Below are 72,089 nucleotides of genomic sequence, written 5' to 3' on the forward strand. Positions count from 1 at the left end.
AATGACTCCTGTCAGTAGGCCTATAATGTAGACTTTCTGCTTACTACATGCTCTACAGAAAATACTTCCACTATCCACCTCCCTGCACGATATATCATTGGCCAGAAGTACATCACCTCATCTGCAATGAGTTGGCAATGTAGGTTGATGCACTGTGTTGGTTTGGGCATAGACGTAATAGAATGGACTATCGACGAAGCAGTTTCTTTGATCCTATGAGTTCCACCGGCAAGGTTTAAATTTCGCGCCGATGCAAAAACCCAGCGGTGGTCCCACCGCAACCCGACAGCTGGATGCGATCACTTGCGCAATCTTTCATAATCGCAACAGCAAGCTCGCGATTTGGGGTTGTTCGCTGCTCCTTCAAATCGTTGAGAACCTAGTGTTAAATAGTATGAGCGCTCTCCGCCATGCGGTCGTAGCGAACATGTTTTGTCTTTGTGCCTGACGATATTATTGTTATTGTTTTCAGCGTTGTATTTATACTAACAATTATTATTTATTTCGATGTGTGTATTGTTCCATAATACATATTTTTCTCGTACTCATGAGTCATGTGTTGTTTATAAAGTAATTAGAAGGGCAGGATTATCATTAGATGACATAAATAAGGAAGAACTTTATGATTATGATGGGCAGTCCATATATCGACATAGCAGACGACGGAAATGTTGAATATTTTGCAATGGTCAATTCCCAAATTTACGGACACAGATATTTATCCTAATTCCTAGATTGTCAAAAAAAACGTACACATATAGTAGGCCTACATTAAGATAAAATAAGATAAAATCTGAGGGAAGAAAAAAAAAAAGCAGTCACTCTCGGATTAACAAGTCCAAAATATAACTTGAAAAAAACATGCACCCGCCGATCTCTATCAATGGGACTACGTGTGTAATTTGGATTAGACAAAGGCACGGCAATTTAGTGGTCATGATGCGAAGAAGTCACGCATTACCACAAATTTTCTGAGCACTCACGAAAACAACCCCATTCTTCCAATGCCTATAAAAAAAACGCACGCAAACGCAACAAATAACGAATGATTGTATTCGACAAACGAAGGATTTGTGATCACCACAACGTCGTTGGTTTCACAGAGAAATTAACGGAAACAGGAGAAAAAAACACTTTTTAAACTGTATTTTGTAAGCTCTTGTGGTGACTTTCCTTGCTTATATGATGAGTTTGCTACACACCAACACAAATTCGTAAAAAATCGAAGAAATCACCGATTTCAACGGCTTTTTTTACAGATTGGCGAGCATGAACAGGACGTAAACCTCATGTTTACATCCGGGGCACTATTGACGTAGTATTTAGCTGCGCATGGGCAGAAGGCTCTCCTGTCACGATTCATTCATGAAATGAGAAGCGCCAATCGTGGGAAGCATTGGTCAGTGCGAAGCGACTTGGCCGATAGAGGTCGGCAAAATCCCGGTGGATCTCATAGGACCAAAGGACCCTTATCGGAGCTTATCAAAACATGCCCGCAGCGTTGCGGTCAGACTTAAAACATAGAAGAAAGTAAGACATAAGAACAGGTGGTAGCTATCATTACTTTTACTACTCTTGCCGTCGAAAGTCCATTTGTATTACGTCTATGGTTTGGGAGTACGATTATGGTGTTTGCATTTGCTCTGTGTGCGTGTGCGTGTGTGTGTGTGTGTGTGTGTAAGTGTGTGGGAGCGCGTGCGAGTGAGTGGATGTATGTAAAACTTGTGGCAGGGGCATTATGACATTACGAAAAGCTCTCGTTGTACCCCACCACTATAGCACAGCAGTCAATGTAATCTGGTGGGGTAGCTATGGCACGCATTTAGGGAAACAAATATATATATGCGACACTCTCAAAAAATATATATTTCACTCAAATGTATATATTCAACAATCTAAGAGAACATTTGACAAGTTTTATTTGACAGCAAATTTTATTTAACATAATATTTGACAGTCTATTCGACCAAAATTTGGATTCGACATGAATTTTATTCGCCACATTTTATTTGACAAAAATATCATTTGACACATTGGTCGTCAAAAATTGTATTTGTCAAAAAAATTATTCGACAAGATTTTATTCGACACATTTTATTTAAAAAAAAGTTGTATTTGACACATTTGTTTTCTTCTACAAAAATATTATTCCAAGGTATTATTTTATGTCTTATTCGACAATAAGGGTATTCAACCATCAAAGTGTATTCAACAAAATAATAGCTATTCGACTCCCAAGAATATATGGGATACTTTACACGACCACCGTGCAGTAGTACATGCAAAAGGCAGACCATCAAACATTACCGGCCTTTTGCTCCTTCGTAATCTCAACTCCGTCACCTACTCGATGGCCTGCCTGAGCTAGCTAGCTAGCTATCCAGGTGCGCCGTATGCTTAGCCTACCTACATGCCGGAACGCCGCAGCGGCCCGGCGCAGTACGACCAGAGGCCGCGACGTGGATCTACTCTTCGTATCGTAAACGCGCCTGTAGCGCGCGAGTACTACTCTGCATGGTGGCCGTGTAGTATCGCATACTATATTCTGGGGGAGTCAAATAACCATTTTTTGACAAATAATTTTTTCGTGGCATGCAAATGTTTTGAACACCTAATATAGCTTCTTTGTTGAATTTTTTTTTTTGGTTGAATACCTTTATTGTCGAATAAAAAGTAACATTATTCTCTGGAATAAGGTTGTTGTAGAACAAAATGTGTGGAATAATTTTGTTGTCGAATACAATTTTTGTCAAATAAAATGCGTCAAATAAAATCTTGGCAAATAAAATTGTTGTCAAAAAAAATGTGTCGAATAAAATCTTGTCTAATACATTTTTTTGTCGAATAAAATTTTGTCGAATAAAATATTTGTCGAATAACATTTATGTCGAATAGACTGTCATATATATTTTGTTATCAAATATAACTTGTCAAACATTTTTCTGAAAGTGTTGAATATATATATTTGAGTGAAATATATTTTTTGAAAGTGTCGCATATATTTATTTGTTCCCTAAACCCTAAATGCGTGCCATAAACATCACCAAATAATATAGGTCTGTAGATTATACCAAATTTTAGATACACTTGCATACAACATTATAAATAAATCCGTCAAAGAATGTGGCAGTTCGAGAGCACACAAGATCTATAACGCGGCGACGGCGGCACACAGTGGGCCAGGGAGGAACCAAAGTGCCCCCAAAGTGCAACATTGCTCCGAAAATGTGTTTATTTTGGTCTGCGGTGTCAGAACAAGTGTCACGCGCCCCCCATGCACGCGCCGTATTTATGACCGCGAATCCTTCATGATTCAGCCGCGGACCAAAATAAACACATTTACGGGGCAATGTTGCAAGGATAATCGGCTCTAACATACGAACGGTCAAGATCGGGCACCCAAATCTGGTATCAACTTAAAGCATAGACATCAGAAAAAATGTTGGTAATAAAATTTAAATGGAAATCTCTGGAAATCTAATAATTTCTTCTGGATTTATAAAAAAACATGGACAGTTAGTCCATTTTCAGTGAATTACCCTATAATAGATATTATGAAGATTTTGTTTCTATCCATTTTTTAACCCATTCATACAGTGAAATGAACTATCATGAGCCTGTGAGAGAAATTTCATATCAATAACTTTGAAAAATTCATGTTAAATTGAAAGATTTAGATCTATAAATAAATTTCACTTTTGCACTAAAACTGTGAATATACCATTTCGTTGTTTGAAGGAGTAAATTTATACCCTTATTGTGCATATCGGGATTAAATACTTTACTGAGGTACTCTTCAATGTATTTTCTTTTAACTGGGCAAGAAAAAAATGTAAAAATAAATCACCACAAATGAGTTTTGGCGCACTTTGGTTCCTCCCTGGCCCACTGTGCGGCGGTCCATGCAAAGTATCCTCCGGCATAGGCCTACTGCCGGGGGAATAAGTTCTAGCGCTCATGTCTATCAGACTTTACACTCCTGGCAGGCTGGCACCATAACTTTCGACTATTTACATGAATATATAATACATAACTTTCATGAACAAGTATCGAGTAGATCGACTTACCACTACCACTGGCACGATTGCCCACATGATTTCCTGTCCATTGTTCCATTCCCAGTGTTTCCATTTCCAGTTTTCTTCGTGGCGGTTCTCTGCTCATCACTGACTCCATCGCTATAAGCAAATGAACAGTGAATGACACAATCATATAGCAACACAGTGGGAGAAACGCTGAATATAGTCAGTGACAATGATATTAGTCACATGATTTGGGTGCATGATGCAATCTCAGATGTCTTAAAGGTATATGTTCCATTTGCAGGCCCCCCCCCCCCCCAAAAAAAAAAAAAATGAAAAATTTAAATTCCAACTGCATTTGAAAGATACTACTAATTTAGAACTTCCCTAAAAAAGGTGGGGCTTGAAAACATTTCATAAAGTATAATATACAAAGACCATTTGCAAATTTTCTGTACTTTTGTCGGAAAAAATACATTTATCCAGCACAATGTCGTCTCTTTTTGCGTTGGAGAAGAGCAAATAGCGAGTTTCAATCACACTTTGGCCGATCTCGCAAGCTCTCACTCGTTTCACTGTGGTCAAGAGACTTTGGGGCAAGCGGTTAATGGAAATACTAATCGTTAGCTTTCTTCTGGTATCAAACTTATTTTGATTGATTGTATAATTTTGTCGGAATAAAGGAAACAAAAATGCTCGACCAACAACTCATCAGCGTCTGAATTGACCTTTTGACCTTGAATTCCCTGATGCAAGCGCACTAATGACGTGATCTTTGCTAAATCGGTGTCTTTTATCGTAAAATGCGACACTTTCACAATGTTTATACATTTTTTTTTAATTATTAGTAAGATATAACATATTTTTTCTGATATCACTGAAGTTTTGGGTTTCATTTAATGAGTAATTTTAAAATAAGAGCCATTTTATTGTTTTAATTTACTGAATCGTACCATTAAAGTTGCAGGGTAGAAAGTTGCATTTTCCAACCGCGCCAAATTTAATTTACGTTCCGACATTATGTTAAATGGGTTCGTGTTGTTAAGAATCCATTGCTTTCTGCTCCAACAAACGTCCACATGCGGAGTCGTTTATCAAGTAAATTATTCAAATTTATGGATGCTTCCTAGCTTCCCAGGTGTTTGTGTTGCTGTTGAAGCATTTCATTCACCTGCTATCATTCTTTGTACTCCAATTGCCAGAACGCAAATTTCATTTTGGTTTTATAGTTTCATCGGAGTCGTTTATCATATATATGTATTCAAATTTATGAATGCTTCCTCCCCAGGTGTTTGTGGTGTTTATGCATTTCATTCACCTGTTATTATTCTTTTTACTCCAATTGTTAGAATACAAAATGCATTTTGGTTATATAGTTTCATGCAATAAGTAAGTCAATAAAAGAGTATGTTCTGCACAATAAAAACAATGTGTGTCCCTATTGTACAATGTAATGTGTCCCCTCATTTTGTAATAGTTAATTTACCCATTCACATAATGGAACTACCTGCCCGATGAAGCCATTGGCCTGTGACCCCTGAGCACTCAACACCGTGTGGGAGTCAGTTCGTGCTCATATTCTCTTATGAGACAAATACGTAATATGTAATACGAAATATAACGATGATGACGATATTCAAGACTAATCGTGACTATTTAGATGTGCAATCGCTATGATCACATTACGCTCGTCTCCCCTGCATTGCGCTAAACGCAATTTCCAAATGTGGGAATTCCCACAATATATTGTATTTATAGACAATTGTGAAACTTTAGTCCTTTATACTGCAATGCTGCATGTCTGTACATGAATTTGTACGAGTCATAATCACATGTTGATTGTCCTGATGGAGGATTTGTTTCCTTATTTTGAAATTTAATTCATCACATGACGCTGCGGTAGAATCGTATGCTTAAGCAAACAACTTTACGCTTTAAACAGGTTAGGTTAATATCTCTTGATATTGCGTAAAAGAAAACGTACTTTTTTCTTCGGTCAAATATGGGGTAAATTTTACAATTATTTTATGTAAACAATTTTAGAGAACAAACAGCCAATAATAGGCATATCCGTTTTTCCTCATTAATTGTTGAAATTTCACCCAAAGTTAGCAGTAGGTAATGGTTGTCTATGAAAACATGAGCGATTACACACAAATAGGAGTGTGTGTATATAATGACACCATCTAGAGTCAGTTCACAGTTGAAAATTTATTAGTAATGTGCTTAATACTCATGTTTCTAAGCACTGTACTATTGATACCATGTCATTAGCCAGCCTACCCTGAAAAGGTGCTAGTTCTGCCATTGGGGGAACTTCTTCCCACCATGTAGGCCTACCGATTTACATCACCTCACCTGGGTGGAGAAAAAGTAGATTAATTAAAGAACATATGTGCCACTGCAGGAACCACGAACCATGTGATCCACAGTCCGGTGACGTATCCATTAGACCACTACAAAGTATCTAATATTCCTTTTGCAATTTTGTTTTGCTCCACCTGTTACATCATATTTAATGACCAAATGTTTCGGAACGCTAGAAATTCAGTAGCGGCTCAAAAAGGGGACTTGGGGACTCAAAAGAATGATTCTAAACCAATCTATAAAGCAAAGCACGTTAACAATATATCAGTAAGAACCTTTAACCCCCCCCCCCCCCTCGATCCCCCTTATGAGAAAGTACCAACGGTAACCATATGATACTTTGTCCAAATTACCATCAATCATTCGAACCATGGTAATTTTAAGCAAGGTATCAATCTCTCGTTTGTTTACCATGGTTCGAATGGTGGATGTTAATTTGGACAAAGAACCATGGTTACCATGGTACTTAACCATGGTAATTACCGTTGTACTTTCGTATAAGCCCCCCCCCCCCCATCTTCCCCCAAGAATAAAAAAGACAAAAAATATCCCAGAACCGTGCCTGCTGACATGGACGATGTTCTGTCATTTCGCCTCGTTGTGTAGAGATGGATGCTAGCGATCACAAACGGCAACATTTGTGTACGTAGGACTATTAGGCCTTCCATACATGTAAATACGCATGGCTCAACGTTGGTTGATAAAGTGTGAAATACGAACATCCAGTATGAAATAATGTGATGTAAATCACTAGCTATTTGAAAACATGATTATTATAAGTAAAATCATATTCTGTAATGCGAGTTACGATGTACTTTGAGTCATGTTCTAATTTGACCATGAAGTATTATGATGCATACGTGGAAACATCAAAGAATTTCACTTTCAGTGGATAAATACATACGTTTGTATGGTCTTATCAATCCAGTTTATCCACCGAAATTGAAATTCTTTGTTCGTAAACATCCCTGTTACAGTGGCTACATAATCTTGTTCTCTTCTTCATAATCATATTTGTTTGACAATATAAAACATCATTTTATCGGTAATAATTGCCTCATTTTGTCTCATAAGTTTGCAGAGGCGGCACTCTCGGTGAGGGGGGGGGGGCACTGTGCCACCCTCTTCTTTCGGTACCCACAATAAGCCCCTTTTTACATAGGACAAGTGCCCCTTTTCTTTTTTAATTACTGTCATTTTCCTCGTACGTCTTTTCGGACACAAGATATTCCTCTTTTCACCTCTGATATTTTTGCCCTTTTTTTCTTTGACTCGTGCTCCTTTTCCTTTTCGATAAGTGTACCTTTCCCTTCTTGATAAGAGCCCCCTTCACTTTCTCGTAAATGCCACTTTTCACATCTGGTAGTTACTCCTCCTTACGCCTGCTAGGTGCCCACTTCACCTCTGACAATTGCCCAGATTCCGATCTGAGAGGTGCCCGTTTTCCTTTGTAATATGGTCCCTTCCCATTCTGATAAGTGCTTTTATATACCTCTGTTGAGTGCCCATTTTCACCTCTAATAATACCCCGTTTTATTTAACACGTGGATCATTTCTTTTTTTTAAAGAGTCACTTCCCCCTTTTCAGAAAATCTCCCTTTCACCTCTGATAGTTTCCCCTATTAAAATCTGATGAGTCTCCCTTTTCTTTCAACAAATGCACATTTTCCTTTAAAATAAGTGTCCGTTTTCCATTCTTATAAGGACCTCTTTTCACCTCTGATAATTTCCTTTTTTTATAACGATACGTGCTATTTTTTCCTCTCTAATGAGAGCCCTTTTCGAGTTTCAGCTCTGATAACTGCCCATTTAAAAATCTGATGGGTTACTCAAAGATTCATGCATATTCACTCCTGGGGATTTCTTGATGTTGATGTAGGGTTATTGCAATTCATGACGTAATTGTGTTGCCAAACATTGACGTTGTTTTATTGAGAATGTGACATATGAGATGTATATGATAACTGCTGAATTTGCCTATTTGTTATGTCCGGCTTTGCAACTTGAATAATAAAAAGAAGAGAGGTTCATGAAAGCTATACAAAGAAAAAAAATCTTCACATGGTTTTTATTACATTGATGTTTGCGTGCGTTATACAAGTCAACATTTTGTGAAACCAATTAACGTCTATCACCACAATTCTAAGTGCTTGCTAAACGTGGACCCAATTCTGATATGGAATGTGAATAGTTGGTTTTATTGAAATGTGATTTAAGAATATAAAGATTTACGTAATTATGAAGGATGCCAAAAAATTGAAGCTTTCGGTCGATGTCTGAGTAATATCCCAAAAATGTTTTATAGTTCGTTACTGAAAGAGCAATTTATCATTTTTTACTAGATGTGCTGCATGTTTTTTCAGGGCGGGATTTATATTTAGGGCTGAATTGATCATAAAATCTTCTTCTAATTGGCAGCAATGATATTTTTCATTTATTGCTACAGTGTTCAAATAATATGTGATACAGTATTTCTGAAAGACAATGACTTTGAATCTCTCAACATATTGCCAATTTAAAGCTTGTAAAGCTTATTTTCCTTTTAGTTAAACTCTCTAGCGTCAACCACAGTATTGTGAAAAATATAAGCTATACAAATATCAAGTTGATACTGATAAACCTGCGTCGTGTAATAATTAAAAATATCTAAAATAAGGTTGACGTCTTCTTATAAAATCATTACATTTTGAAAATATACTTAATAAAGAGGACAATTAAAACACAATATATATTTGGCAAAACATTGTAGATTAAACAAACACCAGTGTTTAGCATTTCGGAGGGTACAGGGCTATGCTGTTCCGAAGGGAGTATCTTGTTTCTCTTGGAGCAGGAAGAAGATGATTCAGCTTATGACTGGGGTTGCGAATTTGGGTAAACAAATCATTTTTCTACGTTCAGAAAGGGATTCAAGGTTAAGGAAGACCAGGCACGTAGCCAGAGTTTGGTGTTTGGGGAGGGGGGGGGGCACATGTAATCGATCGAGGTAAAAAAAAAAAGGGGGTCTAAAAAAGTTCAACCGATCCTGGAAATTTTCACGTTATGGCAAGCAGTTTTATCATTAAAACATATTGCTTGATATCAAGAATTAAATTCTTGATATTAAGAATTACCATTGCTTTACAACGTAAAATTATTTCTTGATATCAAGAAATATGTTTTAATGATAAAACGGCTTGCCATAAGATCGCGCCAGCTCGCCACAACTCGAGGCTCCAACTCGGATAAGTGGGTGCCCTGCTTTAGATATTGTATTTCACTCTTCAATGGCCTTCGTGTTGATCTCATCACCTTTGCTCCGTATCCTCTATCAGTCAGTTATTGTATGGACTTGAACAATAGTTTGTGAACAAAGAAAGCTCCATTAAGGGCCGTGCACATTATGCGTTAATCCACTCCCAGCGGCGTGGCATGGGCTCAGTAATTAGGGGGGGGGGCACCATCCTAAGTCTACAAGATCGGCATTTTGCAACTTTTTTGTTTATAGTCACGGCACCCTTCTAAGTAGAAAATATGCTTAGCGTCAATAATACACCACAGAAGATTCACTTTGCATCTTTACGACACACTTTGCCATGTACACCAGATACGGGCATATTTGATTATACATTTTCGTAAGAGACCGACAAATAGTTGTTTATACCGGTTTAAAAAAAAATCATTTTGTAATCATCACACTAGATAAGACATACAGAGGAATATACATACCGGGGTGTCGATTTGTATCCGTGGTTGGGAAGGGGGGGGGGATGATAGGTGCCAAAAAAATTTCGGCAATGGATCAAAGCAACCAAGAGGTAGAAGCATGTGGCAGGTTGCACCCCCTCACTTCCAAGTTATTAAATTTTTCAAGTCACCCTCAATAAACATAACATTTCAGAGAATATAAGCGTGGTAATAAAATTATTAACATGCTAAATGTTAGTCCTGACTCTTGCCTGAAGTGTAGGCCTACTAGACTAATATTATCTAATTTTTAAAGAAATTTAGACATTACCACAAAAAAAAAAAAATGGTGAGGGATATCAACTTGTGAAAATATTATGTTACCAGTGGGCAAATGCATTAATAAGCAACCAGGAAAGGTTCATGTAGACAGAAAATTCTTTATTTCCTGGTGATAGAAACATACATTTTGTGAATATTGATGTCTCCAAGCAACGTTCATCGTGAAAAAAAAAACATTTCAATATTCTGTGTAAGGAGATCTCAAAAAAACATAGTTCTCATTAGTAAATGAAAAACATATTGCTTTTGTTTCTTCATTTGACTCTCTTCCTTCTTTAATTAAACCAACTGAATCCTCTCTGCGGGAAACTCAATTCAATGAAACAGAATATCACTGATGCAAAATTTGGTTATCAAAATGACAGAAAATTTCCACTCCTGATCTCATACAAACTGTCTGTTTCAGGGGCAGCCGAGCGACTTCCAAAGTGGGGAAGCACCAAGAAAATAGGGCACCTACAAAGGGAATTCTCAAAGCGAAAATATGTTTTTTTTTTAGACATTGGTAGGCCTATATACCCTAACATTGTGATTACAATAATTGCTTCACTTTATACACCATACAAGATATTGCTTAAGCATCATGCTTTGCAGTTGGATGTGATGGTCTGAAAAATTATTTGCGAACGAGCGAAGCGAGCGAGGAAAATTTTTAAGATTTGTGAGGTCGCAGTGCAAAAAATATAAAGAGTAATTATCAGAGGTGAAAATAGGGCACTTCTTACACCCTCAAAAAGAGGAACTCACCAGGGGAAAAAAGTCAGTCATTAGAATAGGGAATGGGCATTTGTCGACGGAAAATCGGCTCCCATCAGATTTTGATAGGGGCATTTATAAAAGGAGAAAAGGGGCATTTATGAAAATGGGATAGGTCCCTTATTAGAAACGAAAAGGGGCACGTATCATTGTTAAAAGGAAAATTATCAGAGGTGAAAAGAGACATTTATCGCACCTGTAAAGGGGCAATGACCAAATATGAAAAGGGGCACTTATGTGAATGAAAAATGGGCTCTTATAAGAAAGGAAAATGTTCACTAGTGGAAAAAAATATTTTAAAGGGGCATTCAAAGGAGGCGAAGGGGGCACTTATCTGAAGTGAAAAGGAGCAACTTCTCGTACTCGTACCTCGTCATTTACCAGAGAAGGGGCACTTATAAGAATGGAAAATGGACACTTATTGCAAGGAAAAATAGGAACTTGTCGGGAAAAGGGGCACACTACCAAATAAAAGGGCACTTATCAGAGCTGAAAAGGGAAAGGGGCACTTTTACTAATTAATAGGGGCACTTGTTAAAAGTAAAAGGGGCACTATTCCTATGTAAAAAGGGGCACTTTTCGGATGCGTAAACAATTTTTTTGGGGGGGCAATGTGCCCCCCGGGAGTGCCGCCTCTGGTCTGTTTCTTAAAAACATAATATAAAACTTACGTTCCAACTACCAAACAACAAACTTCCATTATATCCTTCTTCACCCAGATATACTTATCATCCCTACGCTCTAAAATATAAGCATAATATCCTAAGTCCCTGACTAGAGCTCTCTATTTTTTGTCTTCAAAAACTATAACCAGTCTTTGAAGGTGCATTATTATTGGAAGGGTGTTATAAACAAAACTTCAAATTTAAAAAACATTCTAACCTTCAAAAGCACCTTAACTATCTTATGCCTCTTACGTTTGAATACAATACATAGGCCTACATCAGCTTTTCAATAAAAACAAAAATAAGTTGTGACATAATAATCTTTCTCCAAAATATCGAACTGGAGTATTCTGTTGTGACCCCCAAAAGCTGACCTTACCCCCCCCCCCCAACGAAACGAAATATCAATCGGGCAAATTTTCAAATTTTGAGACCCCAAAAAATAAAATATGCCCTCTTACCCCCCCCCCCCCCCGCTTATTCAGCGGCTGGCTGAGTCGTTGCGAAATTTTCGTCTTTTGCTATTGAATCCTGATTGCCAACGGGGGTAGTTGTTCTCGGGGGTAATTGTTCTGGGGGGTAGTTTTTCATGGGGAGGGGGGGGGGATTCTCCGGGGGGAATTGTCCTGGGGGGTAGTTTTCCATGGGGGGGGGGGGGGTTATTCTCCGGGGGGGGGGGGGGGGTAATTGTCCTCGGGGGGTAGTTGTCCTCGGGTGTAATTGTCCTCGGGGGTAATTGTCCTCGGGGGGTAGTTGTCCTCGGGGGTATTGTCCTCGGGGGTAATTGTCCTCGTGGAGTAATTGTCCTCGGGGGGTAATTGTCCTCGGGGGGTAGTTGTCCTTGGGGGTGATTTTTGGGGGGGTAATTTTTCGGGGGGTAATTGTCCTTGGGGTAGTTTTCCGGGGGGTAATTTTCCGGGGGTGATTGTCCGGGGGTAATTGTCCTAGAACCGTTATATTGCTCTGGATCATAACATTACGAGCCAGAGCAATATAACACTGAGTTCCTATAGGAAACCTATTTATTCAGATGATCATATCTCAGCCCATACTTAACATATTCAATTGGTTTTCGACATTTGGACATTATTTTTTATGCTCTTTCGGAAAATGAAGAAAAAATGAAGAAATTCGAAAAATAGATCGTTATGATGTCACGGCGGAGCTCCGGTCTATGTAGATACTCTTTTCATTTGTTTGCCTATCATACTATTTCTAGAGGTTGCACCCCTGTTTAGTCTCCTCCCAAAGCCCCATGTGTTTCCACATAGATTAAATTGATTTATTGTTTGGTTGCTTTTATTCACAATCCGTACAACAAAACAAAAAAGCATTATAAAACATTGACATTTCTTAAGATAATACATGTATGGAAAAAAAATGAATAATATTAATTAATAACATGAAACAATGTTCTGTACACCTTTCAACACGAAAAATGAAAAGTGACCATACTTAAAAGCGAGGCTTGTTGCGTGTAGATTCACTGAATTTAACTACTGACTTAATTTTCATGAACTGAAAAAACCCCACACCATACACATACACTATACTGAGGCAAACAGAGAAATGAAACAAAATACAATATGCCTCGGCTGAAAGTGGAAGAGGGGAAAAAGAAGAATGGAGAGAAAAATGGATTGATAGATAGATGGGTGGGTAAATAGAAAGAGAGAGAGAGAGAGAGAGAGAGAGAGAGAATGGGCTGAGAGATGAAGCGAGAGGTAAAGCGAATGAAAAGGATAGTTTTAGTAAAGAGTAAGATTAGGACTGGTAAAGATTATTCATTAGAAATTCTAGACATGGGTGCGAGACCAATCCTAGTGTTGGGGGTTCGAACCCCAGCTCCGGCATTATATCAATGCCTCTTTCTTAGCCAGATATTAATAACATTTGCCACTCTCCGGCCAATATGTAAAACCTGAGGATACGTAGCACCTAATTCGTATAAAAAACCTGGTACCACCATACACGTATTTTTTTTAATGCGAAGAGATTTATCCATTTTGGAACCCCTGTAGAAATTTTAAATTCTCGCCCATTTGTGTTGCATATGGTTTTCATGACGCAAAGGAAGATGTTACAGATATTGATTTACTACTTCATTAAGCTTTATTTGCAATTCATAAAGCGAGTGTTGAAAATAAATGTAATAAAAATGTAGCAACAAAAATTATAAGCAAATATATTTAGTTTATGTTAAAATACAGACTAGAAGTTGAGGAAAAAAAAACTAAGACAACAGATGTGAATACTACTATTTTGAATGAATGCATCTACAATCTGCTTTCAAGTAAATACATGTGGGTACGTTTATGCTCAATTTTGAAGGCAGAATGCGCTCATCGTAAACGCTCATCGTAATCACAGTTCCACGGTGTACTGTTTATGCTCACTTCTCTGGCTCCTCCAGGCATGATTCTGGCTCAGAGCCAGAATCATGCCTGGAGGAGCCAGAGATAGAGTCTGCAGCTGGATTCGCAAACCTGCACAGCGCATGCTACGTTGACCCCATTTAAACGCGTTTACAAAATTGTGCGTTTATGCTTCCCCAGAATCGCCGATCCAAAACGCACCTTTTTGTGAGTTTACGATCGGCGATTACGATCGCCGTTTTTCTGTGATTCTACAAAAATGAGAAAGGACGCAACCGTGTTTTGAACTAAACGCGTAACAAATGCCTAATTCTGGCCTGAAAAAGTTTAGCATAAACGTACCCCCCCCCCCCCAAATTGATCTCATTTAAACATGTGATGAAATGCTTGTTATAATTATTTTTGTATGATGTAATCCGTGATTTTGTATCTGAATAAATATTTATTTAAAAAAATATTTAAAAAATCTCCTTACATTGTCTTGCTTTCCTTTGCGTGTAGCGCAGTGCAGGGGAGACGAGCGTAATGTGATAACAGAGGTTGCAACCCTGATTTAATCTCCTCACAAAGCCCCATGTGTTTCCACATAGATTGAATTGATTGATTGTTTGGTTGCTTTTATTCACAATCAGTATAAACAAAACAAAGCATTATACAAAATACAAACATTGGCATTTCTTAAGATAAAACATGCATGAAAAAAACCTGAATAATATTAATTAATAACATGAAATAATGTTCTGTACACTTTTCAACACGAAAATGAAAAGTGACCATACTTAAAAGCTAGGCTTGTTGCGTGTAGATTCAGTGAATTTAACTTCTGACTTAATTTTCATGCCCCTTTTTTAGCCAGACATTAATCAACATTTGCCACTCTCTGGCCAACCAGACGTATTATTATTATTCTTGTTATTAATATTGTTATTTTTTTTTTAATTATTATTATTTATTATTTATTTCTAATCTTTTGACAGGGTAGCCCATTCACCAATAAGAAGTGGTCTTCCATGGGGCCCTGAATAAACATGAACATATTTACATCGTTTGTAACGTTTATACAGAACAGTTAAACAATAATACTCGTTTGCAAAATAAACATATATCATTAACCTAGTTCAACAGTAATGTCAATAGGAAAATATTGGTTAAGTCGCAATTATGTGAATAAGTCATGCTAATATTACACTACGTGCATGTTCGACTGAGCCATTCACAAATTACAACTTTGTTTAAACAATCTCTTAAATGAATTGACAGAGGAAGCCGTTCTCATCGAATTATCTAGCTTATTCCATTCAAATATGGAAGAAAAAATTGGGCTACACTTATAACAATCAGTGTGAAATCTAGGCACACGTAAACATGCACCGTCTATTTGCCTCGTATGATGCTCATGTACATCATTAGGATTGATTAAGCCTACCTGAAAGTAAGAAGGTGCTAAGAAGGTCATTATAGTAATCACCATCATGAATATCTTCATCATCATTATTTTTCGTGTTACTTCATGACTTTTTGTCATTAATATAATTAGGTGAAAGGTAGAACAGATAACTGGACAGTGAATTTAAACCCAAAACTCAATTTGTATACTCTGCTGCCTCTGTACGGCGTACAAGTCATGAGTGCTTTACTTCTTTCATAAAATGTTTTGTTCAGTTGAGTTCGATAAGGGAAATGTAGCCTTTCATGGTGTCACATCAATGAAAAATAATTCACTGCATTACAGCTTACTTTCTTGAAATCATTTTTATTTAGACCACTTACGTTATGAAATTCAGGTGAATGAACAGAATCAAGTTTTGTTAAAACATATTTTAACATCCACTATTTGTATATGTTGGACTTTTTTTACAAGGTGAAAAAGAACTTGTATTTAAAAGAGTAATAAATAAATCTGTTAATAACATGATAAAAAGTCATGAAGTAATACGAAAGATAACGGTGATGACGATATTCGTGACTAATTATGACTAATCAGATGTGCAATCACTATGATCACATTACGCTCGTCTCCCCTGCATAAGACTGATTGCGCTACACGCAATTTCCAAATGTGGGAATTCCCACAATTGTGTGTATAGACAATTGTGAAATTTTAGTCCTTAATACTGCAATGATGCATGTCTGTACATGAATTTGTACGAGTCATAATTACATGTTGATTGTCCTGATGGAGGATTTGTTTCCTTATTTTGAAATTTAATTTATCACATGACGCTGCGGTAGAATCGTATGCTTAAGCAAACAACTTTACACTTTAAACAGGTTAGGTAAATATCTCTTGATATTGCGTAAAAGAAAACATACTTTTTTCTTCGGTCAAATTTGGGGTAAATTTTACAATTATTTTATGTAAACAATTTTAGAGAACAAATAGCCATTAATAGGCCTATCCGTTTTTCCTCATTAATTGTTGAAATTTCACCCAAAGTTAGCAGTGGGTAATGGTTGTCTATGAAAACATGAGCGATTACACACAAATAGGAGTGTGTGTATATAATGACACCATCTAGAGTTAGTTCACAGTTGAAAATAAATTAGTAATGTACTTAATTAATACTAATGTTTCTAAGCACTGTACTATTGATACTATGTCATTAGCCAGCCTATCCTGAAAAGGTGCTAGCTCTGGCATTGGGGGAACTTCTTCCCACCCTGTAGGCCTACCGATTTACATGACCTGGGTGGAGAAAAAGTAGATTAATTAAAGGACATATGTGCCACTGCAGGACTTGAACCACGAACCATGTGATCCACAGTCCGGTGACGTATCTATTAGACCACTACACTTCTACAAAGTATCTAATATTCATTTTACAATGTTGTTTTGCTCCACCTGTTACATCATATTTAATGACCAAATGTTTCGGAACGCTTGAAATTCAGTAGCGGCTCAAAAAGGGGACTTGGGGAATGATTCTAAACCAATCTAATCAAAGCACGTGAACAATATAAATGTAAGAACCTCTAACCACCCCTTCCCCCTTATGACAAAGTACCAACGGTAACCATGATTCTTTTTCCAAATTACCATCAATCATTCGAACCATGGTAATTTTAAGCCAGGTATCAATCTCTCATTTGTTTACCATGGTTCGAATGGCGGATGGTAATTTGGACAAAGAACCATGGTTACCATGGTACTTAACCATGGTAATTGCCATACCATGGTAATTGCCATTGTACTTTCGTATAAGGCCCCCCCCCCCCCATTTTTCCCCATGAATAAAAAAAGACGAACAATATCCCAGAACCGTGCCTGCTGACATGGACGATGTTCTGTCATTTCGCTTCGTTGTGTAGAGATGGATGCTAGCGATCACAAACGGCAACATTTGTGTACGTAGGACTATTAGGCCTTCCATACATGTACATACGCATGGCTCAACGTAGACCGAAAGCTTCAGTCTCTCTAATCGTCGGTTGTTCCACTGAGACTACGTCTGGCTCCACTAGACCTCCGATTATAGAGACTGAAGTCTGGGGACCTCTTTCTGTGAGGCACTGTACGGAACAAATGGTTCGGTTCGACCGGACCGCGATGAATGAGATATGCAACGAGATTTTCACTCTTTACATCCTCATAACTGCTGCAATTATAACACAAATTAAAAATAACATATATATAGCTTATTTGACTTACGATAGCTTGCTCATTTAGATCCTAAATTAATGATTAATCCGAGAAAGTCTCGTCGTCAACATTATCCGTCTTGGTGTTAGTTGATGAATATTCATTTTTTCTTTTCGAACGTCCAATAGCTACCGTAGCTACGTACGAGTAAGCCCATCTTGACCAACGAACTCCCACGAAACGAGTGCTCTGATTGGCCATTTGGCTATGTTTTGGTAGGTTGACCCGGAAATATTTTGGCCGCCGGGTCATGTAGCCCTATGTTCCGAGTGCATGAACGTTCGGAGATACAAATTGGATAATTCATATAAGTAAGTCCGTAAATTATCCATTTAATATTGAGTTATCAAATTTTGATAACTGTAATTAGGACAAATGACATACCGACCTAATTTACATCTGATTTGAAATCAGGAAATTAGATCTAAATAAAGAAAATCGGGGAGAAAATGTCGTGGACGAAAATATGTACATAGCCACCCCCACGGTACAAGATCTCTGGGTTGCCATCTGTATTGGGGAATGACAACAAATGTCAGTTTTATTAAAGAAATGACCCAAATCAGATGGTTATTGGGGAATGACAACAAATGTCAGTTTTATTAAAGAAATGACCCAAATCAGATGGTTATTGCTGTCTAGGCTCAACGTTGCTTGATAAAGTGTGAAATACAAACATCCAGTATGAAACAATATGAAGTAAATCACTAGCTATTTGAAAACATGATTATTATAAGTAAAATTATATTCTGTAATGCGAGTTACGATGTACTTTGAGTCATGTCCTAATTTGACAATGAAGTATTATGATGCATACATGGAAACGTCAAAGAATTTCACTTTCAGCGACATTTGTATGGTCTTATCAATCCAGTTTATCCATCGACGTTGACATTCTTTGTTCGTAAACATCCCTGTTACAGTGACAACATAATCTAGTTATGTTTATCATAATCATAATTGTTTAACAAAATAAAACATCACTTTATCGGTAATAATTGCCTCACTTTGTCTCATAAGTTTGCTATTAGAGGCGGCACTCGGGGGGGGGGGGGGAACTGTGCAACCCTCTTTTTCCGGTACCCACAAAAAGCCCCTTTTTACATAGGACAAGTGCCCCTTTTCTTTTCTAATAACTGTTTTTTCCCTCTCTTGTCATCTCTGGTGAGTACGTCTTTTCGGAAGCAAGATATTCCTCTTTTCACCTCTGATATTTTTGGCCTTTTTTTTCTTGGACTCGTGTCCCTTTTTCTTTTTTGATTTTCCCTTCTTGATAAGAACCCCCTTCACTTTCTCTTAAATGCCACATTTCACCTCTGATGAATGCCCATTGTATTTTGACATGTGCTCCTTTTCCTTCTGCAAGTTCCCATTTCCTTCGCAATAAGTGCTCATTTTCCATTATCATAAGATCCCTTGTTAATCTCTAGTAACTAGTAAGTGCCCTTTTTCAGGTATGGGAGGTTCCCCCTTTCACCTTTGACAATTGCCCCTGTTCAAATCTGACAGGTTCCCCTTTTCCTTTGTAATAAGTGCTCTTTCCCCCTTTTCAACTCGCATAATCGCACCTTTAATTTCACACCTGCCCCTTTTCCTAATGATAGTGCCCCCATTAAAAGAAGAGTACCTTCCCATTCTCTCAAATGCCCCTTTTCATCATTGGTAATTACTCCTCTTTACACCTGCTAGGTGCCCACTTTACCTCTGACAATTGCCCAGATTCCGATCTGAGAAGTGCCCGTTTTACTTCGAAAAGTGCCCGTTTCCCTTTGTAATAATTGCCACTTCCCTTTCTGATAAGTAGGTATATCTTTTTATTTATATATTTTCCCTTTAGTAGAAATTAGCTAGTTGTTGTTATGTGTTTGTTGCATTGTATTTAATATGATTTCATTTCCTGTGTTGAACTGTAAAAATGTATTTTTATGTAATGTACCTGAACCTTGGGTAGGAACAGCAGCATTATGTCAATGTTGCTGATGACGAGCTACCCAGCCGTTACTTCCTGATACCATTTTTGTATGTGCTTTTTAGAACGGAAACAAAACAAACAAACAACCATGTGAATAAGATCACCAGCATCATTCTCAACACAACGAGGCGACATGACAGCAGGCATGGTCCTAGGATATCTTTTCTTTGTTATTCCTAGGGGGGGGGGGGGGGGGGGTAGTACACGTGTTCACTTAAATTTGTTTAGAATCATTCTTTTGAGTCCCCAAGTCCCCTTTTTGAACCGATACTGAATTTCAGGCGTTCCGAAACATTTGGTCATTAATTATGATGTAACAGGTGGAGCAAAATAAAATTGTAAAATGAATATCATAGATACTTGACCGTGCCACGTTTCAAATGTGAGTGCATAAAGAGATGTCAAAGTGGGTTAGAGATGAGCCCTGAGCATGATGAGAATGCAGACCGACGTTGACCTTCATCGAATGAACTTTGTAGAAGTGAAGTCGTCTAATCAGGCGCGTGTGGTCTAATGGATACGTCACCGGACTGTGGATCACATGGTTCGTGGTTCAAGTCCTGCAGTGGCACATATGCCCTTTAATTCATCTATTTTTTTCTCCACCCAGGTGATGTAAATCGGTAGGCCTACATGGTGGGAAGAAATTCCTCCAATGCCAGAACTAGCACCTTTTCAGGGAAGTTTAGCTAATGCCATTGTATGAATAGTAGAGTGCTTAGAAATATCAGTATTAAGCATGTTACTAATATAATTTCAACTGAACCTACTCTGAAAACGATGGTGTCATTACATACACACACTCCTATTTTTGTTTTATCGCTTATGTTCTCATAGACAAACCATTACCCACTGTCAACTTTGGGTTTAATTTCACCAATTAATGAGGAAAAAACGGATAATGCTTGATTTGTTCTCTGAGAGTTTTTTACAAAACAATAATTCTAAAATTTACCCCATAGTTGACAGAAGAAAAATGTATGTATTTTTTTACGCACTATCGGGAGATCTTTACCCATCTTGTTTATATTGCTTATGCATACGATTCTACCGACTACCGCAGCGTCATATGATAAACTGAATATCAAACTCAGGAAACAATTCCTCCATGAGGACAATGAACATGCAATTGTGACTCGCAAAAATCCATGTACAGACATGCAGCATTGCAGCATACAAGACCAAAACTATTTTTTATACACACGATTGTGGGAATTCCCACATTTGGAAATTGGCGTGTACCGCAATGCAGGGCGGACGAGCCTAATATGATCTTAGAGGTTGCACCCCTGATTAGTCTCCTCCCAAAGCCCCATGTGTTTCCACATAGATTAAATTGATTGATTGTTTGGTTGCTTTTATTCATAATCCATACAAACATAACAAAGCATTACATGTTACAAAACACTGAAATTTCTTAAGATCATACATGTATGGAAAAAAAACTGAATAATATTAATTAATAACCTGAAATAATGTTCTGTACACCTTTCAACACGAAAAATGAAAAGTGACCATACTTAAAAGCTAGGCTTGTTGAGTGTAGATTCAGTGAATTTAACTTCTGACTTAATTTTCATGTACAGCTAAAATCACCACCATACACATACACTTAACTGAGGCAAACAAAGAAATGAAACAAAATACAATATGCCTCGGTTGAAAGTGGAATAGAGGGACAAGATAGATAAATGGATTGATAGAAACATGGGTGGGTAGATAGAAAGAGAGAAAGAGAGAGAGAGAGAGAGGGGTGGGGGGGGGGGGGTGGGGATGGGCTGAGAGGTGAAGCGAGAAAGATAACAGATAGGACAGGTAAATTTATTAGAAATTCTTGTTTATAATGTATAGTTGTTTATTATGCATACGATTCTACCGACTACCGCAGCGTCATATGATAAACTGAACATCAAACTAAAGAAATAATTCCTCCATCAGGACAGTGTACATAAATTATGACTCGTAAAAATTCATGTTCATGCAGCATTGCAGCATACAAGACCAAAGCTATACTATTTTTTATACACACGATTGTGGGAATTCCCACATTTGGAAATTGGCGTGTACCGCAATACAGGGCGGACGGGCGTAATTATGATCATAGCTAGAGGTTGCACACCTGATTAGTCTCCTCCCAAAGCCCCATGTGTTTCGACATAGATTAAATTGATTGATTGTTTGGTTGCTTTTATTCACAATCCATACAAAAAAAAAGCATTATACATGTTACAAAACATTGACATTTCTTAAGATAATACATGTATGGGAAAAAACTGAACAATATTAATTAATAACATGAAATAATGTTCTGCACACCTTTCAATACGGAAATGAAAAGTGGACCTACTTAAATTCTAGGCTTGTTGCGTGTAGATTCATTGAATTTAACTACTGACTTAATTTTCATGTACAGAAAAAACCCACACCATACACATACACTAAACTGAGGCAAACAGAGAAATGAAACAAATTACAATATGCCTCGGCTGAAAGTGGAAAGAAGAATGGATAGATAGATGGGTGGGTAGATAGATGGGTGGGTAGATAGGCCTAGATAGAGAGAAAGAGAGGGGGTGGGCAGAGAGATGAAGCGAGAAGTAAAGCGAATGAAAAGTATAGTAGTAGTATAGAGTATGATAATGTGTACATTCCAGACGACCTAAATTGAATTCATTATACATTTTTGACATGGTTGTGAGATCAATCCTAGGTGTTGAGGGTTCAAACCCCAGCCCCGGCATTATATTAATGCCCCTTTCTTAGCCAGAAATGTATTAACATTTGGCCAACCGGACGTATTATTATTATCCTTATTATCATTGTTGTTATTATCACTATTATCATAATTATAACCATTATAGTCACCAGTATCATGAATATCTTCATCATCGTTATTTTTCGTATTACTTCATGTAGAAAAGATAACTGGACCTTGAATCTAAACCCAAAACTCAATTTGTATATTCTTCTGCCACTGTACGGCGTACAAGTCATGAGTGCTTTACTTCTTTCATAAACATTTTTGTTCAGTTGAGTTCGATAAGGGAAATGTAGCCTTTCATGGTGTCACATCAATTAAACAAATTCACTGCATTACAGCTTACTTTCTTGAAATCATTTTTATTTGGACCACTTACGTTATGAAATTCAAGTGTATGAACAGAATCATGTTTTGTTAAAAACATATTTTAACATCCCATATTTGTAATGATTATGTTGGACTTTTTTTACACGGTGAAAGATAACTTGTATTTAAAAGAGTAATACATAAATCTGATAATAACATGATAAGAAGTCATGAAGTAATACGAAATGTGACGATGATGAAGATAGTCATGACTAATCATGACTAATCAGATGTGCAACCTCTATGATCATATTACGCTCGTCTGCCCTGCATTGCGCTACACGCAACTTCCAAAATAAAAATGTGGAAATTCTCACAATTGTGTGTATAGAAAATTGTGAAACTTTAGTCCTTTATACTACAATGCTGCATGTCTGTACATGAATTTGTACGAGTCATAATTACATGTTCACTGTCCTGATGGAGGCATTGTTTCTTAGTTTGATATTTAGTTTATTATATGACGCTGCGGTAGAATCGTATGCTTAAGCAAATAACTTACACTTTAAACAGGTTAGGTAAAGATCTCTTGATATTGCGTTGAAAGAAAACAAACATTTTTCTTCGGTCAAATATGGGGTAAATTTTACAATTATTTGATGTAAACAATTTTAGAGTACAAACACTCATATCCGTTATGTCTTTATTAATTGGTGAAATTTCATCCAAAGTTAGCAGTTGGCCCGGCCCCTCCCCCCCCCCCCCCCCTCCCACTCAGAGGTCGGAATGTCCGCATGCGTGTTGCCAAAATGTCCGGTAAGGCCCCAAAAAAAAAAAAATTTGGTTGTCCTCGACCGCCCGCCCGTCATTTTCGGGTCGCTCGTATTTTTTTTTTTTTTAATATATATATTTTTTTTAATTCATTTTTTTTTTTAATTCATTTTTTTTTTTTAATTAAATTAATTTTTTTTGGGGGAGCAATCTTAAATGCCATACATACCATTTTATGCATTTGCAAGGATCAAAATGCGTCCCGTTGCCAGTTTTGTCTTTTCAGTACGCAATTAGGTATTTATTAAACTTGCCATTTTTATTTTTCTATGTCAAAATGCCGTTCATTCAAATCAGGTTCTGAGCATTCTTAAACTCATTTTAAAGCCCATCTGTACTAGTTTACAGGAGGGATTAGACCACCCTGCAAGGTCACTGGACAGGTGGTTATCTCATCAAATCAGCTCTCAGTTAATATAAGATAAAGAGGATCATGGGAGACCAATGGTCACCGATTAGGCATTGTTTGCTACATAGAGGGCGCAAGTAGCTATAAGTAGTACAATGGAGATTTAAAAGGTGCTGTATTTCAAAGCCCAAAATATTTTCTGTGTTGGTCTTGATATTCATTGTACATTAAACTAGTCTTTTACCATATTAAAGTGTTTATAGACTTTAATTGTTTAAATGCTTGACAATCCCAATTATTTTTTTTTTATGGAAAAAAAAAAAATAAAATAAATCCGCCCGCCCGCCCCTACTCCAAAAAAGCAATGGGACTCCTGAGAAATTATTCCGAATTTAGGGGGGTCTCCAAGGCAGGAAAAGCCTGCGAAATGCCCGCGAAAGGGGGGTTCGGAAATATTGGCAGTCCTCAGATAGGGGGTGCTTTCAAAAAGAGGGAACGAGCATATGCGTACCCTAAATAACATTGAGTGGGGGGGGGGGGGACGGGGCAGTTGGTCATGGTTTATCTATGAAATATGTGCGATTAAATTACAAAATTCGGAATGTGTGTATGTAATGACACCATCGTTTTAGAATAGGTTCAGTTGAAAATATATTAGTAATTTACTTAAAGATTAAAGGTGAGTACTGGTAATGCAATTGCATTGTGAAAGAAAAGGTGTGTAATGGATCAGAAACAGTTGATCATGTAGCATGTAAGTATTGGTGTGCACTGCAAGGTTCTGGAGTCATCAAAATCATAATAAATTTGGCCGAGTCTTGGTAAAGTAACAAGCACTGTACACAGAAAGCTATATATGGGACAACACACATGGTGTCAGGGCTAGCTAGTAATACCTTGATTTTCTTGCCTTTCTATGCTCATTACTTAGCCACTGCATTTTCTTCCAAAATTGTTTGGCACATGACATTTATTTGTAATCTTGAACATTCAGTATAAGTTTTGTTTGATTCTGTGAGAATTAATTTTCTTTTTTTTACCAGAACTGGAGTTTATCTTTAATACTGAGGTTTCTGAGCACTGTACTATTGATACCATGGCATTAGCCAAACTTCCCTGGTGCTATAGTTTTGGCATTCGAGAAATTTCTTCCCACCCTGTAGGCCTACCGATTTACTGGATGGAGAAAAGGTAGATTAATTAAAGGACATAGGTGCCACTGCAGGACTTGAACCACGAATCACGAACGTCGGTCTACATTCTCATCATGCTCAGGGGACTGATCTCATCCATTTTGACATATGTTTATGCACTCACATTTGAAACGTGGCACGGTCAAGTATCTAATATTCATTCTACAGATTTCTTTTGTTCCACCTGTTGCATCATATTTAATGATCAAATGTCCTGAGATTCTGTATCGGTTCAAAAAAGGGACTTTGGAACTCAAAATAATGATTCTAAACCAATTTAAGTGAAGCACGTGTACAATATAAAATGTAAGAACCTTTAATCCCCCAAGAATAACAAAGAATAAAATATCCTAGAACTGTGCCTGCATGGACGATGTTTTGTCATGTCGCCTCTTTGTGTTGAGAAGGATGCTGGTGATCTTATTTACATGATTGTTTGTTAGTTTTTTTCCGTCTAAAAAGCACATACAAAATGGTATCGAGAAGTAAAGGCTGGATAGCTCGTCATCAGCAGCATTGACACAATACTGCTGTTCTTCCACGAGGTCTAGTTACAATTCAACAGAAGAAATGAAATCATATTAAATACAATGCAATAAACGCATAACAACAACTAGCTCATTTCCCCTAAAGAGAAAAAATATATAAATAAAAAAGATTTAAAAAATGAAAATACTCTGTAAAGTATCTTATAGGGATAGTTGAGTTCTGTTGCAGAGAGCGCTACAATTTTTTTCGTGAGAAAATGAAAAACTGAGTGTCAAATTTGAAAGAACATAGTTCTTACACTGTTGGGCATAATTTTTTTACCCCGATTCATGGAATGATTTTAACAATGATTTATTCCTACTAGATCTAGATAATAGTATACATTCTCAGATTTTATTGAATAATAATTTATGATTCTTTGTTTTGCGTGACTGCTAAAGCATGTGTATGCTATTATGCTAACCTACTAGGGGACCTACGTCCTTAAGTCATAACTGACAGTAATGAGGAATAATGCCTCATAAAAGGGCACTAATAAAGCATATCGACACGGTTTTGATCCTGGGGGCTCACAGTAAAGGGGCCATTGCTTAGCCACTGAATCATGACTGTACGCAGCGGGGGCTAGGGTACGTCGACGCCCCCACAAATACAAAAAACAAAGCAAATGCAATAGATTTTCAATAATTGCATTTTCATCCGGTCCCCAACATAAAAAAATCCTCTGCAGGACAATGCATTATGGGTCAAGGCATGCCCACATAGAGGATTTTTTTTTATCTTAGGGGTCGGGGCAAAATGCAATGAATTATTAAAAATCTATTGCATTTTCTTTTTTTTGTGGGGAGGGCGACGTACCCTAGCCCCCGCTGCGTACAGTCGTGATTCAGTGGCTAAGCAATGGCCTCGTTACTGTGAGCGCCCCCCCCCACCCCTTACAAAAATGTACCATGGTAACCATGGTACTTTTGTCCAAATTACCATTCACAATGGTAACCATGGTTATCATGGTACCAAAACAACGAAATACATTGTTTAATGACCAAATGTATTTCATTGTTTTGGTACCATGATAACCATGGTGGATGGTAATTTGGACAAAAGTACCATTCACAATGGTAACCATGGTTATCATGGTACCAAAACAACGAAATACATTGTTTAATGACCAAATGTATTTCATTGTTTTGGTACCATGATAACCATGGTGGATGGTAATTTGGACAAAAGTACCATGGTTACCATGGTACATTTAATTTCTCTCTCTCTCAGGACTTCCTCATCCCAGAGACTCTGAAGAAGCAGGCACGTAGCCACGGAGGCACGCGGGGCACGTGCCCCCCCCCCCCCATTTTTTTCCAAGATCGGTTGAACTTTTTAAGACCCCTCCCCAGGACGTCGGTCGATTACATGCATGTGCCCCCCCCCCCAAGCATCAAACTCTGGCTACGTGCTTGTGAAGAAGAGGAATTCAAGATGGGGCAGCACAAACTGACGACGGAAGAGCGAAAGAAGAAGCAGAGGGCACTAGACCACCTAAGTATTACATCTACTAGAGATTTCCTCGGCCAGGCCAAACTGACAAGTGAAGAGCGAAAGTAGAAGCAGAGGGCGCTAGACCACTTAAGTATTACATCCTTCAGAGATTTCATCGGACGGGCCAAACTGACAAGGGAAGAGCGAAAGTAGAAGCAGAGGGCGCTAGACCATCTAAGTATTACATCCTTCAGAGATTTCTTAGGACAGCACAAACTGACGACGGAAGAGCAAAAGAAGCAGAGGGCGCTAGACCACCTGGGTATTCCATCCTACAGAGATTTCCTCGGGCAGGCCAAACTGACGACGGAAGAGCAAAAGAAGCAGAGGGCTCTAGACCACCTGGGTATTACATCCTTCAGATATTTCCTCAAAAGGTTTTACCATGAAGAAACGGGAAGTAAGTATTAATGCGTATGTATAGTTTGGTAACTCCTTAACAGCTTTTAATAAGTTTCTTGGAGTTTCGATGATAGAAAGCAAGATATTGGTGAGTTATTAGTGCTGTCTTCTTTCCTTGAGAAATGGAATATTTAAGAAAGATGGTCTTCAGCTTCTATGTGCAGTATAATACGCTGACACCAGACTTGGGAGATGTTCACGTCCATCCCCACCCCGCTTATTCGCCGGCTGGCTGATTCGCCCCTTAATATTTAATATTATAATTATTTAATTAATGAATTGCCCCTCCCCCCCCCCCCTAAAAAAAAAAATAGTGCTCAGACGGCATATAATTTACATAAAAATAACAATGATCACTGGATAAAATAGTCGACGGAATCGTCTCGAGGGCGTTTCGTAGGAAACACCCGACCTGGAGGTTAATGTCCGTCACATTAAAAAATGAAGTACGACAATATATAATCACTCATACAAAAACAACGAAAGTCGAATACTCAGAAAACAAGTACAAGAAGGATCGTTAATTAGTTCAGCAAACCGTTCAAGAATAGGAAATTGCAATCAAACCAAATCAGCATTGGCGAGGTCAGGCAATGACGATACTGACGTGGCGACGAAACAATGATGACGAATACAGTGGCGATGACGGATACGAACATGAAGACGACGATGATGACAGAGACGATGAGGAAGACGAAGACGATAGTCATGTTGATGATGGTGATGAGACAATCGATCGATGTTTGCGATGATGATCATGCAGATGATGTCAATAGGGACTTTTAGATTGAGTGGACGAGAACACGACGAACGCCGACTGATCATGCGTGTCAACGTACTTAACTGCGCATGTTGACTACAATTAGAAATCTTTTAGATTGCACTCGACGATATACATGCATATACACTATGAACATCAAGGACAAAGAAAGAGGACAAAATATACAGTTCCTCATTCTACCCTCAACAAAAGAACATCCCTTCCCTGCTATTATGTAAAAATGTGTAGAACAGGTGAATAATATATGCATGTGACACCTGTTCTACACATTTTTACATAATAGCAGGGAAGGGATGTTCCTTTGTCTACCTGAGGAACTGTATATTTTATGCGCACGCGGCAAACTAGTACCTTGAGCATGTAAAGGCGCTATATAAATATCAATATGTATGTATGTATGTACTAGATTTAGGAAAATCAAGGTTGACGCATTCTCGATCGCCGACTGAGACGACGTAACGCATGCGCAGTGCCTTAAAATGACGTCACACGTTACAGTCAAAGCTGTTGACGTGCAAATCTAAAAGTCCCTATTATGTGTTTTGTTGACACGATGATTATCGTCATCACCTCGCCATCATCTGTTGTGTTGACACGTTGATCATCGTCTTCGTCATCACCTCACCGTCATACGTTGTGCTGTGTTGACTCGCTGATTATCGTCATCGTCAACAACACATCATTAGGGACTTTTAGATTTGCACGTCGACAGCTTTGACTGCAACGTGTGACGTCATTTTAAGGCACTGCGCATGCGTCACGTCGTCTCAGTCGGCGATCGAGAATGCGTCAACCTTGATTTTCCTAAATCTAGTACGGTACTAGTATATGCCGCGTGCGCCTAAAATATACAGTTCCTCAGGTAGACAAAGGAACATCCCTTCCATGCTATTATGTAATAATGTGTAGAACAGGTGTCACATGCATATTCACCTGTTCTACACATTTTTACATAATAGCAGTGAAGGGATGTTCTACCACAGCAGTAGGCCATTTTCGTAATGTAACCAAATTTAATGCATAAGTCTTTGTGAAGTGCCTCAATACAAATTATTTCATTCACCTGATAGGAATAATAGTATTTCAATAGTCAGAATGCAACTACATATATTAAGTGTTGCTAGGTAGGTCAAGCCATCATGTTGTCCAACCTGGCAACAATTAATGTATGCAGTTTGGATTCTGTCTATTGAATGAAATAATCTGTATTGAGGTACTTCACAAAGATTTGGTTACATTGCGAAAATGGCCTATTGTTGAGGGTAGAATGAGGAACTGTATATTTGTCCTCTTTCTTTGTCCATCATATTCATAGTTTTACTTACTGCATGCATGTATATCGCCGAGTGCAATCTAAAAGGTTTCTAATTGTAGTCAACATGGGCAGTTGAGTACGTTGACACGCATGATCAGTCGGCGTTCGTCGTGTTCTCGTCCACTCAATCTAAAAGTCCCTAATGGTATCGAATTCCCAATGAGAGCCCACTACTATTCGTCTTTAACACTGGCTCTCTTTCAATTCTTGAAATATGCCAGTATTTTACTTAGCATTCAGCTAAGATAGGTGAAATCGCTCTAGTCTCTTTCAGATAACATAACCACATGCAAGTATATTATTTTAGCAAGACTTTAAAGCTAACTGTACTACCGTGTGAGTCAAGTAAACAAAAATGTTTACACCTATACAATTGACAATTATTATTATTAAAAAAATCATCTATGAACAGTAAATTATCATACATCTTATGAAAGAGCGTTTTATCCCAATCATTTGGTATCATTTTTGTGTGGTGTGTGTTTACGCTTGGATGAACAGGAGGCATTGTTTGCAAGAGTGCACGTAATCGACTTGCGCCAAAGTGATGCCTACAGTATGTGATATGTTGGGATTTTAAACTCTCATCTCCCTGATTTGAGTGAATGAATTGAATGTATCAAATGAGATGCATTGCATATGCCTTTTGCAGAAGCAAAGTCACACACACACACACACACACACACGTGCACACATGTTCGTTGATATTTGATATTCGATATCTGATATGTGTGGCACAGGGGCGTAAATCCGTACCGAGGAGTGGGGGGGGGGGGGGAGGATGATCGGCGATAGCCTTCACATACTAGCACGATCACACGCCCACACTATTTACGCAAGCGCGCGCGATCGCGCACGCACAAACATACAATACACACACACCCACACACGCACACGCTCCCTCATTAGGGGTGTGTGGGTGATAGGCCTTTGACGTTTTGACGTTTCATTAAATTATTAGAGAAAGCAGACGATTCGTTGCACCGTTTTCGACTCTTAATAAGCCCTATAGTGAATTCAGTTTCCCCCTCTCGCGCAAAGCGCGGAAGTCTTGACGTTTCCTTAAACTATTAGAGAAAGCAGACGATTGAGTGTACTGTTTTCGACTCTTAATAAGCCCCATTTATCTGAATTCAGTTTCCCCCTCTCGCGCAAAGCGCGGAAGTCTTGACGTTTCCTTAAACTATTAGAGAAAGCAGACGATTGAGTGTACTGTTTTCGACACTAATTCTCGTCTGAATTCAGTTTCCCCTTCCCGCGCGAAGCGCGAAAAGCCTAGACGTTTGATTTAATTATTATAGAAAGAAGACGATTCGTTGCAACAATCTTACGATAAGGGATATAAAAACAACAAGCTCTCCTGATTCATTCTGACTTATCAGAATAAATCAGGGTGTAAGCCACAAATAAAAATAAAAAAAATGGGTGTAAGCCACAAATATGTTCAAACCTAGAAAATCGTTAATTATTTAAATAATCATCTATGAACAGTAAATTATTTTACATCATATGAAAGAGCGTTTTATCCCAAATCACCTGGTTTTTATTTTTGTGTGGTATATATTCACGCTTGGATGAACAGGAGGCATTGTTTGCAAGAGAGCAAAAATCGACTTGCGTCAAAGCGATGACTACAGAATGAATTGAATGTATCAAATGAGATGCATTGGATATTTGCAGAAGCAAAGTTGCAAAGTCACACAAACACACGCGCACAAATGTTTGTTGATATTTGATATTCGATATTTGATATGTGTGGCATGATGAATTTTGTTAAGGATGTTATTTGGATCTGCAATGACCAACTTAATCCCTAAATCCCTTTTTTTTCTTCAAACATCACACAAGCAACTTTGATGCCAGTATCTACGATGAGTCAGAACTAAAGAAAGGCCTGGAGAGTCCGAAAAACAAATTCAATCTCCCTGAAGAGAAGTATATACCTGATGATGACGTTCCTGTTTCATACTACATGTACGTAGTAGGGGACAATGCTGTCGGGATCAACAAGCGCCTGATTAACCAGTAACATGGAGCACCATCAGAGAATTCAGATATCACATTTTGCACTCTCGCAAACAATGCCTCCTGTTCATCCAAGCAAAGAACACATACCACACAAAAATGCTACTAAATGATTCGGGATCAAACACTCTTTCATAGGATGTATAATAATTTACTGTTCATAGATGATTTATGAAATAATTAGCAATTTTCTAGGTGTAAACTTGTTGGTGACTCACACTGTATTTAGCACTGCTGAAAATCCCTTCTATAGCGCCACCTCAGGTCAGCTGTAGCAGTATAGTGGCCGCTTCCCTGGCTGAGCTGTTGGCGGTAGGCCCTACAGACCTGCGGTGGCAAGTTGACCATGAGATGGCGTTGTGCAATAAACGGTATGCTAGGGCAGAAAGTTCACCATTTCAGTATCGATATAAGCCCGACTACTGATGTAATTGAGAGGGTGGATTCAGAGTGTGTGTATAAACGTGATGGCTGGCTTCCAACGTAATTTGAAAATATATATCCGGCCCACCTACCAACATTTTGAACTCATGCTTTCAACACCAAGTACCGCATAATACTAATGATAATTTTATATTATTATTATTTGGTAAAGCAGCATAATCCATTTCAGAAAATGCTAAAGGCGCTTAACTGGTGTCTAAATTCAAATCTTCAGCGGTAGAAATGCTGATCATCATCGTTATCATCATCCTCTTTCTCCTACTCCTTATCATTATCACCAATACCATCCTCCTCCTCCTCCTCCTCCTCTTCACCATCATCATCCTCATTATCCTTATCATCGTCATTATTCTCATCGCATCATCGTCATTACCATCATCATCATTACCATCACCATCGTCATTTATCATCATCAGCATCATCAACACCATCACCTTCATCGTTGTATTAACATAAACATGTATATCTTTCAAATTTTAATAAGAACGATTAAGAAGACTATATGAACATGCTGGTCCGTAACTTCAACCCTGCAGCTGTCTACAGTCTGATCATCATCATATCTATCATCATCATTTTCATCATCACCAATATCATCATTGTCGGCAGCATTCTACTTTTCCACCTCCTCCTCCTCCTCCTTTTCCATCTCCTCTTCTTCCTCCTCCTCCTCATCATCATCATCCCCACTATCATTACTACGACCACCATTATCATCATTGTAATTACATATATTTATATCTTTCCAATTTTATAAGGAGCGAGTTAGAAGAACCTACCGGTCTGCAACTTTAACCGGCAGGTCTGATCATCACTATCATCAGCATTCTTTTTTCCCTCCTCCTCCTCCTCCTCCTCCTCATTCTCATCCTCATCATCCTCATCATCATCATCATCCTTTTACTCCCTTTATTCCTCCTCCTCACCACTATCATCAATACCACCACCAACATCATCATCATGATTATACATACATTATCTTTCCAATGTTATTAGGGAAGAAATTATGAGCATGCTTCTCCTTAAAGGTAAAGACCAGTATTGGAAACGCCCCAATTTCAAAAAATGAAATGGAAGCTCTCATTACCAATCATGTGAAAGAATATGTTTTGACTAATACATGATGATAAAAAATTTGCCGGGAAACCACCTACTAATTCATTTTGGTAAATTTGTTTCTCTCATGGTCTGTGAGAGATATAGGGTAGTCCCATATACATCTTTCTGTGTATAGTGCTTGTAACTTTACGAAGAATGGGCCAAATTTCTTATCATTTTGATGATTCCAGAACCTTGCAGATGCTAGATGCTAGATGATCAACCTTTTATGATCGATTCCACAACGTTTCTTTCACAATGCAATCGCATGACCATAACTGGTCTTTACCTTTAACTTCAACCTTGCAGCTGTCAAGGGTCTGATCAGGGAGGTGTCACTTATAAGTGACACCCCCTGGTCTGATCGTCATCCCCATCAACATTGTCGTCATAATCGTTGTCATCACCAACATCCTCTTCCCCCTGTTCATCATCATCAATATCATCATCATTATTATTTTCATCAGCATTTTAATTTCCTCGTCGTCATCATCCTCTTAGTGATAGGGTGTAGACAATCAAACAAGATCACTCTTAATTTTAAAATTACCTGTTGGAGATAGTGGTATGGTATAGACAATCACACAAAATTACTGTTGATGAAATACAAGATTAGCCAGAAAATATGTCCTTAAGAAATTATTTCTTGAAGACACTAAATACTAATGATTTAAATTATTGAATTATAAAATCAGTTAATGGGAAGTTTTTTCTTCTTACTTCTCCATGTTGCCAGTTCCTAATGACTTTGTCAGGTGTCATTCTGAAATGATGATTTTTTTTTCTCGCCTGCATAGAAAAAGCAAGACATAAGCGCCGCTTTTCCAGTCGCCGTCAAAAACTGTACCTAAGGTTAAAGGTAAAGACCAGTATTGGAAACGCCCCAATTTCAAAAAATGAAATTGAAGCTCTCATTACCAATCATGTGAAAGAATATGTTTTGACTAATACATGATGATAAAAGATTTGCCGGGAAACCGCCTACTAATTCATATATTTGGTAAATTTGTTTCTCTCATGGTCTGTGAGAGATATAGGGTAGTCCCATATACATCTTTCTGTGTATAGTGCTTGTAACTTTACGAAGAATGGGCCAAATTTCTTATCATTTTGATGATTCCAGAACCTGGCAGATGCTAGATGCTAGATGATCAACCTTTTCTGATCGATTCCACAACGTTTCTTTCACAATGCAATCGCATGACCATAACTGGTCTTTACCTTTAAGTTTTTTAATCTTTAATATAATGTTTAAAGTACAAGTTCTTATTTAATGAAACTTAGACTAAAGGTTAATCAAGTATCCCCAATGATGTGAGTTTTAGGTTACAAAGTCAAGGTCAAAGGTCATTTCAGGTCAACAAACTTAGACTATCTTGTGACATCAACATCAAAAACTTAACCAAAGGTTAAGATTTTGAATTTTTAACATAAATTTGAAATTATAGATTCCTCTTCCATAAAAACTTGAACATAGCGGTTCTAAAGTATTCCCAATCATGTGACTATAATTTTAGGTCGCAAAGTCAAAGACCAGTGTAATCTCAGGTCAACAAACTTAGACTTCAGTATGTTGTGGCATCAACATCAATATTTTGAATTGTTAGCATAATTTCAAAAGTCTTTGTTCAAATTCCATGAAAACTGTACCCAAGGGGTATGAACTATCACAAATTCAAGGTCACAATGTCTAAGGTCATTCTAGGTGAGTAGACCTGGATTATGTTTTCACAACTAATGTGAGAATTAATAAATCAATTTGTGTTATTTGTTCATATTTCATTGAAGTTTTCAATCTGGGTACAAATTATTCTTTTTTATTCTTTTGATGATTCTTAGTCAATATCTAATTTAAAATGCTTTTTAAAAGTCATAAATGTAATAAAGTCATAAAGTCATAACAAATGTTATCATAATAATAATTATCCTTGCTTGTATAGCGCCTGACTCTTTCTTTATCAGAAGTCTCTTTTAGCGCTCTACAATAATGCAGCATATATTTATGTATGTATTACCATAAATATAAACATAATGGAGCTGTATAAATGAAAGACTTTAATATCTGAGACCTACTGCGGATAACTGACACATTCCTTTCAAATGTGCTTTTAAATTTGGTTTAGGGGGACAAAACAAACAAATAATGACAGCGTTAAAAGCATTTCGTGATTTAAAAGAATTTATTTATATACATGCTTTGAATGAAGAACAATATCTCAAATACAATTTTATTTACAACAAAATAATGCATTACATATTAGTGTACAATGAATGGCTTGTCAAGACCGTCCAGCTGTTTTTGCAGTCGATCCAATCATGGAACTATAAGCTTATAGCCCCTTGATCCAATGCTGCCAATTCTTCCAATTCATTCCGAAATAAGATATTTCCTTGCCGGTATTTATTATGTTGCTCTAAAAAAATTAATTATTTTTTAGCAACCTGGAGATACGTCATTTTAAAAGATGGGCAATCCAACCAAACGTTAAATGCTTCAAACCGCCTAAAGTTTGTATATAGTATCCAATATAATTGGACAGAGAAAAGCTTGTATTTCTTGTAAAATAAAACAAAATGGGATTTGGGGATTATGAAGGTACAAAATAATGTAGATATTCCAAAGCCCAAACTTTGCAGGGGGACTTATAATGCCAAAGGGACAACTGAATATATAGTGGGGTAAATTACACAAATATGTAGGTAAATATTATTTGATAACTCCACATATCATATTTAAAGGATCCCTTTCAAACTCACGTAGGGTATCCTAGGCATGTAATGGAATAATAATGCTACTTACTTTCTCTAACATAAATATGGAGTTACATACATGTACACACTTTAATTCATCTACCGGTAAAATAAAACCAGAAACTTTCGCGTGCATGAAATGTTTGCAAGTTTAAGTCCACAAAATGATTGTACAACGATTGTTTGCAGTTAAAATGGCTGTTCTTAACAATTTGCGAAATGTTCTGGTTTTACAATATCGCTCCCAAAAAGCAGTACATATCGTCTGTTTGAAGCCAGAAGGGCGTTTATTCATAATCATGAACTTCAATACAATCAAACCTGCTTTAGTGACCACCTGTATAGAAAGACGATTTGTCTACAAAGACCTAATGTTTTGTTTCCCTTGAAAATGGTTTCTCATTGAAACATGTACTATATAAGAAACTTGTACATACAGGCAACCTGCCTATGAAGACCACATTTCATGTTTCTCCTGAGCGGTCTTTATGTACAGGTTCTTACTTTACTTTCATACAAAGTTAATGCCCTTCTGGATCTCAACAGACGATTTGTAGTTAGATGATCAATTCATAAATTGGGATTAATGATGGAGATATGTACATGTAATTTCACAGTATTAATGGGAAACATCCTTTTAAACTCATGTAGGATTCCCTTTCTATGGAATGGTATATATGTGCCATTCCTTTACATAAGCATGTACTTAAAGCCTTGTTACAGATATACCTGTATATTCAATTCTATATGTTTACGGTTACACCTACATAATATAACAATGCTGTTCATATATAAGTATGCATGTACATGTAATATAATCATGAATTATATCCTTTGTCAGCAAGTAGTATATACATGTAACATAAGATGCTTACTGCTTCAAAAATACATTTTACACAAATACAGCTTAGTACAAAATACATTTAGATAACTATGTACAATGATAAAATTACTATTTGTATGACACTTATTAGCAACAAAGTACACAATGATGTATACTAGCACAAACAATAACATGATAAAATACAATCTAGAAATGTAATAGGATTCTTAGAAACTCATGTACGGAATCCTTTCAATTGGTACAAAGCACTCTTCATGGTTTTTATTTAAAAAAAAAAGATATGATCACTTCCAAAGAAAATAATCAAAATTACATACATCTGTGTACAACAAAGTATTTATTTAGCAGCTGTATTAGGATTGTATAAAATAGAATAGTTTCCATATTTTGTTGGTCATATTTTAAACAATTGCGCTGTGTTCTTATATAAAAGAAATATGTGATATATATATATCTGGTAAAGTAAACCATATATTATAATGTACTCTAGTACACTTGGGACACATGAATAGATTTTATACCAATTTCCATACAAAAATCAAATATTTATATAATAAAAACACTCATATTAGGGGCCAAAATAAATATATGAATATTAATGCTTTTCTTATAAAATACACTGTATTGTTATTTTCTAAAATAGTTTGTGAATACACTGCCAGATGAATTGGGCAGTTTATTTTGAATACTTCTGGAATATATCGCTGTGATCTTTAAAGTTAACACAACACAAATAAGAATCAACCACTTAAGGTCGAAGAGGGACAATATTTATATCATTTACGTCAGAGAAAAGATATGTTCAACTAAACAAAATGGACCTGGGCAAACTTGGGGCCTTATTCAATTAAGTGGATTCAATCTGTATTTTACTTAGCATTTTACCTGGCAAAGTAAGATGTCTTATCTCGTATTTAGATCATATCCGAGCATTTTATTTTAGTGAGCCGACTTAATCACTGTGACGTCACATTGTCAACCTAAAACAATTTGCATTGAATGTGTGCTAGTATATTGTGCGCAGCTTATGATAACAAAACATAATGGGCTCAAGTCTGATAGGGAGTTGTCTTGAATTTAGGGTAAAATACTTAGCCAAAAACTTCGACTGAATACCAAAGTTGGCTAAGTATTTTATCTAAGCTGAAAACTAAGTAAAATACTCATATTTCTGACATACTGTAAGTTTTGAATTGAATACCGGCCCCTACTTCATACGAGATGTCCCAAGTTTGATCCTTGATTTGTTCTTACATCCCAGTATACTGGTTTGTCCACACCTCGACCAAGTCGTATTTAAACATATGGGTACCTAGCAAATATTGGGGTAATAATCATTGCGGTAATAATCATTGCGGGTCCCTCACTAAACACTATTAATATTGTAAACAAGACGTTATCGTGGGTTTTTTTTCGGGCACGCCAGTCATCGTAACTTGGCTAATTATTGTACAAGAGCGTGATCAAACATTTAGAATTTAGATGATTGTCACAGAAAACAAAAAAGACTTACAGGAAAACTGCTCTTGCGATTTTTGGATGGATAAGAGTCTTATCTTAGCCAATAAAAGTGCACTGTTTTTTTCCCAAAACAATGCTGTTCTGTTGTATTAAATGAGAAGTAATTTTAAGTTCACAGTGAATAAATCATGTTTTTTAAATCTAAAAGATAGTATTCCAGCTTGTCTGTACTTAAATTAATAGATCTATGATATCCATACATTTATATCAATTTATATACAGAATGAATATTAAAAGAAAAAGAAAAATTTGTTCAGCTAAAATGAAAAATATTAATTTTTCTAGTTTTTGACTTATGTTATCAGATCATATTGTATTTTTGTTCATTTATGTTTTGTTTTTGTGTGCCACCACCTGACAAAGGTGGTGCATTATACATGTATTTTGCTTGTATTTTCTTCCATAAATGGAAAAGCCATTATAAGATGTGAATAATGAATAAAACTAATGATTACTTGCTAGAGAATTTGTTTGAAATGTTGTTTTGAATTCAAGTCCATAGTCTGAAGTGAGCTACAATGTATATTTTATAAGAAACTAAAATAGGCCAACGCACAACTTACGACCCAGCTACAAGCGTGAATATTGACGGATATTACCAGAGAAAAGGCCAACTTGGCCTGTGTCTTCAATCATATCTGATGTCATTTCTGTGGAAATCCAGTCGTGTCCTAAGTTGTGCGATGGCCTTAAAATGACTGAAAACAAAGTGTGATGATCATGAAATCTACATTGTTTGTTTGTATGTACAGCGGAATGTTACGTATGATAATTGGAATGTTCGACATTCTAGGAGCATGCGAGATTCAAACTATAAACGTGAATCGCGTCCTACAAAAGTGAAGACTACACTTTCTTGAATATTTTTGTGCCAACCGTCGAATAGCTGAATTTGGTAACTGAATGCAACGCGCTAGATTCAAGCAACATCTACAGACTGACTTTGACAAAGCAAGATCCGAAGTTGACTCCCTGTGAAGTCATACAGTGCTTCAAAAAGAACTTACCAGATAGCACAAAAGGGCAAGTTAATTTCACTTGCCAAAGTTGACAAATATGACAAAACTTTTTTACAAAAATTACGGAAGTCACCAGTCTCTGAAGTGTGCATAAAAGGCACATGTCTGGTTCTTAATAAATAAGGCAGTGGTCTTTCTCATCAAAATCAACTTTTAAGATATAGCTGGAGAAAAACAAAGAGAGAGAGGGAGAGAGAGAGAGAGGGAAAGACAGAGATATATATGGAGATAGAAAGGGAGAGAGAAAGAGAAGACAGAGATGGGGAGGAGAGAGGGGAAAAAGACAGAGGAAAAACATCAGACATTGAACGCTCCCACTTGTGATCCATTCTAGTTCTTGACTCTTCTTCTTTCTGTTGAAGCTGCAGAAACTGACCATCTTGGTGAATAATGCAATCTGCGAATGATTTGTAGACTGGTGTTCTTTAACGTTCTTGAGTTTGCATTTAAAATTATGCTCTAAACCTCCATTTCGTTCTATGAAATTTCACTGTACAGAGTTGGATCAAAACGGCATTTCATAACATGCAATTTTGCTATGTTTTGTTACTTGACATAACACTTAAGTCATTCACACAAGAGAATTATAGATTCTTATGGTACAGTTTATGTATGAAGCGTTGTATAGTAGTTTTTGTCTGAATGAGTGGGTAAATGTCGTGTCAGGTCAGTGGTCGTCGCACATGTCTTTCACACAAGAAAAAGATAATCGCCCATCATACAGTTTTCCTACAACATGTATAGTTGGTAAGTGTCCGTTGTCAGTGGTCTTCGCACATGATCTTTGACCCAACCAGGAAGTACTTGTCCCCGACGCAGAAATGCTTGTCACACTGAGAACACTTGAAACACTCCAGGTGGTAACGGCATTCGGACGAGGTGGTCATGACGAGTTCATAAGCGGGGATCGCCCGGTTGCACGCCGAACACACGCCGCTTGGAGCAAATAGCCTGTAAAAAGATTAAAGGTAATAATGAATCAGTATATTATATTAGAGACATTAAAGCACTTCTGCACTAGTTTGGCCAGGGGGATTAGACCTTCCTGCAAGGGCCCTGACAGGTGGTTATCTTATCAAGTCAGCTCTCAATTTACATAAAAAAAAGGGGATCGTGGAGAACCAACAGGCACCGATTAGGCATTGTTTGCTATATAGATGGCGCAAGTAGCTATCAGAAGGGCAATGGGGCTTTAAGTTTCTGATGAAGAGCAAGTAAAAGTCAATACTCAAACATTAGACTGTGCCCTTAGGCAGGAATGATATATATCAAGAGAAAGTAAGAAGACTTGGGGTGGGGGATGTTTACAGTAAGTCTTTAACTGGAATGTGGTGATATCCCATCGATATAATCACCACTCCCAGCAGTAAGTCTTTTGCTAGAATATGGCCCCTTTGCACCTTGATTTTGATTGGCTGTTGAGCCCTGATACCGTGGTAGTTGTCATTGATGGCAAAGTTACCATCAGCAGTACGTCTTTTGCTAGAACATTAATGTGTCAGGAAACTGCTTATGGGGAGGCTGAATCCCCCCCCCCCCCCCCCCCCAAATGATGGAGGAGGCACATTCCAGCTCCATTCTGTGCTGGTTTGTCACTAATTAAGAGTTGAATGGAAAGGGAAGTGGCGGGAAGAGTGGGGAGGGGGATTTGAGGATGTAACAAAACAGTCCATGTTTCAATTCCCACCAGTCACTTTAACCTATTTAGTGTATATTTCTCTCAAGCCTGGGACCCAGTATAGTACAGATAATTAAAATTGGGGAGGGGAAGAACAAAGATTATTCATGACAAATGGATTATCCCAATATTCCTGTCGATACAATGCACTTTCATCTACATTAACTGGAATTACCACAACAGTTTGACATTCTTTTGAAACAGGTCGCCTGTGAAACCATGTCATTTCATCCTATCACGTACAACATGGAAATGATTGATTAAACAATAGTCATTGTGCAGGTAGATTTGGAAGGGAGCCATTGTCTTTGCTGGCTTTGGCATGGGTTCAAGTTTGTGAAGTCTACATTGTCATTGACGTTTAATCTAACTATTCATAAAGCCGTTCAAGTTGCCTTGTCATGACAGGTTTCACATCCCACCATACAACCAGAGGTTTGGTGGGGATACTAATTTATCTAACCATAGGAACACATTGTCAAAATCAAAATAAATAAATAGCATGATACTACTAGGTAAGGTCATGTCCCTGCCCCATTTATTGATCAATCAAATAGTAGTTTGGCAACTCTCCTTGTACTTACAACAAAAAAAACTGAAGCAAGGAATTGGGGGAGGGGGGGGGGGTGCTTGTTCATTATGATGTGATGATTAGGGGAGAATGTCTATTTAATTTCCAGCTCTTGAAAATGGGAGAGGGACAATTTCTTTTCAGGCTAGAAGTAGGTGATTATCCAGTTTCCTTTGTTCACTGCTGCCACATGGTCTCTAATTCCACATAATTTTGGTGTTTATTTATAACGAAAAAAGAAGTTTAATTTGTTGTAGGTTGCAACCCAAAATATTCACCTACTTACCTCAGATAATCCCGCTTGCAGAGCTTCCTTCCAAGTTTGCTGTACATGTGACAGTCTACTTCCCCTAGTCGGCACTGGCAAAGGTCACAGGAGAGACAGTCTTCATGCCAATACTTCTCAATGGCTCTTAAGAAGTAGCGGTCCTTGATAGACTCTTTGCATCCGTGGCACTCCAGGTACGAAGGATTCACGTTGAGGACCTCGTCAACAGTTTCGCTGAGGAAAAAAAAGACAAAAAGGACATCTTCAAAGGGTGGTACAGTCAAACCTGCTTTAGTCACCACCTGTCTACAACAAGTACATTTTTGTTTCCCTTGGGCGGTCGCTGTAGACAGGTTTGACTTTAATTAACTTCACGATAGAGTCATAGTTTTGGAACCTACAGGGCATGGGTCCGGGAAAATGTCAACAAGAAAATGTACTATAGCCTTCAAAAAGAAATGAGTGGTCTTTGACGGATTCCTTGCACTTGTGGCATTCCAATTTCCAAGTCAGAGGAGTGACAAAGAGGACCTCCAAGGTTTCACTGATCACAAAGAGAAAAGACAAGCAGGATATCAACTTTAAAGGTGCTTTAGCTTAGTTAAAACAATGATCTTAGACGCTGAAGGTGCAATGTCTGAGACCATGTCCTACCAGGTGATTTTCAAAGCTGGATGGTTCTGAAGAAGTAACCATCTTTGATGGATTCCTTACTTTACTGATGCTCCAGGAAGGAGGGATTCACAGTAGTGGTTTCTACAGTGGTTTACATTTTCAAGAAGAGAGAAAACCAAGACGTTATTGATTGGGGAAGTGTAAAGTTAATCAAGTCTCAATTATGAAGCACATGAAGAGAAAAAGACAAATAGGTTGTCAAGTTTAGAGGCGATCAAGCTCAGGTGGTCGAGCAATGGTCTAAGAACCTTTTAGTCCTAGGTCCTAGACCATGTCACTTGGGAAGTCTACCTTACAGTTCTCCGGAAGTTGTCCCTTGATGAATGTCTTCCGCCTCAACTTTCACATTCAGGTCTTGAAAATCTCAATATCAAATGAAGGACCTTGGCCACTCTCATTAGTGCTATGATTAAAACAAACGAAGCATAGGCTTTGAATCATTACTTATTGAATAACAAAAAAGGTCTCCAACTGAGAAGTTCTGATTCAGAGACCGACCATGTCAATCACAAGTGCTGCTTGATGACTCTTCAGAAGAAACGGTCGTTTCAGAGATTTTGGTAAGAGCGTAAGGCATTAATCCTCATTACCAGGTCCCTCAGAAATGACCTAAAGCCGTCGGTCTTCTGGTTGCTTACAAACAAGCATTTATGCTTTCTTAGCAGTCAGGTAAAATAACCAGCACTACTACAATCAGAGTTATCTTGAACCCTGACACTTGATTGAATCGTATCATTATTGAGGAAAACCAAAACGTATGTGTATAAATATCACGGACTTGGGTAAACAGTGCTGCTTGATGATTCTTCAGAAGAAACGGTCGTTGACTGGTTCCTTTGAACTTTAACACTAGGCGGAATCGTATCATGTTGAGGAAAACCACAGGGTGTGTAAATATTATTGACTTAGGTAGACTGATCAGGAAATATCCGAGTTCGGGCTCGGACATTAATGTTAGGATACCTGAAATAAGAGAAACAATTCAAGCACAAACGCACACAATAACTTCCGCATGGTGAACTCCAAACGCTTATTTGATTTTGATTGCGTGTTTCCATTCAACGTAGGAACAATGATTCGCCAACTCTAGTTTTATCAGGATATCAAAGAGAAGTTAGAGATACAAAAAATGTTTAAAAAATAATGCATTTGTGAGCTTGCTGCTTAAATAAATTCCCATGCGGAACAGAGGAATTGTCCCCTGAAAAAAAAATGCTCATCTTGAAATACCACCGTATTCCAACAACAACTTTAATACATTCTAAATCATTGGACTAACTTATGATGGCACCAAAAGTGCGTTGTCCCCAAAACAATATCTGTATGCACTATGCAGTGTTTTCCAATGTATGCGACCGTCAGCAAAAGCGAATACATTCGCTTTGTTTTGATGATTCTTACACCTTAAAATAACAGTTATTTCAGTTGATAGTTTCGAACTAAAACATAAGCTTTCCCGATAACTTAAAGACAGTTCCCTTCACAGTGATAGTGCATGACCAGTGCCACATTTTACAAAATCAGTGACAAACGACATCTTTTCTTATAAGCTACATGTAGTGATATCCTTGCTTCTGATTGGTTTTTAGCAGATTTGTCACTTGTCATTGAAAAAAAGGCTTTGTGAAACGGGTCCCATTACTCGAGTTGACTCTAAATTTAAAAAGGCATTCACCCTCTAATCATAATAAAAGATAAAACAGATAATTTTGGATACCATCCCCACCGCAGAGACAATATTTTCGACAGTGGTTTATCATTATCCTTTTGTTCGGTAATGTAGTCATGCAGTGGATAATCAGATCCTTGTGGGGCAATGCTCCAAAATTTCACCGTTTATCATTTACTTTGCCGATAAAACAAAATAAGCTTCATGAAAAGAATGAGTACCTAAAATTTAAGAAAATTAATACAAGTGATTAAAATAGCATATATAGCTCCTTGCTTAAAAATTGCCATGTAAGGTAAGTCCATAAGATTCTGAATTGTTGAATTAAAGTTGCGTTCGAATGTTTGCGTTTTGCTATACTTCAGTCTCGACCCATTGTGCAATATGCCAGATTACTGGATACTCTTGCTCGAAGAGAGAGAAAGAGACAGGGAAAGGGAGAGAGAGATAGAAAGAGAAGAGAGAATAATATGCAAAGAAATGAACAAGAATCAGAATTGGAATCAGATTAAAAACTTTCACCAACATAACAATCGGGAAATGCGTCGTAACGACCGATGCCGCCAATAGACTTGTTAGTATCCCCACAATGACATCCGATGGCAGTGACTCAATAGAAAACCTAAAGAAAATGCCATTGGATGACATCCCGAAGTGGAGACATTATCTGAATAAAATGCGATCCATCTTGAAACAATTTTCGTGATCTTGGACCCTAATCACACTTTGAAGATTTTCTCAAGCGAATTACACCGATCCTGGGAAATTAGCTTTCTTGCACCTTCTCCTCCTCTCCTTGTGGAAATAGTCTTGATTCGCCAACGTATAACGACCTAAAGCGAAGGTCGTTGCTACATCCTATATTACCTTCTCTCTTCGTGCAAAAATTACAAAGTATACTTAGGATTCGTCTTGAATCGCCGGCGCAAAGAACATTTTAAACACTTTGAACTTGTCGCAGCGCCGACGCGAGTCATATCTGGACGTCCATCAAGAAAAGTTCGTCAAAATAAAAAACGAACTATAACGAATCAGGCCCTTGATCAGAACCAATTAGTGGGAACGCATTCAAAAGCAAGTTTCTTCACGGAAGTGATTCTGGCCGAATTTATGGCGAGAGGGGACAAGCAGATATGACAATGACCAAAACAATGAACCATATAGCCCTGTCTTATTAAGAGAAGCGGCTGATTCGAATTGATCACAAGTTATCCAACATCCATCATAAACTTACAAGTCCTATCTCTTTAAACAGAAACAGCGATTCATATCAAATTGCGATCAATTTGAATTAACCGCAACTGTTTTAAAGACGGAGCACATGTCATTGAAGTTCGCTAAAAGAAAGTTCTCCACCGTATGACGTTGGCTTTCAAAGACGTTAAGGGATCATGATATAGGATAACGCATCTTGAAAACCGTGTTCATACCCGTTGGTCTGTTGCTCGCATTGAGTTGCTGATGTTCGCTTGGTCTTTCTCTTCGCCATGTCATATGAACCATAGTAACACCGTGTTCAGACCAAAGATGAATACACCTGTTCGCCCCTGAAAAGTAACAGTTATCTGTCTGAATAGTTCCCATCTGGTTCTTATGTATCTCTTTTTCCTACGCTCGTCACTGCAGCTCATGAGCCAATCACAACACGCTTGTGGTCTTTGGCAATACTGAAATTTATACAAATCCAAAAGATTTTGTTTCATAAAAAGGATGTGTTCTACACAAAAAATGTGACCAAAGTTTTGAGATAATAACATTTAACGCTATACTCTTTTGCAATAGTACTGACAGTCTCCCGTATTTCACATTCTCCCGTATTTCACATTATTACATTTTCAAACTTTAAAAGCTAAAACAAACTTGATGCTCTTTTTACAGCCTAATGTAGCTCGCGTCTTGAAGTTTTAACGCCAACAGAAAAGCTTTCAACTTTATTATCTCTCTTTAAAGTACATCGCAGCGGTGTATCCATAAATTAATAGGTGACTGGAGGGATGGTGGTGGGCAGCTTCGTTAGTCCTAGATCATGGATCTATCTACTGTGCCTAGAGTCCTAGACATACTTCAAGTGTACATGTAAACCTGTCTATTACGACCACTCAAGAAAAGCAGAAAAAGCAGCCACAGGGACCTTTCTATCTAGACAGGTTCTACAAGACATGAACAGAAACGATATAGGTGACCTTCACAAAGCGGTATCCATTAATAAAGGTTTCATCTTGTATTTTTTCATCAATCAAAACTATGTATGTACATGTATTTACATTTTCTCTTATTGAAAATATATCAAGATAATAATATAAAGAATGTAGAGCTCTAAAAACTCGTTTATAAATCTGAATCTTCTCCAATCTTTAAAGGTCACTATCCGTAGAGACGTAATAGTTTCCACCTTGTTTCCATAAAAGTGAATTGAGGTTAATACCTTTCTAATCCAAACCAGATTTTTCATATACCCACTCGACAGTGAACCTGGGTTTTCGGCGTAGGGAAATAATGACTCCGCGATGCATGGGGGAGGGGATAGAGGAAGTTGAAAGGCCGAACCCGGAAATTAATCGTCTGACAAAGTTAATGAGATGCCGATGGGGTATTGTGACGTCATTGGTAACCTCTTGCGGAGGTCAAGACCATGCAAGGTACAATGTTGCCGTGCCCTTGTAGTTGTAGAGCTGTATGTTACTCGTTAGGGTGTGGCTATGTTTACATTTTCTAAAGGGCTTGTACTACTAGCTGTAGATGACTTTCTAGCTGGACGTGCAAACGGTCGCTTCATGGACCCCCTCCTTTTTCTACACGATTAAATTGCTGCGAGTTAAAATGATTGTGAACTATTATTGCCCTAATGAAAGGGGGGGGGGGCACCCGAAATGCTATATTTTGATCGGCACACAAACTGAGTATAAGCGGCCTTCTGTTTTTAAAGCTGACCCCCTCCAATCTCTCTGTTTCTCAATGTGACTTACCTCTCCCTCTCCGCCCTTTCGCTCAACTCTCTTAATTAACCTCCCCTCTCAACCCAGTATCTCCACCCCCCTCTCTCTCTCTCCTTACCCTGCCACTCATCCTACTCTCCCCTGACTGGAATTATGTTAGACAGGCAAACGATGCTCAACGTTTTCATTGTCCAAAGAATTTGAACTGCACATTGATAACAATAGTATGCCAACTTAATCAAAGTACATTGCAAATCAGTGGGCCTTTCCCTGGTAAAATTCACTACGAGGATTCACTTCGCATTCACATCGAATCGGATCCACCTGTTCTGATGATGGATTGGTATCATCATCTTTGACCCAGTTTACTGGAGGTCACTCGGGTCAACGAAGGTCATCCGGGTCGCACAGATGGTAAATGACGATTCCATCGTTTACATAATGGGTTGGGAAGTTCAACACTCTTTCTTTTTTTGCAAAAAGGAAACAAATTGTGCGACATGCGTTACATACTACATGAGAAGCATAGCGTTTAAAATCACCGGTAGAAACATCGGAAAGAGTGACCCACCCCACAAAAAGGAGACTTGTTTTAAATATTGTCTGAGCGATATTATTTTGCTTTAAGATGGATACAATTTATGAGCTAAATATGATTTCCGTTGACCTTTTTCACATTTTGTAGTATAATTTCTCTTTTATTTTGTTCTCGTCAATTTGGCATTGAAAGGGGGGAGACGGAGCTTTTGCTACCCGAATAATTTCACCTTTGAATTTAAAAATTTACAATCCGGACTTTATAGTATATGAAGTTCAACATTTGATTTGGGATTCGTATCTTCTATATTCATTAGGACATTTTCAGGCCGTATTCGTAAAAGTAACTAAATTTGACACTGATATACCGTATACGTCTTTGTAAAGTGCCTCATACATGTACAAATTATTTAATTCACCCGTTATAAACAATTGTATTTCAATAGTCGGAATTCGTAATCCATACATTAGTTGTTGCTCGTTAGGACAATTATATATGATGGACTATTGTTGTATGAAGATTTTCCATTCCGTTATTCCCTTTGTTTTAAAAATAGATTAAACTATCTTAAAATTTTAAAAAATCTAAGAAAAAAATGGGAAGAAGATAGATTATGGAGGGAGAAGAAAATAAAGAAGACATGGAGACAGAAGAGAGGAAGAGGGAAATTAGAACCGCACAATCGTTTAAAAATAACTGTATTAATAAGGGTTTATGACGTAGAGAATCGGACTGCTGGACGGGAGGGAGGGGTAAGCGGAAGGATAAGGGGTGCAACAGAGGATCTTACTGGGAAACGAGGGGTGCAAATTGCCTCAGAATATGACAAGGTTGGTTGACCATATATGTCATTAATCAGATCAAGACTGACGCAATACGTAGAGATCTGTTTTCTGTAAAACATTGCAAAAAGGAAGATGATGATGATGCTGATGAGGAGAAGGAGAAGGAGAAGGGAGGCGATGAAGAAGATGATGAAGAAAAAAAGAAGAACAAGAAGATGAAGGTGGGGAGTAAGGAGGAAATGAAGAAAGAGAAGAAATGGAAGGAGAACCAGAACAAAATGAAAAGAAAAAGAGGAAGGTGATGGAGAAGAACGATTGTAAGAAATGGATTAAGGAGGGAAAGGAAAAGAAGATGAAAATATGACGATAAAACTGTAACAAACGAGTGAGATGAAGAATAAGACGGCCAAGAAGGAGACGGAGAAGAAGACGAAGAAGAGGAGGAGAAAGAAAGGGGGGGGGGGGAGAGAGAGTTTTCACCAATTACCCTATACCTGACCTTTTTCTCTTTTCTTTACAGGACCTAGAAAAGGTTGAGGAAATTGTGTGTGTGGGAGGGGGGGGGGGGGTAGCGAGGGGGTTACCCTACCTGTATCCTCTTCTTTAAAGAAACATAACTAGATATGGAGTAGTAAGTTTTTATAATTATCAAAGGACAAGAGACATCATAATTATTCTTACTGATAATTATATGTAATGTGATTAAAGTGTAGCACTGATGCCCATAAGAAAGTGATGCTCATGGCGATCTAATTATAACGTTTATACAGTCTTACAAGTTACAACCGACTTATCTGCCCATCCCCAAGTAGGTACCCATCAACTAGTTAACTACACCTGGGTCGAACGAGTCAACTATTCGAAAACATGCACCAGGCAATGATGCAGGAATTTGAACCCTAAAACATTTGACTGACAGAAGAACGAACCACGCCCGTGGGACATGGATTCACCCACAAATAAAAAGCGGCAATCGTATTTTTTCCTTGTCATTATTCTCTGCATAGATATAAATACAGATACAACATACCGAGAAAAACGATCTACGAAGTATGATAATTAGCCTATAAATACGCCGACTTGGGATCTTGCCAGCATTTCCTTGTCCATTTGAAATTGACTCCAATCATGTCTTGAAGCTAATTATCGCATACATTTGTACGTCTGTTACATATATTCAGCCACCCCTTTTTTATATTCTTTTCCATGATCTAGTACATGTGTTTTTGTGTATTGATGGTGAGAGAATGGATTGTTTTGCTCGGCATTTGTACCGGTCTAACCAGGCCAGAATGTTCTCCTTGGTATAACTGTAAGTATTGATTGTAAAGCATGAAATCTCCTTGTCCATGTGAGCGGAGGCACGATATTTCTCATTTACTTGTACTTCTGCAAAGATCAGGCAAAATAAAGAAAACTTTCCCACGTCCTGACTATTATAAACAGAAAATAATTGCTGCTCGATAATGCCCAAACCCCAAATAATGTATACGAGCATGTGAAAATGGTTTCCCTATCTTCACACAAACACACACCACCAGACACCACCATGCACCTGTTACGATTACCCCCACAACTTACCCATTGGAGTCGATCTGCGAGTGCCGCTCCACTCGCTGCTGATGCTCCTCGATATTTCTCATAATCGCGACTACTTTTTCTTTCCCCATGACGACAAACGTTTGCGATCGCGCTAGCATTCAGCTCGAAGAATTTTCCTTTGGAATTCTCTCAGAATATTCCCCTCTTGTGATTTGTAAATCACTCTTTATCGAGCTGGAAGTTGATGAAAAGTTCCGAAAAGTTTCGATGAATACAGAGAGTTATCGTACACTTTTTCTGTAGTACGGGGAGCGAGGTGTACGCGTGCCCACACAATGGTCCATACACAAAAGTATGAATACAATTTGGTTGTGTGTACCTGTATTGATCGTATGAGTTATTTCGCATTCACCTAGCTTTATTGTAGCTCCGCATGCCTCGAGCGAGCCCGCCACGCGACCTGCCGTAGTCTTGTTTTATCAACTTAATTACTACATTCTGCAACAAAAAGGATTAGTTTTGAGCCTAGAAGGTAATTCCATGAACTTAAAAAAAAACGTATAATCTGATATCTACTTAATTTGGAATCAAATTATTTTAATACTGTTTTATTTATGAAGAGATATTTTTTAAAAGGCACTTTATTTTTCTTAATAATTTCAAAAAGTGACAGGCTTATGAGACTATACATGTGCTGGAAAAACAACAGAATGATGACTTTTGACATGCAATGACCCCAACGCCCGCTTATCTCTTATCGTTTTTTTGTGAATGAGATATTTTATTACTTCCGGCTCTGGTATGATTAGACGTAAATATACCGTTATTTCTAGTAGTAATTGTGTAAAGTGTGTTGCACTTCTGACACTGTGAAAGTTATCTTAATTTTGAGATTTGTATTTCTTGTCTTTTTTTCTCAAGTACGTACCTAAAACAATGCACCGCGGCAATGGAACTGAAAGTATGAAACATGTAAGTGAAGCTGTACATCATATAGTCATGTTATTGCATTCATTTCATCGTTATTTCTGTGGTAAATCTTTCCATTTTTCATCTCTCATCTACAACTTTCTTTTCTTGTATTGTTGTTTTGATATTATTTCGTTTTTGACTAATCCATCGTTTTCTACTTTCAACCATAATTCCGAATCGGTTTGTGAAGTGGAGTCTTCAGACTATATCTTGGTGTTTAACCAGGGAAACACTCTCCCTGGTATAACCGTTTAAAACAATGTCCCAGCTGTAAGTGTAAGCAGTTAACTATAATCGCTTCCTGGTTAGCCGTTGATTGGTCTACTTATCGGGGGGAAAAGTGGATGTGGTGTAAATCTGGATTGTAAATTTGACCCGTTCATTGTCCCATCCCACCCATCAAATTATTTGTGTTTAGGATAGGTCCATTACGCAACAGAATTTAAAATTCCAGCCTCATAACAATCATTTATCCTCAATGATAGGACCCGTTTTATGCAAGAAAACGATAAAATAGATGGCATAATCACAATATTACCATTTGAATTTATTATTTTATTTCATTTACTTATCTATTTAATTATTTAGGTTATTCCTTTATATATGTTTCTATTTATTAATTTATTTACTTATTATAGGCCTAGGCTTTTTTTTTGGGGGGGGGGGGGTGGCGAGTTAACTTACAGTTTTGTTAATGATATCAAACCCTAAATTCTCTTTCATCATACTGGAAAGGATAGTGGGCCTATCTTTTTGTCTATTTGTTTTCCTTTAGAATTCACTTTGATATCTCTGGATATTTTATCAAAATAGGGAAGTTGAACACAATTGAATGTAAAGTGACAAAATGCGGACGGAATGTATTTAGAAAATCCTTGATAGAGATCTGGCACCTTACCAAATAAAATACCCCGAAAATTCATGTTAAAGGTACTATGTCCCTTTTGCAGCCAACCTCAAATTCTGTGTAGAACTTTGCAGGAATTATGAATATGTCATGTATGTCCCGTCTGTGAAATTTAAACGTTAGCAGTGTCCTCATATTCAAATTATGCAAGGAAACCTGTTTACTTGCTAGACTTCACTGTCAGACACTATTGAGTGACTGACTGGCTTGTTGTCTTCTTTGGTAATAACATACATGAAAAGAGATGTAAAGGGTACATGAGCATTTGTCTACATCAATAACCCACTTCTTGTGATGGCCAAGATTAAACTGATTGAATCTTTGCGTAGCATAAAACGTATGACCATTCGGTACAATTGTCTGAAAATCAAGACTATTACTTTTGGGCTCTATAGCCCTAAAGTCGATTTGACAACTAATAGTCGTTATTTTCCCACTTGAAGACATTTTCAAGCCCCCCTTTTTTTAGGGAAGTTCTAAATTAGTATTATCTTTCAAATGCAGTTGGAATTTAACTTTTTCATTTTTTGGCCTGCAAATGGGACATAGTACCTTTAAAGGGAAGCTTTACTACTTCAGTCAGAAGGGATTAGACCACCCAGTGAGCCAGCGAGGTCACTGTGACAGGTGGCTATCCCATTAACTCAGCTCTCATTTAACATAAGAAAAAGAGGATCATGGGGGACCAACAGGCACCGATTTGGGAAGTTTTTATATAGAGGGAGCAAGTAGCTACAAGTAGGACAGTGTGCCTTTAAAGCAATCACCTGTTACTATTAAATGCCATTGAAAAATGACCGTGTCTTGTTGAAAAATACGTGAGAAATTTAGGTAGTGAGACTCATTTCTTCAGTGAGAAATCTGAGAGAAAGAGAGAGGCGGGGTGAGGGAGAGAGAGATGGAAAGAGAGAGAGAGAGAGAGAGAGAGAGAGGGGAGAGAAGACCCATAAACACCTGTAAAATTAAATGGTCGTAACCGTCGTATGACATTAAAGAGGAAACAATGTTTCCCGTACCTTGGGAACGGGGCGTTCCCATGATAAAAAACTACACACAATGAACTACTTTTCCAAAGTACTTTCATTGAGCAAAATAATACAATGGCGGGCGGGTTTGGGAGCGCGGCAAAACTTCCGCTCCACTCAGACAATAACATGAGCTTTCAAGTGCACTGCACTCTTCCACTCCATTGTATTCGTGATAGAGTCGATTTCGGAAATGCAGTCTTTCGCGGGAAAGCGGCAGGTTTCAGGGTCGTACAGCTTCCGAATAAACTTGGATTCACCTATAATAATTATGTAATGCATGTATTTTACGTAATGAGAATGATTATCCAGGAAGTAGACCAGATTTCGTGAGGTGTGAACGCCCCCCCCCCCCCCCCCCCCCCCCCCCCCACAGACACGTCTGATATGGACCGAGTCTGGTTTTAATTGGGATTTAATAGGTAAGTGGGTCAATATTGGGTATGCTGTGTAGGCTAAGAGTTAAGTACCTGTATCGTGCTTGGTCATCACTAGTCCAGATTCTGTCCGATTTGACATAATTTGCTTTCTTCAATCATCACTCCCTTGCGTCCCACACACAGCACAAATTCTACTCTAATCGCGCGATCCCCGAAATTACACCAAATGAATGGACTGTCTCCGTTTCAACGTTGAGGATTTGTTATTTTCTCTAATGATTGGGCGCGCCACAGGGAAAAGGGCGATAAGTCTGTACCAAAATTACTGGTGACAGTTTGAATGAAATCGGACTAGAAATGAGAAGGATATGCATTTTCGAAAGTTATAATCACTAGGTATATGGGCTGTACAAACTGGCTGAATCGGTAATGTCTATGTGATGGAGTGATGCACCACTTTCCTATTTGTTCCATTACACAAAATGACTCATATTTCAATTTTCAAAAATGTATGACTCAGGTGGGTATGTTATTTTAAAAGAGGACCTATATTTAGTATCCATAATAGAATATGGGAAGTGCCCCCAGGGGAGAAGACTAGGAGATTAATGATATTTTTGTACAGAACGACAAACGGGAGACTTATCTGCGACAACGTCACACTTTACTGACCTAATAGTCACTTTGAGATACGTATCTTAGACTTAGTAATATCATGTTTACAACGGTCACAATACCTTAGAAAAGCATTACATTTATAAAAATTTATTGTCCTATGGCGGACTAATGAATATTAATGATTCAGAATGAATCGGGAGAGCTTAGTTATTTTTGCTAGTTCATCGTGACTGCCATGGACCAGTGATGGCCTGGTGGTAGAGTCGCTGCCCGGCAAGCAGTAGATGTAGGTTCAAATCCCGCTCATCAATCGATCTTATTTACTGGGCGTAAGCCACAAATATGTTTAAATAACTTCCTTATTATTGGTTCGATTTCTTTCAAACTTTGGCTATTCTGTTACAGTTCTTAAATTTCTTCTTTCATGCAAATGAACTTATTACAAGGGTAGGGTTGCCCTTCAATGCCCTTCCGAGTTCTGAAGCCAAGCAGACGACACTGTCACGACAAAACTTGCTTTCCAAACTGTCACGACATCAGTTGCTTTGTACCTTTTGTATTTTTCATTGGTCTTACAAAAATCCCTAACAAACGTACATAAAAAACGATGAATGTTTCTCACGTCATTATCAGAGCGCTAGCTCTTCGAATATGTTTAAATAACTTTCTTATTATTGGTTCGATTTCTTTCAAACTTTGGCTATTCTGTTACAGTTCTTAAATTTCTTCTTTCATGCAAATGAACTTATTACAAGGGTAGGGTTGCCCTTCAATGCCCTTCCGATTTCTGAAGCCAAGCAGACGACACTGTCACGACAAAACTTGCTTTCCAAACTGTCACGACATCAGTTGCTTTGTACCTTTTGAATTTTTCATTGGTCTTACAAAAATCCCTAACAAACGTACATAAAAAACGATGAATGTTTCTCACGTCATTATCAGAGCGCTAGCTCTTCGATAAATCCATAATTTATATGTGATTCTCTCTTGAAGCGAGCTCAAAGTCACACTGTCTGAAGGTCATTCATTGTCGAGCAACTAGCCACTTTGTACGTGGATGCGATACTCAATGCCTGAAACAACATATTTATGAAAAACGCCCTCTGTAGTTGAGAGTAAGCATACTCGACATCTTTCCTCTCCTGCGAATGACCGCTTTCTTCTCATTTTATTTTTCAAGAACAATCACCAGTGGATAGATTGCATCTAACCATCGAGGGAACCTGGGGGGGGGGGGGGGGGGGGGGGGGGGGGTAATGATGTTATGGTATGGGGGTTGGCGAGGGGGCTTCAATCTCGTCAGGTGATGAGATGAGAGAAAACAAAGCTTTCGAGTGAGGGGACGATGTGGAAGGGGCACATCGTTTCTTTTACCTGCTGCCGTTAATATTTGTGTTGATTTTGTTTCTTCTCACCCTCTTTTCATCATTCATGAGGTAGGGCGGGCAGATGCTCTTGTGCGTATTGACTTAACATAGGACTATTACCCCCTCGGACATCACTGCCTCACCCATGTCACTTAAAACTATTACATGGAAAATAGTTCTTTATGATACAGAGCTAGTGGAAAAATAACACTCAGACCACAACAGCTCAGTCAATTACCTTCACGACGATTGCAATCAATTCGAATGATAATCATCGAACAATATTCATACCAATTAGCAATTGATAATAATAAAGAATAATAATTTGTATTGTATTTCAATTATTCTGAATGTGATGTAAAGTCAGCATGGTATAAATTGCATGATTTTTATTATAATGTGATGCTTCTGGTATTGAGGAAATAAAACACCTCATAAAAACAAAAAAAAACGTCTGTACGATTTTGTGATAAAGGTAGGCATATCATTTTCTTCACGTTCTCTTTTCCCTCCCCCCTCCCCCCTCTCCCCCCTCCCCCCCTCTCTCTCCCCCCCACCCCCCCCCCCTCTCTCTCTCTCTCTCCCTCTTACCTCTCCTTCTCCCCCCCCCCCCCGTTCTCTCTACTCTTGGGGGTAAATATTATATCATTTGGAGGGGTACGTGCCCCATGCCCATATAATACACTTAACCTGATAGTCTTAACGAAATAGTATATTGCTAGGATTCCCGCCGCCCCCCCCCCCTCCCCTCTCCCCACCGACTGGAACTACGGTCCCCACTTCCAGTCATGGAGAGGGTTTACACACGCCGGACAGTTAGTTACAGAGGGGTGCTGGACAAATACACCAACAACTTGCTAACTGGTCTTTGATCGTCTGGCTGGGGTGGCAAGTAAATATGCTTTGGGGCAATTAGCTTCTGACTGACTCGTTAAGCAGCCATCACACGTTAAAGTGACATTACGCCAGCCACATGACTTCTTAAAAAGATATTTTCACGACCTCTAATTTCTTAAATGACATTCCTCTCCTCCAAATACTCGATTGATAACTGCCACTTTATACCCCCCAAAAAATCTTTAGATGTTCAGGCCTTTTTAACAAAAAAAAACATAAAACCATTTTTTAGACGTCAGCAACAAAAATAAATACATTTCACTACGTTCATGATTTCTCAGACCAAACCTCCTTTTAAAGCAATAAATGATTACATTCTACTTCGTATTCTACCTTTCAAATAACATAATTGTGTAAAAGTTATTAGTCCCTTTCCTATGCAGTTGTCTAGAATAGATTTCTTCGTGGCCGGTGTCCACGGGAAGTTGTTCAGCGGTGTAGCTATCCAGGCATGCCGGGTTGTAGTTTTCTGGGGGAGTTGTCTTCATGGTCTTATGGTTAGTTGTCCAGGAGTGTTTTCCAGGAGTAAAGAGAGAATGAGAGAGAGAGAGAGAGAGAGACAGAGAGAGACAGATACAGAGAGAGAGACAGAGAGAGAGAGAGAGAGACAGAAAGAGAGACAGAAAGAGAGACAGAAAGAGAGAAGGGGGGGGGGGGGGGAGGGGGGGACATATATATTTTAAAATCATGTACTGCAAAAAGTAATAAAGATTTAATGTGAACGAACTCGTTGCTGGTAACACATCTTCAATTCAGTAAAATCTCTATATCAAACCATCAATTTCTATTTTCTTTTTCAGAACTCGACTTTCCCCTTAAATGATACTACTGAAGGTCCTTAAAGATAACGGCTCGCAAGATCATTTAGCCATTAGCTAAACATACACCACGAAGTGCCCCCATTTAAAGTGGGTGTTTAACTTGGTACTTTGCAGGTCCTTAACATGTAAATTCCCTTTGTAAATGGTATCATTGGTTTGTGATTAGGGCGCTGGGCAGAGTCAATATTTCGGACAAATCTTCTTTTCCCTTCTATTAATTTAATTCGTGAGATCAGGTTGGAATTGATTGACAGGTAATTGAATGTAAATCAATTTAAGAGAGTTACATGAAATTACTTCCTTCAAAGTGTTGACAGTCTGTTGCTGCCGCGACAAAACAACAGTTGTGAAGTATCACCATGATAACGTATGATTTTCATGTCGACATGGTTAATTTCTATTCCTAGTTATTGCTCTTTTTTTCTTCTTTTTACATTTTCTTCGCATTTTTTTCCTTGTCAACGTTTCAACTTTAATAGTAATGTTATTAATATAATTATTGCTTTGCTTGACCACCTTCTTCTCACTCTGCTCTTTATTGCAATGTGAACAAGTATTATGCATTTACTTTTACATTCATGTTTCCATCCATCTATCTATCTATTTATCAGTATATCTACTATGTATATATGTCTGTCTATATATCTATTTATCTATCTATTAGTATATATATCTATCTATATCTTTACATCAGTGTATATATTATGTATGTCTATCTATCTCTCTATCTACATATCTATATATCCATCCATCTAGCCATCTATCTAACCATAACTACATAATTGTATAAATCTACTCGTTATTATTATAACTTAAATTATCACTCATGGTAAATCTTCTTTTGAATTTATGAATGTAAATTCCTCCAATCTCTCCCCTAAGCAGTACCTCTTTCCCTTTCTATCGTCACGATCCTACGAACGGATGTAAAGGAACAAGAAAATCTGTCAAATAAGAGCCGGTATCATCACAATTCACTGTACAAATCTCTCCTCTTTTAAATGGCACAAGTTAAGTAAGTGTGCTTCGTCAAGTACGGTTAAAATAAATACTGTTTTATTCATGGGCTTTTTCCGGTCCTCAATTGCGAGCAACTTGTTGTCAGTTTTGCCTCTTTTTCACAAAGAAAGTAGCCTTTGATTTACCAAACATCACCCATTAACAGAAAAGTCAAGTGTTTGGTGTGTTTTAGGGGTGCAAGAGGAAAGAAAAATGAGTACCCAGGGCTTTGCGATAAAGAGTTGGGTAAACTCAACAAGTGCTCTCTCTCTCTCTCTCTCTCTCTCTCTCTCTCTCTCTTTTTCGTCTGGTGGTCTATCCCTCTCCCTCTCTTTCTCTGTCTGCCTCTCTCTCTGTCTCTCTGTCTGTCTCTCTCTCTCCGCTGTCTCCTTTTCTCTCTCTTTCTATATTTTTGTCTTTCCTTCTCTTCCGACATATTTTTCAACTCCTCCCCCTCCCTATCTGTCTATTATGTAGGTCTCTGTCTCTCGCAGTCTCCCCCTCTCTCTACCCTTTTTTCTTAATTTTTATAGTTCTACCTCTCACTCTCTCTAGCCTCTTTTTCTTTATTTTGTCTTTCCAACTCCCCCTTCCTAGCAATCTGTCATTGTATTAGTCTGTCTGTCTGTCTCTCTTTCTCAATCTCACATTTTTCTCTTCCCCGCTTTTTTGTCTTGATATATTCTCCATACTCTCTCTCTCTCTCTCTCTCTCCCCCTCTCTCTCTATTTCTGTCTCCATCTCTTCTCTCCTCTTCCTCTCCCTCTCTCCCGCTCCCATTCTCTATTGCGTTGCCTGTCACAAGTTAAGTGCTATTGTTAGAGCACGAAACTCAAACTTACCTGTGAGACGTGTAGTTTCTTAAACCTTTCACATGCCACAGCCCCAGACAATACTCTGACACTAAAAGCTGACAAGTGAATGAAAACGCACTTGTCCATGAAAGAAAATCAAACTGCCTAGACAGTCATGAAACTTGACTTTGACTGAAAATATATCTCGATAACAATGATCATGATAATGCTAATAATAGAAGTGGTAGTAGTATTAGTATTATTATTAGTAGTAGTAGTAGCAGTAAAAGTAGTAGTAGTAGTTGTTGTTGTTGTAGTGGTGGTGGTGGTGGTGGTAGTAATACGGAAGCAATGATGATGATGATGATGATGATGAGGTTAATGATGCTAATAATAATAATAATAATGTTATTGATAATGATGATAAATTAAGTCAACTTTGGTAATGATGATTTTGATCATTATGATAGTAATAAATGTGAAGATAAAACATGCATTGAAGAATAAATATAAATAATTATTTTGTCATCTATATACACACTACAAATCATATTTAACGTTTTGATTAATACATTCACATCTAGCTATTAGATCATAGATTAGGATACAATAAATCTAACTTAAGGTTAGCTGAAGAAATAATAAACAAATGAAATAGATAATAACTGATATCCATTTAATTCCTTCATGTGATTCAATCCCAAATTGATGATATAATACACAAATTATCACTTATAAGTAATAATTTAATTAGATCGGATGCACAGCTCAATTTCTACACTTTACGCAATCCTCATAAAAATCTAACGATTTTCAGCCATCTGTGGCTCAATTACTCGCCCTAAATACAACAATTAACCCTGAAAATTGTCAAATTGACGTGGAGATGAAAATCGGGAACAACAGAAAAATATCCCAAATATTTTCATAGCAATCTGCCCCGGATTATGTTGTTAAAAGGGTTCGTACAAAGCATATTGTTTGAATATATTTTATTGATGTCTGAATAAACTCTGTTGTCCTGTCCGTAAACTCTTGAACTATTTGACACGTTTCGGATAATAAACGAATCAATTGTCCCCAATTCGCGAGAGAGAGGTGAGAAAATCGAAGCCGTTTGTAAAAACAATTATTACATGTTTGTCTAACATTATCTATAGGCATACTATTATTGCGGACGAAGGGAGAATAAAAAGAGCGTGACCTAAAAAAGCCTATTGTCACGCACAAATCTATACGTGCTAATTACGATATATTAGGGACTTTTAGATTCGCACGAAGACAATAGGTCTATGCTACGATCGACGTCCTTTTAATGCACTGCCTTATATGGACGTCACACGTATCAGTCCGCGCAAATCTAAAAGTCCCTATTGAGGACTGGATGACCTGTTTTATTCCAAAGGCAATCAATTTATTCTTCCCTTATCAAGTGAATCGAAGAAGGTTAGGCCATCCTAACCGTATCTAATGGCTATAAATGATATATTGTGGTTAGTACTTAATTGTACACATTTACTAGTAATTGATGCAAAGTAATAATTTAATTTTGATTATGCACAGTCGTAGTCCTAATGTTGTTGTTGATGTGTAACACTATACCATATCCCTTTGTCGATTTCATACATTTCCTTTAAACATGATAATATGTATGATTGTTATAATCCATATCAATTCAGCTGCATGACTGCGATATTAAATGCTTTTAATTAGACCTTTCGATTCAATTCAGTCCAATTCAATGAATGATAAAAGTATGAGTATAATCAGGGGGCGCGGTCGCTCAGTGGTAAGGTAGTGGTCTCTTGACTTAACCGGGACTTCCCAGTTCGAAACCAGGTCAATGCGGAAGCGCCCTTTGGTAAGACATTAATCCTCATTACCAAGCCTCCCGGAGAGGACTTCAAGCCGTCGGTCCCCTAAACGCTGACTTACAAGCATACAAATGCTTTCTTAGCAGTCAGGTAAAACACAAATTAATTTTATCAGGATGAATACTTGTATAACTATAACATAATCTCTAAGTAAACAATGTAAATTGCATTATACAATATAATAATATATATTGATACAGGCCTAACTGAATAAATTATCGCTGTCAGCATCATTTTAACTACAAATATTGGACAAATCTCATGATTTACCAGAATATTTGGACGTGCCCCTGCTTTTAAAACACTTTCCAGTCATCAAGAAGGAATGAATTCACAGCGCTGAGTAAAAAAGAAGGAGAAGAAAAAGAAGAAGAAGAAAAAGAACTTTCTCGAAAGGTTTCTAACCTTGTCAAGTGCCACTCATCTTTGTGACGAAATGAATGACAGGCGATAACGCCCAAATCCGAGACTCGCAATATCAAAGGTCACACGAACACGGAAGAAATTCTTAGATATTCCCGCTCAAAAGCGGTGCACAACATCTATGGCATTGCTGTATAGCCATAGAAAAGACTGCGCGCACCACATTTCTGCGAGCCCTTTCTAATACCTTAGTCACACCGGCAAAATGTCTCCATACAGACTCCGTACCGCCCAACCGAGGACATACCTAGGACCAAGTTATTAGGGAAAAGGTGATTTTTTTTGTTCGGTCTGGTGTCGGTCTCGTTGGTGTGACCGGAGTATAAGCGGATAAGGCTTTAGTTTGCGGTCAACCAAAACGCTCACTGTATGCAACAGACAACTGGTAATGCAAACGGGCTGCATAAGTGTTAACATCAACATCAATCGCGCTAACAAACCCTTCGTGATGAGAGAGGGGTGGGGCGCATTAGCACCAAGTCCTTGGTATACCAACACCTTTTTGTGAGGAATTGTAACACATTGGATAATGCCCCCCGCGACCAGGGTAATTGGAGGGGTGTGTTTGCGCCCTCCCCTCAAGTTTAAGTTTACCCCTCTTTTGGAAGGTGTCTTGTTTGTCGTAAGTATCAGGGAGGGCGACAGAGGTTTACGATGAGTGGTGGGTTGCAATAAAGATACAACCGGACACCTGACACCTCTATCTCTGCCCCTTTCCTCACTGGGGATGCTTTTTGGAAGAATGGTTGTACAGCACTTGCTCCTCCTGTTCCAAGTCAGTATTCTACACTAACCGAATTCTTAACCGCATCCTTTGACCGAACACTTTACCAAACCCCAATCTTGAACTTAAACTAAACTAAACGAAATTCCAACCCTCATCTGAAATCTATGTTTCTGACTAGACAAAGCTTGGTAAAACTGTGTCTGATAACCGAAATAATTTCCATGAGAGGGTAGTAGGTCCATGCTTTAAAGGGAGATGTGGTGTTAGGGGAAATATAGCCAGACCCTTGACATCTAAATACCACATCAATATAAGTTTGGTTCCAAAATATGGTACTTCAATTTCAGTTTGGTTCCAAAATATGCTACATCCATTTCACTTTTGATTTACAGCTTGCCTCATCCACAAAACGACGATCTTATATCTGGGAATTGACCAATCAAATCATAATAAATACAGGGTATTTTGTCACATACCTTACAGATTACAAAGATATTTTAGTAAACTGTCTTGATTGGTTTGAATAGCTGGTTGAGTTGTTTGATTTTACGTGACTGCATGTATTGCACTTTTGTATATATTTATCATGTATTTCATCTTTTGCACAAGCTGCGCCTTGGGCATTTGATTGTCAAGTGGATTTGGCGCCATACACATCTCATGTATTATTATTATCATGCTTGTAATTAAGCAACCGGGATCGACGGTTTTAAGTCCTCTCCGAGGGCCTTGGTAAAAATGAGTAATGTTTACCAAAAGGAACGAGGGCATCGACTTGGTTTTGAACCTGCGACCTCCCTGTTATGAGACCACTGCTTTACCACTGAGCCACCACGCATGCTCTCGCGCCGATAGACACTAGCTACAACAGATTTCAGCAGTTCTAAATCTGTCAAAAAGCAAACACAAAATGCAATACGGGCAATCGATGAGTTATTATGAAAACAATCGAAATATGGCAAACACGAAAATAAAAGTGATGCCGAAAGGGATATAACCGCGAACAACAACAAAAAAAAAAAAAAAATCCTTTATTTCTACAAAACCATTTTCCTCTCTGTTTACAAACTCTGACTTTTCAACCGGCCTTTTCAATTGCTAAAATCAGAAACCGCAAAAGAGTATGGCACGCGTACGACTCTTTGTTTCCCCTTTCCCACAGAAGCCCCCTTTTCAAAGTTGTTTTTTTCTTGCTAATAAAAAAATAAGCCATACCAAAAGGGGTAGAAATATATGCCATGATATCTTTTTAAAGGTTTCTTTTACTTTTTAAGCGATACATGTAGGTATGTAATTCTTTAAAGTAAAATGATAAATGTAATCGAAAAATACAAATACAAACAAACAAACCATCAAGCAAATATGGACCCCCAAAATCCAAAACAAAAAAACATTACAAGTATCAAGATAACATGAGACAAGGTATACAACAACGAAACAAACAAATGAGTTTTAGAGTAGCCCTATATTCTTTGTAGGCAATTTCAAAAATGAATTTATATCACAAATCCCTTTGTATATAATATATCGAAAGGAATAGATATGATTTGAATAAATTGATGTTTTACCTGCATCTCCCGCACTTTTTCAATTCTGTCTTATTCTTTTATTTTCCTATCCTTTTACCCATCATCCACCAACTCCCTTCTTTATTAATATTCTCATGCAGTTTCTTTGTCTTTCTCTCTTACGATATTACCCCCTCTCTCCCCTTCTCCTTCCTCTCCCTCTCTCTCTCTCTCTCTCTCTCTCTCTCACACACACACACACCCTTCATCTCTCCCTCTCTCTCTCTCTCTCTCTCACACACACACTCCCATTCTCTCTCTCTCTCCCCTCTCCCTATCCCTCCATCTCTCCCGCACACCCCTCCTCTCTATATCCCCTTTCCCTCTCTTCTCTCTCTCTCACTCACTCTCTCTCTCTCTCTCACTATCTCCCCTGTCTCTCCTCCTCTCTCTCTCTCTCTCTCTCTCTCTTCCCCTTCCTCCCTCCCTCCCTCCCCCTGATTCTCTGAAGTGGAAACGGAAAGTTCGAACTTCCAAAAAGACAAAACGAAATTGGGATACAAACTGGTTTATACGGAATGCCGAAACTGCCAAAACGCAAAAGGGCGAATAGAAAATAAAACTAAAGCTCGACTTCCTGGAGGCGTTTTGATTTTTATCTTTCAAAACGTCTGTCATCTAAATGTGTAATCCTTTTCCTCAGTATTTTCTCACGAGAAAAATCATATTTACGACGTATGAATCAAGGAGCGTGATCAAGCCTAAAAGGAATGGTCACTCTTTCGTCGGTTGGTTTTCAAATCTTTCCCAGCATCTACAATATCCCTAGGCCTTAAGATAAAAATTAGGATTTTTGGAGCCATAAATGTCGGACAAAACGAAATCAAATGTGCATTAGTCGGTCATGCATGGATAACCCTGTAGAGTTTTAGATATTAAGAATGGTAATGATAGCCGCATATAAAGCGTACATTTCTGAGAATGCTAAACGCCTATGTTTTGAATGAAGCTATTTCTTAAAAAAAAAAGTTCGTCTTATTAACTTTCAATTTTGAGATCAGCTTAAAATATCAAAAGGACGCAGGATTAAACAATCAAACAGAAACATTAATATTCCTTATTTCATGACAATTGTTGACAAACCTTGAAAGTGTTAAAAAAAAATCTCTCCTTTGCTCGTTAGGTATATATAAATTAAAAATCTGTATTATACATTTTTTTTTGGTAATGTATGCAAATCATAAAGTAATACAGGAGATAATTTCAATCCATTTAGCAACATGGTCATGGTGACTATCTATATACAATACATCATTATTTGTATTAAAAAAAAATACTAACAAATGTAAATTTTATCTTTCTTGTCGGCTTATTATCCGACTGCAGAAGGAAGAAAAAACAAAAAACAAAAAACAAAACAGTCTCGGTGTAAGGAAGGGGGAAATGTATGTATTGTGATAGAAAGGGGAGGGGGAAGGAAAGGAAACGGAAAGATGGACGAAGAGAAAGAACATGGTGAATGCGATTTAGTAAAGATAAATAAGTACAAAATTTGGATTCTGTATTTGTACTGGCGATATTATATCGACTTGCACTGTCCCTGAATCTATTTTATATTCATGTTGAACATTATTAACAAATTGCAAGGAAACATAGAGCTTAAACTTTTAAGAGTGTCAAAGGGGTATTTTTGAAGGGTTGTTATTTTTTAGCTTCTACGGCAATTTATCAAGCTAGATGTACTTATTTGAATAATCGTTTTAGAAAGGAAGTCCTCTAACTAATTGTAACTGAACTCCATACTTATTTAATGACGTCTCTTTTACAATACTTTTAATAAGATACTGACCCTCTACCAACTTGGTAAGCCAAACGAGATTGTATGACGATAGTTATTTGCCCTTTATTCTGATGATTTCAGTGTTCTTTTTTCGCCTCATCTTTCAGTATAATTCAACGCAACCTTTTCGGCTTCCAAAAATTGGTGTCAGACTATTACTGGCCTTCATCCAGAATCGGTATCGCTTTCCGTCATATTTCGCGCCCCGAAATTTGTAATCCGCACGCCAATTTCTTGCTCCCGCCAAATTTTCTCCACCGACTCGCCATTTTCGCCCATCGCTTGTCTCTGATGCGGATCGTGTATCCTTTTACATGGCCCGGTTGGTCGTGCACTCGTAAAGGGTGATTAAAACCATTTCGTCCGTTTAGCTAAAGGTGACAAGTCCAGTTTATCCGAATTTAAAAGCCATTATGGAAAGCAAATATGAAATATAAGGGTAAGTTATTTCTCACAGGTTGGGTGCGAGTTGCGGCAGGATTTAGTGTTATAAACCCTCGTGTCATTCGGTGTCTTATACAAGAAAGGCAATAAATGGTGATATCTTCATTGTACTCAATTTCATGATGATCTTTTTTTTCTTCTTCTTCGTTTCTTTATAGGATGCTATTAGGTCTTTTATTATGGGATCAATATACTCAATTTCATGAGGATCTTGTTTTCTTTTTCCTCATTTCTTTTTAGGCTGTAATTATGTGTTTCGCTAAAGAAATGTGATGTCCACATTATACTCAATTTAATGATGATTTTCGTTTAAAAAAAACTTCTTCGTTTCTTTATAGGATGCAATTATGTGTTTCATACAAGAAATGTAGTGATGTTTTCATTGTACTCAGATAATCCATTGCCCCTTCCTCTTGTTCGTTGCTTCCTGGGGCACTGATTTTGTGAAGTTAGTGTGATTATATGTTTTCAGCAAGAAGGGTAATTAATGATGATGTCTTTATTGTAATATATTTATGATGATCTGTTATTTTTCTTTGTTAAATAAATACTTAAAATTAATGAAGTTTCTTGAATCTCATTCGGGAGATCCTCCCAGATTCTACCTTTCGTTGTTGGACAAAGTTCCCCGGGTTTACTCGCATTTCTTCCCTTTCGAAGTAGGTATATGTATAGTGTGTATACTGTATAATAATAATAATATTTAGCTTTTATATAGCGCTTAATACAAATGCATCTGCTTTTAGAAATGATTTTCCTGTACTGTCGCCTTTTTTTTGGGGGGGGGGGGGGCGGAGGGGGGGGGGGGGGGTTCGAAGATTTGGAAATATACTTCAGCCGAGAATCGAACCCAAGCCTTTTGCTTTGAACTCCAATGACTATCCTATTAAGCGTCATGTTTTACAACGGGAAAATATTTCATTTATTCATCACAATAAAATAATATTAATTATTATAGCGCCTAACACTTACTTTATCAGAAGTCTCTAAGCGCTCTACAATAATGCAGCATAATTACCCTGGCTTAAAGAGGGGGTGGGTGGGGTGTACAAATAGAGATGGGGTACAGAAAAGAGAGAGAGAGAGAGAGAGAGAGAGGGAGAGAGAGAGAGAGAGAGAGAGAGAGACAGAGACAATAGATAGATATTGTTTGATTAATTGATTGATTGAGAGAAAGGGAGAGAAAAGAAGAATAAGAAGAGTATGTGTGGGGAGGGGGAGAAACAGGGATATAGATAGATAGATAAAATCATTAATTGAGGGATAAAGAGAAAAGGAGAGAGAGGGAGAGAGAGAGAGAGAGAGAGAGAGATGTAGACCCGAATGAAAAGTGGAAAGGTGAAATAGGAACAAATTCACGTTCATGTATTATACCAAAGAAACGTTTAACTGTGCCCAATCGTTGGCCCTTGATGGAATCGGAACAATCACATTCATTTCCATCCAAAAAAAAAGAAAGCAAACAGAAGTGCTACATATATACATAAGTGAATTCTACGTTTATAACAGTTGTGCTGGCAATGCACACCCATCCATCTTCCTGAAAACGGCAACAGAAGGGGGTGAGGAATTTCATTGTTCTAGAACGAGGCTGGAAGTTAAAATGGCCGCCGGCTCTGTCGGTAACGCTTTCAACCTGGCCCTATAACTGGGGGACGGACCTCATGATTGGTGAAGTTAATTATCTCGTCACTCTATATGTTTTGATTTGTTGTATATGCTTTTATTCTGACAAATAGTATAGGGAGATTTTCTCCTTTTTTCAAAGAATGAACAACATTTGCTTACGGATGACATCTATAGCACAGAAGTGTTCTTACCGCCTGGACGAATTTTAGTTTTTCTGATGGCATATACGCGGTGGCTAATTTGTCAAATCTGACCCAATTCACTTTGGGGTGAAACGAAGTGATTAATGTTTGATGTTTGAACAAACTGTTGCAATCACGCATTTATTCGCTTTACTGTTGCATTCGGGTACAAAATAATTGTGGAGTTTGTCATTACGTTGTAGTATTTTTAGCAAACTATTGAGAGAAATAAGTGCTTACTGAAGAAATTTAAAAAAAAAAAAATCGTAAGCATAAAAAGGGGGAAATGAGATAATGGAAGAGAGAGGGAGAAAGAGAGAGAGAGAGAGAGAGAGAGAGAGGGGGGGCGGAGATATATAGATATATATATAGAGAGAGAGAGAGAGAGAGCGGAAGAGGGATGGAGACGGAACGTCTTAGAATATGGCTAGAGATAGACTGAGAGGGGGGAGAGAGAGAGAGAGAGAGAGAGAGAGAGAGAAGAGAGAGAGAGAGAGAGAGAGAGAGAGAGGGAGGGATAGAGAGAGAGAGAAAATTAGAGGGGGGGGGAACTTGGGTATATGACATATCCCACTATCTTGATATAATGTGTATATATTCCCCCCCCCCCCCTCTCCATTTCTTTCTAACATTTAGCCTTTCTATAGAAAAAAAATATACAAACATTTTCCATTCAGGGTTCTGAAGCTATTTCTGTAAATTGTTGAATATGATAACGTGAGTATTGTTTACATAAAAGGAAAATAAATTATACAAAGGACCACAAAGGGAACAGTAATATATTTTTGTGTGAATTATAGATTTTAAGAAACAGCTAAAGTCTAGTATAAAACACTTAACTCGATTTTAAACTCGGAAATTACGGCAATAATTTCATGGGGTATCGGATTACACCCATATGGCCCTCCTGATAATAGGGAACGACTTTTTGGAAAATGGATCATTTTCACCTCACAGGCTACGAAAAATTACGGTGATGCATTGCACCAAGGAAATGGTCACTAGCAAAAACGACACACAATAGCTGAGGGGGTGAAGGGATTAAAAGAGGGGCCGAACCTAAAATGTAAGAAAGAAGGGGAAATTCTTATTTTTGGAGCCACAGTGACTCATGGGCCGTATTGCCAAAAGGTGATTAAATGATATTTCAGTTGGCAGGATTATTTAAAGGCATTGTTTAACAGTGTTGAATCTGATATGCATGGCCCTACGTGTTATCAGTGTCTGTGATATGGTGTAATATTGAAGCCCTTAAAAAAATTCCGCTTCAAAATGATCATGAAGTGCCTAAAAAAAGTAAAAATCTTCGAGTGACCAGTTTTAACATACTCATTTTCCCAAATAGACTGTAGTGTTATAAAAACCATTAGGAAACCGAATTCCAATCATAGATATCTTGATAATCAGACAGGCGATTGGCTTGTAAAAAGTCATGGGATTCATGTATGACCTAAAAGTTTATATAATTACGATTGCAGCATTAGCTAAATCCAGGATTTTGTTTAGAATCTGAGACAAAGTTACCCAATCCCTTTAAATAGAAGGTTGAGTTCAGGAAAAGATGAAAAATGATATGCACTTTCCCATTCCTGTTTTTACTGTGTGTACGACTATTACACGAACACTTTCATATAGGAAGTACATGTAGCTGTGTGCGAAGATTTTAAAAACTAACTTTATTTTCATTATTGCAAAGGTGAAACTTTGATTGGACAATTTTATCAAAATTCATTGCTTGGAAACATTCAAAGTAAAGATTATTATTAATTACAAAACGCTCATATTCATCCCCGGCATAGCACCTGAAAAGCTCTCCAAACACTGCTGAGATATGTGACATCACAGGTTGGGCATATGATTTGCATGCGCAGATCATTTTTTGAAGCAATCGTGGCTACTGTTGACAAATAGTCCTGAAGAAAATAGATGCGGTCGAAACTGTCTTGAGTTGACATTTTATGATAAAGGGAGAGAGAGGTGGGCATATAACTCTTCCCTCTGATTATTCATAAAAATACGACCAAACTTCGAACGCAAGTTATAATCTTTCTATTATACTTCATAATTCTGCTTATCTTTCGGACGAGGACAACTTCTTTGAATTATTGGGGGGGGGGGGGGATAGAGAGAGAGAGAGAGAGAGAGAGCGATAGAGCGATAGATAGAGAGAGAGAGAGAGAGGGAGAGAGAGAGAGAGAGAGAGATAGAGGTAGAGGGTGACATAGAGAAATAATGCGATAGAGAGAGAGGGAGATAATGACAAAGTGCGATAGAGCGAGAATGAGAGAGAGGGGAGAGGGGGAGGGAGAGAGAGATAGAGAGAGAGAAGGGAAGAGAGGGGGAGATAGAGATAGAGAAAGAGTGGGATAGAGAGAGAGAGAGAGAGAGAGAGAGAGAGAGAGAGAGAGAGAGAAGGGGCGGAGGAGAAGGGGAAGAGTTACGAAAGAAAGGCTTAACAATAACCAACCTCCTTTAAAAATATATTCAAGAGGATCACACTTGCTGCAAAAACAATAAAAGTTTACGTTTTTGTTTATACTTAAAGTGTCACACGTGCGTTGCTAATAAATCTGCTCAAAGGAGGAGGGACATTTCAACACAACCGGGTTTTAGTTTATAAAGATGCATCTTGGGGACGCAATATTATACATGCAGTGGGTTTATATTACGTAGGGCTAGGCAGTCCCTCCCCGTCTCCCCCCCCCCTTTTATTTTATCGACTCCAGTACGCCTCTGCAATACCGTGCTTGCCATTAACTCCCAACCTGCCGATAGACGACTAGCCTCCGTTTCGTGAGACACTCGACATTTGTTCCTGTGGCAGTTGCCCCTCCCCCCTCCTCACCCGTCAAAGTTATATGGTTAGAGTCAGGGTTTCAGTTGGGTTTCAGGTTTAGTGTTATTATTAGGTATATTGCTAGATCCAGGGTTGAAGTTAATACTTGTCGCAGGATTGTCGTACAACCATCATGAGACACTCGATGAGTAGTCTGCAGGCACAGGCTCTTATTTTAAAGTTGACCACAGTTCCATAAGCATAGAGCGCAGGCCAGCTCTGCCAGTGTCAGTCCCCGGTTAGCCTCTTGTCGACGGCCCTCGCGCTATTGGAATCTGTAAATTCTGGCGAGCAACGAGAGCCAGCAGCGCAAGCGCTTCGATTTCTCTGGATCACTTCGCTCGCCAGAATTTTCGGACTCCGACAACGCGAGGGCCATCGACAAGAGGCTAGTCCCCGGTTGGCTGGCGTCTCGTCCGGAGCAGTGTTTAGTGTACAGAGTCTATGCAGTATGTCGTCAGCCTAGTCTCAAAGCGCAGACACCGTTGCGCAAAATGATGTAAAGGTTTGTGCCTGCAAACTGTTCGATGAGTTCATCTAGAAGTATAACGGGGACACCTGTTTCCACGTATTTACCCGCCCGCTTTGTACCGCGACACGCCAGACAATGGAAGACTGTCGGGGCGGTCAATAAAAAGCCGCGAAATATTGTATTTTGATTCGGTTTTATGCCCGGCAGCACCGGTGCGATTGCCACTGAGTAAATGAAGTTGTCATGTTTACATTAATATCACCCAATCAATAGCTAGTTAGCGAACTCATCGTGATACTGGGGACCTTAAAGAGACAGGCGTGTCTGGAAGTTTATATGACCATATTTAAAAGTGGTTTTAGGTGGGGAGAGAGTGGGTGGAAAGAAAGAGAGAGAGAAATAGAGAGAGAGAAAGGTGGAGGGAGGGAAAGAGAGACAGAGAGGGAGTGCGAGAGAGGGAGAGAGAGAGAGAGAGAGATAGATAGAGGGAGAAAGAGAGAGAGAGAGAGATAGAGAGAAAGACTGAAAATGAGAGGGATAGAGAGGTGGAAGAAATCAAGAATGAATGATTATAACTTAAAAAGATCCGGTAACTTTGTTTCAGATTCTTAAACAAAATCCTGAATTTAGCTCATGCTGCAATGATAATTATAAGCCTTTAGGTCAGTCAGGAACCCCATGACTTTTTACAAGCCTATCGCCTATCTAAATATCAAGATATTCATGATTGAAATCGAAACCAAATGTTGCGTTTGCCAAACGGTTTTCATAATACTACAGTCTATTGGGAAAAACGAGTATGGTAAAACCGGTCACTCAAATTTTTTAACTTTTTGAGGCACTTCTTGATCATTTTGAAGCGCGATTTTGTTTAGGGCTTCGATATTACACTCTAAGAAAAAAGGGTGCAAAAAAGGGTGCAAAAAAAAGAGTGCACCCTTTACATAAAAATGAACCCTATTGAAGGAAAAGGGGTTCAAAAAAGGGTGCGATATAAGATTTTGCACCCTTCCCACAAAAATGAACCCTAACAACCCAAAAGATGCAAAATAAAAGTTTGCATATTGCATGCATATTCATGATTACTTTCCACGTGTTCACATAAAAATACATTTATCATATGATTTGTTAAGCAAATTATGACAACGCACATCAATTTTGTGATTTGTATTTTCCTTCGGCAATCATTAACCAATAGATTATTTTGTCTGATCATGTTACAATTACATTCACGTTTTAGCA

General features: G+C 38.0%; 1 protein-coding gene across 1 annotated transcript; it reads right to left on the reverse strand.

The window, feature by feature from the left end:
* Positions 1–35,496: 35,496 nt before the first annotated feature.
* On the reverse strand, positions 35,497–50,505 carry LOC100892046 (rhombotin-2). Its single transcript, XM_003729148.3, has 3 exons — positions 50,172–50,505; positions 42,006–42,221; positions 35,497–40,421 (listed from the first exon to the last, which is right to left on the reverse strand). The coding sequence occupies exons 1-3, from the start codon at positions 50,288–50,290 to the stop codon at positions 40,232–40,234; spliced, it is 525 nt and encodes a 174-aa protein (XP_003729196.1). The 5' UTR covers positions 50,291–50,505; the 3' UTR covers positions 35,497–40,231.
* Positions 50,506–72,089: the final 21,584 nt, after the last annotated feature.

The sequence above is a fragment of the Strongylocentrotus purpuratus genome, unplaced genomic scaffold, assembly GCF_000002235.5.
Source record: "Strongylocentrotus purpuratus isolate Spur 01 unplaced genomic scaffold, Spur_5.0 spur5_scaffold_18, whole genome shotgun sequence".
Classification (NCBI taxonomy): domain Eukaryota; kingdom Metazoa; phylum Echinodermata; class Echinoidea; order Camarodonta; family Strongylocentrotidae; genus Strongylocentrotus; species Strongylocentrotus purpuratus.

What these genes read in the sequence shown, in the direction of transcription:
- LOC100892046 (XM_003729148.3), bottom strand. Translation starts at nt 50,290, where the DNA reads ATGCTAGCGCGATCGCAAACGTTTGTCGTCATGGGGAAAGAAAAAGTA. An exon ending in TCGCAGATCGACTCCAATGG is followed by an intron (nt 42,222 to 50,171) that starts GTAAGTTGTGGG and finishes TTTTTTCCTCAG; the next exon opens with CGAAACTGTTGACGAGGTCC. An exon ending in TGCAAGCGGGATTATCTGAG is followed by an intron (nt 40,422 to 42,005) that starts GTAAGTAGGTGA and finishes ATCTTTTTACAG; the next exon opens with GCTATTTGCTCCAAGCGGCG.